At 36.5% G+C, this 72,089-nt stretch overlaps 4 protein-coding genes across 7 annotated transcripts; 3 read left to right on the top strand and 1 right to left on the bottom strand.

The window, feature by feature from the left end:
• Positions 1-20,617: 20,617 nt before the first annotated feature.
• On the top strand, positions 20,618-43,860 carry LOC137407846 (lysophosphatidic acid phosphatase type 6-like). Its single transcript, XM_068094225.1, has 12 exons — positions 20,618-20,863; positions 21,009-21,105; positions 26,579-26,754; positions 27,863-27,998; positions 29,430-29,540; positions 31,177-31,299; positions 32,291-32,321; positions 32,364-32,449; positions 40,072-40,192; positions 41,899-42,077; positions 43,267-43,380; positions 43,483-43,860. The coding sequence occupies exons 1-12, from the start codon at positions 20,700-20,702 to the stop codon at positions 43,588-43,590; spliced, it is 1,446 nt and encodes a 481-aa protein (XP_067950326.1). The 5' UTR covers positions 20,618-20,699; the 3' UTR covers positions 43,591-43,860.
• Positions 43,861-46,244: 2,384 nt separating this feature from the next.
• On the top strand, positions 46,245-47,484 carry LOC137407845 (fibril-forming collagen alpha chain-like). The gene is made up of 2 exons (XM_068094224.1): positions 46,245-47,390; positions 47,476-47,484. Exons 1-2 carry the CDS (start codon positions 46,245-46,247, stop codon positions 47,482-47,484), a joined length of 1,155 nt encoding a protein of 384 aa, XP_067950325.1.
• A 1-nt stretch (position 47,485) lies between these two features.
• LOC137407843 (integumentary mucin A.1-like) lies at positions 47,486-48,547 on the bottom strand. The gene is made up of 2 exons (XM_068094223.1): positions 48,505-48,547; positions 47,486-48,003 (listed from the first exon to the last, which is right to left on the bottom strand). The coding sequence occupies exons 1-2, from the start codon at positions 48,545-48,547 to the stop codon at positions 47,486-47,488; spliced, it is 561 nt and encodes a 186-aa protein (XP_067950324.1).
• Positions 48,548-50,112: 1,565 nt separating this feature from the next.
• LOC137408570 (uncharacterized) lies at positions 50,113-71,631 on the top strand. Of its 4 annotated transcripts, none has more exons than XM_068095148.1 (7): positions 50,113-50,265; positions 50,411-50,584; positions 55,121-55,311; positions 59,554-59,739; positions 64,318-64,426; positions 69,373-70,068; positions 71,097-71,631. In XM_068095148.1, exons 3-7 carry the CDS (start codon positions 55,162-55,164, stop codon positions 71,237-71,239), a joined length of 1,284 nt encoding a protein of 427 aa, XP_067951249.1. In that variant the 5' UTR covers positions 50,113-50,265; positions 50,411-50,584; positions 55,121-55,161; the 3' UTR covers positions 71,240-71,631. The 4 variants fall into 4 exon arrangements, with proteins under 4 accessions (XP_067951249.1, XP_067951250.1, XP_067951251.1 ...); XM_068095149.1 differs by lacking the exons at positions 50,113-50,265; positions 50,411-50,584 and adding an exon at positions 53,631-53,709 and having other exon boundaries at positions 69,373-69,858; positions 69,973-70,068; XM_068095150.1 differs by lacking the exons at positions 50,113-50,265; positions 50,411-50,584 and adding an exon at positions 53,631-53,709 and having other exon boundaries at positions 69,973-70,068.
• Positions 71,632-72,089: the final 458 nt, after the last annotated feature.

Raw genomic sequence — 72,089 nt, 5'->3', positions numbered from 1 at the left:
TAACAATAAGAATAACAATAAGAATAACAATAAGAATAACAATAAGAATAACAATAAGAATAACAATAAGAATAACAATATGAATAACAATAAGAATAACCATAAGAATAACAATAAGAATAACAATAAGAATAACAATAAGAATAACAATAAGAATAACAATAAGAATAACCATAAGAATAACAATAACAATAACAATAGGAATAACAATAAGAATAACAATAAGAATAACCATAAGAATAACAATAAGAATAACAATAAGAATAACAATCAGAATAACAATAAGAATAACAATAAGAATAACAATCAGAATAACAATAAGAATAACAATAAGAGTAAGTAAAGAAATAACCTAAAGTTTCCTGCAAGCAAAGTTATGTTCAACAAGTAAGTGGACAAAGCTAGACCAAGCAGAACTCTAAATGATTCAAAAGATTGCTTAAGAGTATGTAAGCAATAGTGCACATACTATACCTTATCAACCTATTACTTAGAAACTCTTGAGAAATTTCTTGAAGCGCAGTAGCTCCTATAGCATCAGCCAATCACAGCCTATGTAACATATGAAAGGTCTGATTAAGCTTGCTGACAACAGCTTGTTGCTTATTTGAAGTCAGATTGGTCAACGACTGATATACTGAGACTAGATAATAGTAGTTGATAGTTATATATAGTATCTAACATATATAATTACATATAATATCTAATGTATTTAATTATGAATATTTGAGCAATCCTCATACTCAATTCATCAAAGACCGAGTGTGATGTCTGTTTAGCTTACTGCAAGCAGAGGCTGTGCATGTTTTTTAAGTGTCAGTGTTACACAAACAATGGCTTGATCTGTGATCTTGGATGTACATGTCTGAGTTCAGAGACAAGGAAACCCAGACGGCTGGAGACATGCCCAGTTGCAGAGAGCAATTTAAGGTTGGATGGTATTCTGGTTACAACTAGTAGCCTTTTTTGAGAAATTGAACCCTAGCCTGTTGGCAGGTCAGGCATTCCATACCTCTGGACCACAGGCGCTATCTGATTATAAGATAACTATATATAGCTGAATAGCTGATAGAGAAACAGTTTATCAAATTATACAGGCGATTATACAATTATCATTAAGTTATTAAATTATGCTACTAATTTATGTTGGCAGCACATTGAAGACCAACTGCCAACGGAAGCCCTTTCTAATTTACCTACCTGCTATTTTGACATATACATCGTGACCTCAGGAGGGTGATTGAGTTGTGTTGGCGTCCGTCACGAGTGACAATGCTTGGCATCAATATCTGTTCATATCAATATGACACCTTAGTCACTTTTGTCACAAACCCTCCAAGTTGGTCTCCGTATCAAGATGGTAACCAGCATATAGTCTGGACCTTCAGTAGCCATAATCTCTAAAGAGAGTGGTCTAGGAGACGGGATTGATGTCAAAGTCTTTGAGGTAACGTTTCACAACATCTCTGAAGCGGACTACTGATCTTCCTGCTTGTCGCGTGCCTTCTGCTAGCTCTCTACGAAGTGAACAACAAATATTTGGTCCACAGGTAATTGTAACACATGTCCACATCCACTACATGTCCACTACATGTCCACTACACATCCACTACTCGTCCACACACGGCAATAATAGAGAATGTTAGCTGATAATATGATTAAACATCACAAAATGGATGCTATAAGTAGAGATTCTAAACTCATATTTTGACCTCTCAAAAATAACTCAAGGCATTCATTTGGGCCTTCATAAAAATAACAGTTTCAGCCATGCTGGTTTCTAGTACACTGTATGTACTTTGGTAAATGTCTCTGTCTCCATGATTTCATATAGTTTGGTTACATGGCAGGGGTCCTACAACCTCCGCAGTGTTTGCAATGCCGCTGCCCTTAGGCTACTGTATCTTGAATCTTACTGCAGCGTTGCTTTGTCGTAGAACAAAGGGGTGGTCAGTGCACCCTATTAGTTAGGTAGGACACCTTGGTGAGACATAAAGTACCTTGAGATGGGAGCTTCATGATATGGTGATTTTATTGTTTGGTAGTCATTTTTAGTCATCTAGACGACTTAAAAATCGCCACCATTTAAAGATATATCTCTAATCGTATAAACGATATAATTGTGTACTGGTAATTTATTTCACACCTGACGATTTCCAGAGTCAGCGATATTGGAACTGAAACGCCCAGACCTAGTCTAATAATAAGCCCATCTCCTGGTCTTCCGTGCACAGGCATTCATGAAATAAATATTTTTCGTTATCACAAAAATGAAAGTTTAAAAAAAATTTAAGATATAGAAATAAATATGAACAAGTTTACAAGCTTTGTTACATAATAATTTTGTGATATATCGTGAATCGTCTATTTGCAATATCAATTCATCTGGTGATTTTTGAAAATCATGAAGCTTGAGATACATAGAAGCAGAGTGTAAGTTTCCTACATGCATTCACTTTAAACCTGTAATACATACTGTTATTCATTATTACTCACTAGTGTTAATATTGGAATATAAAACTTCAAAAACATTGATGAAATTTGGACTCTGCATAGGGAGTCAAATAGAGTTACATAGTAAACTATTACACTCAACTGTAAAAATAAAATATACAGTTTGGCTATTGGAGTCATTGGCTTTTTAGTACACATACTTGAGCACCAGAACTTCTCAACAGAGCAGAAGGAGAGCAAGTTACTCCAACTGCAAAGAGTAATTAGACTAGAGACTTCAAACATTGTAATATGTTGTTTTATTAATTTATATAATTTATTCGTTTATTTCTTAAGGGCAACAAGCCTTAGGTTTCAAGCAAGCTTATTGTTTGTTATTTATTAATCTATGCCTCAATCTATCTATACAAATCTCAGTGTTTATCTGTATTCTGTATGCCCACGTGTCCAGTTATAGCAGAAAAAAAATCTCTTGCACATTGGATTTGAACTCAGAACCTTCAGTTTTATACACAGGTATTTATCCAACTGGCTATATTATGGCATAAATTGTGCATATACTCATTACACCTGCTAATCTTTTATGGCTTCACGCTTAGTACTTCAGCTAGTCCTTACTATAATAAGAGCCATGTCTGTCTGTCCAAGGCCATGGTTGGATGATCGGCTAAAAATGCATCGCATAGAAATGAAACTAAGATATTCAGTTTAGCACTCTACTAACTGAATTCCTCCACCACCCTGCAATATCATGATTAACTGAGCGCATAGTTATTACACATGATGATCTCTCACAGCCCACAGTACTGCCAGCGTGCTACTGTAGTTACTGGCATAAACGCGCAGTCTGAAGCCACAATTAATGTAGGAGAAAAGAATACCAAATACAAGAGTCAAACCCTCAATCATCAGTTTGGTAGACCAACATGTTATCCACTGCACCAACCAGTCACCTTATAAGTAAAAGAATTATTGTGCACATACTCATCTTCTGTTCTTAATCAGCACACCTGAAGACCTCGCACAACGCATTGGATACTAGTAGGACTGCCATGATGGTAGTACTCAATAGGATGAACTGAGGAAGGAGTTGAGAGTATTTTTTTAAATCACAGAATTGGTTGGTTAACATTAAAATATGACATTGAGCACGTTAGTGGGTCATGAATCAGTTTGTAATATGAGTTGGCTTCACGTCTAATTCTATCGAAATAGAATATGTACTTTCAAGGTGTTATATAAGGAAAAGTAACATTTGTTTGAAGGTTTGTCGGAGCAAAAGCTGGAAATATATACAATATTGTATTTTGCAGTACAGTAATTATTATGTGATATAGTTTCATATTTTAGTTGTGACTATCAAAATCAACTTGCTAGAGTATTTTTTTTTCAAAGATGAACATGACAGTAGAAAATGGCACTATTGTAATCCCATTTGACTCATGGAAATAAAGACTTGCCTGTACAAAATTCGAAAATTCTTGGTCACCAACAGCCAGGCAGAGTCACATGGAGCTTGAAAAAGGTGAGTAGTTGACTGCATTGCAAAACTTTAACAATTTAGTTTCCTACGTACATGTTCAACTCATATTCCTTGACCAGTATGTTTAACTGCCAACCCTTTGTCTCGATTTTCAATAAACAGCAAGTCCTTCGGGGTATCGAGAAAAATTATCTGCCAATTGATTCACGATTCAGTGCTCAAGACTTTCTCTGTTGGTATGGCCAGACTTTGTACAACTCAACATTCACCACCCTTTTCAAGTTTGGTTCTCTAATTGCAGGTTTCACCCTTTCACATAATATCTTGAACTAAATATAATTGAAATACACTGACAACTACATTTGCAGATGGAGAAGAGAGTAAAGAATGGATATGGTGCCGGCAATCCAACATGGCCAGAGAACAACGGTCACACTCTTATAACAGAACCATCAGATTAGTTTAATTCTATTGCCAGCCCTGCTGGTGTAATTTCCTGTTGAGATCATTTTGAACCACAGACTACCCAGAACCTGGCAACTATGAATCATCAGATAAGTGGCGTTCATAACTACTAATCTCTAGTTCACACAATGAAATCATGTAATGAAATTGGTAAGAGCCAAAACCGTAAACCTTCTCAAGGTTTGGTGGCAAAGTGATACAATCACCTAGTTAAGGGGTCGGCAACCTTTTCCACTAAAAGAGCCATTTGGACCCGTTTTCCGCAAAAAAGAACGCAGTGGGAGCCACAAACTCCCTTTGTTACTTTTAATTAAAAAATACTACATGTAACTTTTTTGGTTAACTTTTAATGCTTTTTTACCATATTTACACCATAAAACGCAAAGGTGTGGCATGTATAATGATTTAACTGCTGAGAAAACAAAATTACACTTTTGCAAAGAACAATAAAATACCTTTGGCGGTTTTATTGGCGCATAAATTGTTATAAGGTGTACTACTTGCATTAGTGTTGTTGTTTGTCAGTAGTGTTGTTGACATAATATCAGAAAGTATCTCGTAGCTATCTGGCCCTCCGTGCGAATCCGGCAGTACGTTTTTTTGTACTTTTATGTTAAAGTTAAAGTCGCGTGACGATCATGTGATAAAGTACTAATAGTAATAGAACAAATAATGACGCATAACAAACGAAAACGATTGAGTTATCACCATAACTACATTTTTTAAAATGATATTACAAAATCTAGTGATTAAACTTCTATATTTTTATGAATTACTTGGCATATGGTAAAAAAGGAAAAAAAATCCAAATTCAGAGGGAGCCACGGTGAGGGGATGAAAGAGCCGCATGCGGCTCCGGAGCCGCAGGTTGCTGACCCCTGACCTAGTTGAATGGTTTTGTTGCTACCCTATTGGAGAAAGCTAAGTAGATCCATGCTGTTGGCCGATTATCTGCAGGAGAATAAGCTTATCTTCATAGTTTATAGTCTATACAAGCATATTAAAGTAATTATGATTAATAATTTACTGGCAACAAAAATGTTCCTATTACAAAATATGCAAAGACAATATTAGTAGAAATTATCAGAATAAATATCAGATATTATGTTTAGATAATGTTATGTTTAGAAGTTTCAGATATTTATGTTTATCATTGGTTGAATTGGTGACTTTGATGAAGTGGTCAGAGACAATTTTGTTGAGTTTTGTCTCACCCTTGTTTGTCCATGTGAACCAGGCATTACACTAGGCTAAGACTCCTATCAATAAACAGATGAAATGTGCTCACCCTTGTTTGTCCATGTGAACCAGGCATTACACTAGGCTAAGACTCCTATCAATAAACAGATGAAATGTGCTCACCCTTGTTTGTCCATGTGAACCAGGCATTACACTAGGCTAAGACTCCTATCAATAAACAGATGAAATGTGCTCACCCTTGTTTGTCCATGTGAACCAGGCATTACACTAGGCTAAGACTCCTATCAATAAACAGATGAAATGTGCTCACCCTTGTTTGTCCATGTGAACCAGGCATTACACTAGGCTAAGACTCCTATCAATAAACAGATGAAATGTGCTCACCCTTGTTTGTCCATGTGAACCAGGCATTACACTAGGCTAAGACTCCTATCAATAAACAGATGAAATGTGCTCACCCTTGTTTGTCCATGTGAACCAGGCATTACACTAGGCTAAGACTCCTATCAATAAACAGATGAAATGTGCTCACCCTTGTTTGTCCATGTGAACCAGGCATTACACTAGGCTAAGACTCCTATCAATAAACAGATGAAATGTGCTCACCCTTGTTTGTCCATGTGAACCAGGCATTACACTAGGCTAAGACTCCTATCAATAAACAGATGAAATGTGCTCACCCTTGTTTGTCCATGTGAACCAGGCAATACACTAGGCTAAGACTCCTATCAATAAACAGATGAAATGTGCTCACCCTTGTTTGTCCATGTAAACCAGGCATTACACTAGGCTAAGACTCCTATCAATAAACAGATGAAATGTGCTCACCCTTGTTTGTCCATGTGAACCAGGCATTACACTAGGCTAAGACTCCTATCAATAAACAGATGAAATGTGCTCACCCTTGTTTGTCCATGTGAACCAGGCATTACACTAGGCTAAGACTCCTATCAATAAACAGATGAAATGTGCTCACCCTTGTTTGTCCATGTGAACCAGGCATTACACTAGGCTAAGACTCCTATCAATAAACAGATGAAATGTGCTCACCCTTGTTTGTCCATGTGAACCAGGCATTACACTAGGCTAAGACTCCTATCAATAAACAGATGAAATGTGCTCACCCTTGTTTGTCCATGTGAACCAGGCATTACACTAGGCTAAGACTCCTATCAATAAACAGATGAAATGTGCTCACCCTTGTTTGTCCATGTAAACCAGGCATTACACTAGGCTAAGACTCCTATCAATAAACAGATGAAATGTGCTCACCCTTGTTTGTCCATGTGAACCAGGCATTACACTAGGCTAAGACTCCTATCAATAAACAGATGAAATGTGCTCACCCTTGTTTGTCCATGTAAACCAGGCATTACACTAGGCTAAGACTCCTATCAATAAACAGATGAAATGTGCTCACCCTTGTTTGTCCATGTGAACCAGGCATTACACTAGGCTAAGACTCCTATCAATAAACAGATGAAATGTGCTCACCCTTGTTTGTCCATGTAAACCAGGCATTACACTAGGCTAAGACTCCTATCAATAAACAGATGAAATGTGCTCACCCTTGTTTGTCCATGTGAACCAGGCATTACACTAGGCTAAGACTCCTATCAATAAACAGATGAAATGTGCTCACCCTTGTTTGTCCATGTGAACCAGGCATTACACTAGGCTAAGACTCCTATCAATAAACAGATGAAATGTGCTCACCCTTGTTTGTCCATGTAAACCAGGCATTACACTAGGCTAAGACTCCTATCAATAAACAGATGAAATGTGCTCACCCTTGTTTGTCCATGTGAACCAGGCATTACACTAGGCTAAGACTCCTATCAATAAACAGATGAAATGTGCTCACCCTTGTTTGTCCATGTGAACCAGGCATTACACTAGGCTAAGACTCCTATCAATAAACAGATGAAATGTGCTCACCCTTGTTTGTCCATGTGAACCAGGCATTACACTAGGCTAAGACTCCTATCAATAAACAGATGAAATGTGAAAGATTTTCAAGTTATGTATTTGTGCATTCTAAAGCGTTGGCACAAAAAATACAAGTAGGATATATTGCCCATTCTAGGAATGTCTTAGAGATTGACAAGTCAATAAAAAGAATGATCTGAAGGAGGAAACGATTCCCAAGTTTTGCTAGTGTCTTTAAACCAGTGTTTTGATTGTAATTGAGTTTAACTCACAAACCAATTCAACATTGTCATTAATTGTCATAAAAAGGTCAATATATAAGCGCAGAATGGACAGACTACAAATTCTGGTTGTTTGTTCAATCGTGATGCATCTCCAGTGAATGAGTCTCGTGTGTGTGAAGGGAAGAACTAAACATATCTGTTAATCCAGGTCTTGATCAGGGCTGATTTCTTTCCAACTGATGAAGGACCATCTTTTCCTCCACAAACTTTGGTAGTAGTATCGTGCAGTATGGGCAACTTCTAAACGGTAGATATAACCATTTGATGGCTATTTACCGTGTAAGGATAGTAGGTCAATATATATGAACAGTGAGCAATCACACTATACCACACATTCTCAAGTGTATCAGGAGTTAGCGGATCAATCTACATTGTAGGTTTAGCAGAAGGTGCAATCTAGAGTCCCTTTCTGTAAACAACAATGGCATTTCAGAAATTGAATCGCTACTTTTTGTTCCTAGGTCGGGACTGTAGGCCAGGATTGCATCAAACGTCCACCTTTAATCTTCATATACATACTGCTCAGTTTAAACCAGACTTAAGTGTGCACTCACACAGCCTTCTGGACAAGTCTTTTATCCTTTGTTGGACCACAGACTTTGATTACTCATTGGTAAAACTCTAAAACGAACTGCGCAAGTTGCATCTCTGACACCATCAGAGTATCAAGATTCCAATAAAACAGACAAATCAATAGAACTGTTTCATGGGGCTGTTTCTAGGTGTCCCACTATAAAATGTTATTATATTTCTTATCCAGACATATGTTTCAGCCCCTAGTGAATGCACAAGTTACCAGCTTGAACTCATTCATCAAATCTGAATTCACAGAGATTCATTGTTACCTATTCCCAACAAGTCTAATCTAACTACTTTATCTAACAAAATCAAGCCTAAAAACTTTTTTATTCTGCAAAGCCAAACCCGGCTAATATGTAAATTTGCTCCTGTAAGACCCAACTTAACCAACTTCACTAGGTGTTCTACTAAATCAGCAAAACTGAGCTGGCTACTTTGAGTATGAGATAGATGAGTACACATAGTATACCTAGGTACATGTGATTTATAGCGGCAATATCCTAGATGAAAAGAAGAGTTCTGAAAACAACATTGAAGTTAGCAAGAGTTGTTAATCGCTTCCTCAAATCTTTGGTCAAGTGCTGCGAGTCAAAAGTGTGAGAAACGGCCCTCCACTGGGTAGATATGTATTTCATAACAGCGAAGTGTCTGTCGGTAGTCAACTCGGCTACTTGTAGATCTTTCTCTTCTAGATTACGTCGAGACCTTTTCAGCTCCTCGAGTTTCATAGCAGGTGAAGATGACGTTTCTGTACATTTTAGGAGCTCGCCTGCCACAATCTTGTTGGAAGAGTTATCCATCATAGTGTAGAAACAGTATGTAGCTACAAGGAGACCCCAATATTGAAACATGCGGTCCACAGATCAAGTTTGCAAAGCATAAAAAGTTACACAACAAATATGGTACCTGAATGTCCAATGCTGTGGAAACAAGCATCGCCACTCACTCTGATCGATTCTGCCCTGTGCTCTCGATGAACCTCTTCCAGCATATTAGCTGTCACACTTCTAACGGTCTGTTGTAAATCACATCACAAAACATGTAAACCTCACATCATGAAATACAATAAAGTTGATACAATTTGAAACTAGAGTTAAGATAAAACTTACCCCAGGTAGATATGCACATTGACGCCTGGGGTATATATTTAATGTCGGCGCTGCGATGTTTATTGCTGAGAAACAGTCAAAAACCTTTTTTGGCAGTGATGGTTGTGATGCTGTGAAGTATATGGCAGCACAAATGAGAAGGTTGATCCCTGGAAACCTTGAAACCTTGTCTCAGTTTGACCAAGTTCTTGTGTGGTCACAGGTCAAGCAATGGGTGAGGTAATGAATGTCTGCCCCACGTCTATCCTCCAATTTCACATCACTGTGACCCGCACACATAGTGCATACTGTTCCACAATATATCTTGGCTGTTTTTGCCAAGGTCGCTCACTGTGAAATCTCACTCACCAACAAAATAAACATTTTAAGTAAAAATGATGCAGTATTTTTAGCAAACCTCTACAGTTTGGTTTGAGGCTATTAGGTGAAACACTTGAATGTAAAATAGCGTTGTTCGGCAGGCATGAGAAAGCAGCAAAGCGTATAACAAGGCAAGCTCATGTTTAGCTTTTTCAGGAAGCACACCCTTACTTACTGCAACCGGGCTAAAATAAATATTGGTGTAAAGGCAGTGAGTACATATAATCGATGAAACAATACACATTATCAAACATAAACTAGCAGTTACTATATTTCTTACCCTTCAATCCTTACCTCTGAAACCTGGTCTTCCATCTTACTGTTATCTGAATCTGGCACCCATTCTTCTTCATCCAAGGCTTTACCCTAAGAGAAGCATAGAAAATGAAAAGAAGTGCTATGGTATTTTAGGAAATTCATCTAAGTCTTTACCATAAGAGAAGCATAAGAATATGAAAAAGTGCTATGGCTTTTTATCAAAGTATTCAAAACTTACCAGATCTTAGCAAATAGCAAAATATTCTTAGCAAGTAAAAAAAGATCAAATTATTTAAGTGCGTAACCTATTGTAAATTTGAAGAAAATGTTTAGTATCCATAATATGGTCGAGATTAGTTTTATAGCATATAATTTTTGTATAAATACGGAGTGTCTATCCTATCTTAAAGCAAAAAATTTTAAAGATACGTAATATTGAACGAAGTTGTATAGCTACAATTAATATTTTATAATTAAAATATTTCCGTCAGTTGAAATGACAGATTGACTAGTAAACCAGTTGAATGAACTAACACAGCGTGCTGCAATTAGAAACTAAGTAGTAATGTTGTTTTAATTTATAGAGGAAAAGATCAAAACAAATGAAAATTCTAATTTACTTACTAAATAATGGTTTGCCTTTTCACTTTAGTCTCTGTCAAACACAGCTAAAGTTGGAAATTGTGAGAAAAAGTAATTTGTATTTTCGCAATATATCCTTTGACTGCTAGTAATATTCTCGTACTAGTAGCAATTGAGATTTGCGCTGATACAAAGACCTTATTCAACTTAGTTTGCTCGACCTAATTACTGTAGACCTGTAGGATTGGTAGTTGGTACTCAGATATTTACACAGCATTTAGAGGAAGCTAATAGAACAAGTTTTTAATTTCCTTGAGGCGTTTGAGACATTTAAAATAATGTATCTGCAGCTAGATTTAAAATTTTATTCTAGCTAACACGAGCAAATACAAAATAAAATATATGCCAATAGAGCCACGCAGGACTAGACTTATCACAATAGCCGATGTGAATACGATAGATACAGACAGGTTGTATCACCCGTTACACTATTTTGAGCAAATCTAGGCATGTCATTTTTCTTGAGCATTTTTACCGCGATTAACTTTTGTCGATTTTAATCTTCAAATATCTTGACAATGAAATCGCCTAACACAACAAACAACATCTCAACTGATATACAAAAATATACTTTCTTTTAAAATCAAATAAAATTTGTCGCAATAATATATTAATAATTAGTAACAAAATAGTATGTTAACATTAGTAAGTATATAGTTACCTACAATAACTGTATTGTATTCAGAGTATTTTAATGGCTATGATCTGCAATAAAATGCAACATTATAATGTGTGTACCAAATGCAGTACGTGCAGTAAGTAACTCTTCCTTTTCACTTCAACATAAATCTTTTCCAACCTAATTGGATAAGGAAGGCCGAGCGATGCAGTTCTCGATAGCGGCCTCTCGCACACTTGACCATTTAATGGCCATCGTGAAGAAAAATTTTCTAACTTTCAAGACGTACAAAACAATTATTGTTTCTATACCCCTACATACGATTTTTTCACCATGTGATGCCAACCCTATAATGGATCAACGTCATATCCTGAAGGTGCACTGTATATTGTTACTTGAATATTAAATAATTATTACATAAAATTTTTCCTTTGACACTATTAAACCATGTTAAATAACGCGCAGGTACCTACCTGGTTACAACACTGTAGAATAAGAGAGTCCATGAAGTCCTGTATAGCTCATGCATGTAACCAATATTACCGAGAAGCCAATAAAGCCTTTATTCTTATACTGCCCTAATCTGATAGCTTTAACCATTTCCTGAAAATAAAAATCACGTGACTTTTACACTGATAGTGATTCGTAACCCATGCGCCATGTTGGAGAGTTAATCGTGTACTAGTTATTTATGTAAACAAACGGTGATAAATGACAGAAACGTACATGTTGAATAGTTATTTTCCACTTGGAAACTCTGGAATGAAAACTCTTCCTACAGCGTTTAGAGTGCCCTGATAGAAGAAAACCTATTTATAACATATGGAGTAGGATATAATAAGGGATAAGTGGATGTAAAATAGATTTTAGTGGTCCATATTGTTCATACAAACTGTTGTATTACAGATGCATAAACCCAGCAAATGATGTATTCAGGCAAATAACAACTGTTCCATTATATTAGAGATTATATTATATATGAATAAACCATAATGGAGAAACTTACTGAATTATTTCAACACACATGCTGTCAAAACAGAAACTGTTTTCAAGATTTAAGTGATAATAGCCCATAAATGTATGATATGTAGGATACAGTATCTATAAACGATGGAATAAACTACTGCAACAACTAAACAGAAATTAAAACAGTTGTAATAGTGGATAATCAAAATAATGCAAACAATGAAATGCAGGAAGTAGTGTAATCAGATGATTAAACTTATACATACAGTTATAGAAACTGTGTAAAAAAAGTTTTGTATATCACTGGATACTGAGCAAAGGTGCATCAGAGTTTCTTAGAACCAAATCAGATTAGAAACAGCAGCACAACAGCAGCTACAAATGAATATTATACAGTGATTACATTGTTACTGGCCTTTAAATAGTACTGCTTTAGTATTCACATGCCGCAAAAGATGCACTTTGCAGTGTGAATGTACGATTTTTAGCATAATGGTTCTGTCGGAGATCATAAAACAACTAAATGAGGTTTCTCATCAATGAAGCAGTGACTGGATATGCCATCTGCTGTGTCCATAAGGTGTTTCTGAAGGGGTAGCACATCACTAGATCCTACACTACTGATAACATACACCGCAAAATGGAGTGGATCTGGCTTTGCATAATACGAAAGTATTGCTCTGCAGCCAGCAGGATCCTAATGACACCTTCTGATGGACGCACCAATCCTCCATTGTTTTTTAGATTGAGTAGAGTATAGAGATGTCGGTACTGGATACTTGATTTATTGGTAACCAACGACTGACGGCAAATGTCACGTGACAGCACTTTAGTTAGCTTTCGCACAATGTAGCCAGCTATATAGACTATACTGTTACCTATAACATAAACTTTGACATCTGAAATCATTGTGGGCACCACAAACTCATCAACCTCTGGAGTAGCCTGTATGATGAGAATCTCGTCTTGAGCAGTAACATTACCTGTCTTACCAGCATCTTATTCTGCACCACATTTGCTGGTAAGTTTGCGAAAGGTAGCCTTAAACTGAGTAACAGTAAAATTATCATTCCATGAAATTTAGTCACGATTAATTTAACATGGATCCGGCCGGTTTTCCGTACTGGCGAATGACCTTGGCCATTCCAGGGGCTTCAAGTTCAATGGCTTTAACACCATTGCTGCTGAGTGGAAGAGTAAGAGTGAACGCAACTCAGTCCAAGACTACTTGCGTTGAGCTCCTAGAAATGGCGGCAAGAAACGTCGTATTTTATTGAGTCCACCATGGCACGGAAACTGTTTTTTCCAATAAACTATGCTACTCTCAGGCTAGTCATAATTTGAGGGATATTGAGCAAAAGTTCAATACCTGTGGAGTCTATTCATACCTGCCAACTCTCAGGCATTGGGCGTAAGACTCACACAATCACCCCAAAGAAAAAATGGAAATGCTTGAGATTTTTGCCCCAATTTCCACAATTTTATATATAGTATCATTGATACACTAATTGCCCCAAAACCAAATCTCAGGCAGTGCCCACTCTTGGGTTGGCAGGACTGAGTCTATTGAAAGTACAATAGTTAATATAGCAGCTAAATCTTATGCCTAATGCCTTAATTGAAAATCCAAATATACATTGTGATTAACATTGGCCATCGTTGACTGCTAGATTAACCGAATGGTTGTTAGATGTTTGCATGTTGGCATGACCAACATTATTCTAGGGATTTCTGAGTTCTGATTAACTCAAATTAACACTTTTGCTTATCTTATGTACCATTTTCATTATATTTAAGTTCAAATTTCTAGTTTGTTATTCCAGAATTAAACAGAATACTTCAATAGATAGAGGAAAAGTTACCGGTGACTGAGTATCAGGCGATACATTTTGAAAATAATATTATAAAACAAATATTATTTATATATATTTATGTATTACATAATTATAGAAATATATTTATTGATTTATTACCAATTTTAAATTACACCATTTTATATCGTTATCATAGTTTATCTATATTTTTATATAATATTACATACAATTAACAGTAATAATTATACTACATACAATACATAAGTGATAAATATATAACTATTATAATGTTTTATCATGTCTTATTTTATTAGTTAGCGTTAGTCACTGTGTAATAATTATAATAATTTATTCAATTACGTTTTAGTTTACTATATTTATATTAAATTATATTTTATTGTAAAATGAGTATTATATTATATTATTAAACTAATAAATATTAAACTTAAATATATGTAGGACTATGATATTAAAATTAAATATGGTATAATAACAATAAATCATATAAAAATAATACATTTTTATGGTTTATAAAAGCATGCAACATGTAAAATATTGATTTTAAAATTTCTAATTGAAATACTATTGGTAGCAATATTGATAATTTAATTTATTGATATAACACTATAAATCATATTGATTGGTAAATGAAATGCAGTCACAATATTGTTGGTTATTTTATGTCTAATATTGCAGTGCCTAGTAGCTGCTCTGCTCCAGGTTGCTCAAATAGAACTAGTAATAGTAACCATAGCAGAGGAGCTCAATGGCCATGCGAGATGTCGTCAAAAGACTCTAAATTAACGGAAACAGAGGTGATCTAAATGTCTATTCATATAGTTTACATGCATGTACATACTACGTCTATATGTTGCACTAGTGTTTCTATAGTGTCACAATAAAATTAGTTAAAAGCAATATTTACATTGTAAAATGTCTGCATGACACTTATTTGGTTTTCAAATGTTTGTATTACATATTATACGTTTTAAGTTTATGTTCTACTTTTACCTCTTTTCTTTAAATATTCATAATTCTTTCATACTGCATTTAATGAATTATTTCTACTTGAAAGTTTACATAGAATTTTTAAATGCTAAACTTGTTATAGCGAATATATTTGAACATTTATACTAAATGTTACAGAGAGATAGCCTATGAAATCAACTATATTTTGGAATTTTATCTCTGACTTCAATTATATTTAATAATCATCAAAAAAGCATTTTACTTCTAGTCAATCACAAAATATCTTATATTCCTCGATTAAACTTCTATTCACTACTATACATTCAGGTTTGTTATTTTGAGATTAAACTCCTGGCTACACATTTGGAATATAAAACTTTCTTTTATATACATATTTACTGTACACATTAGTTGCATACATGATAAAATGATATCATATACCGTGTACATGTACATTATACCATATAATGTAATATGAGGGGAATTGTGCACTCATATATACTTTCTGGTGAGCAAATTTTTAGGGAAAGGTATATGAGTGAATAGAGCACATTTTGGCCTTTTCATTGGTTACTCCTGTTAGAGCCTTTGCTTCTAAGGAGTGTGATATTTCAGAGGTTAAAAGTACAACAGTTTTTATTAGCTTTAATGGTATAACTGAATATCCGCCGCCAGTGCTTACCAAAAGTCGACCGTAGCATTTGTTGCTCTTCCACTCAGCATTGCACAGTGTCGTATAGGGAGAGCTGCGCCAACTGGAGTTACGTCATTTTTGAGAGTTCCAAACAAACTCGCTTGGCTATATAAAGTTCTGTTGCAAATTAAGGTATCGAATCAGAAATACAACTTATACACAGTCAAAATCACCATTTTTTAGCCTTTTTACATACCACAAGATCGTCAGAATTTTCTGATTTTTTTATGTATAACACGAACATCTTATCTGTAGTTAGTTATATTTACACCAGGCTAAAATCAAAGTTCTGTTTATCTGACAGCGTGGAGTTATTTTAATCTTTGTCTCAACACTTTTCCACTTCATTTTTTATAATTTTAAATTTAATTGTGATTTAAACAGCATCTTCATCATAATGGTTAATTGTTGGGCTGTTGGATGCTCAGGCAGATCAGAGTCAGGCTTACAGGTTTTACAGTTCACAAAAGATCCTGAAAGAAGGAATGCATGGATTGTTAAAGTGGGCAAGTAAGATTCACGTTGTTTTTATTGTTTGCAATTGTATAGACTTAGATATTACTATTAATTTTATGTTGAACTGATTAGCAGGAAAGCTAAGGATAGTTGTAGACTATTATTCACAGCCGTGTCAGGCCTATGGGAACGGAGTCATTTTTTATTAGTTTACTTATTTAAACAGTGTCAATGTGAAAATTACAGGTTGGATTCTGGAAGTAGCAAAAGGAATCCAAAACTTTTGCAACCAACTGCTTCTTCTAAACTTTGTGAGGTTAGTCAAAATATAATTTAACATTATCTTGTTATGCGTATTTTATATCGTTATAAGTATATCGGTTTTTAAACCATATTGGTATTCTTATTGCAATTATTGCTGCTAATTGTTAGAATACATTTTACAATTATAATAAATGCTATTCATAAGTTTAGTTGTTTGTATAGTATCACTATTGTTTTTTGTCATGTTTTATTATTATTACCAAAATTTTCTTATCTGTTGTATTGCTTTGCATTTGTGTTATTATTGAAGTTGATAAAAATAGCATATAGTATGTTGCATTTATTTAGAGATAACTGGTTAAAATTATTGGAAAAGTTGTATAGGCATCTAAGAATAGGTTGAATAGTAATAGTAGTAGCCCTATTAGTCGGCTTAATAGTAGTAGTAGTATTCATATTACTGTTTCCCTTGCTCACCTCTCCTCTTTTTTGTTTAGAGATATTTTGAAGAAAAATGTTTTACACTGACTAAAATGGGAAAACGTCGACTGACAAGTGATGCCATTACTACTCTGTTTGCTCACAAGCCACCACCTGTCTCTGAAAGAAAAACTGCTTATACTATATAAAATAAATACTATAATCACAAGTCGCAGCTCTTCTGCATTTCTCAGCACAAGCCAATGAATGGGTGAGGAAATTTTTTGTCATCAAATTCTATATTCAATTTATCCTTTATTGCTTATGATATATCAAACTGTGCAACAGATTTTTGCAAAGGTAATTTTATATTACAATCAGTTTCAGTTATAAATTTAAATGTATCTTTTAACAGGTGACTACAAAGAGGTATGGGAACAAAATTGCTGTGTGATTAACAATTGTATTCTTTATACATGCAGCTTTCTTACACACTGTAACTTTCCTAGCTGACACTCACTTCTATAACACTTTCTCTATTAGCGGTACAGCAATTATCTTATCAGTTGTTGGGGCCAGTAGAACTTAGGAGCTTAGGTATAAGTGATATGTATGATTTAAATATCTGTCTAACATACACATATTCACTAATGAATTCAATCCCTCATCACCAATGATAATAACTTGCTTGCTGCGAATTTTCAATTCACACAGGCAAACGTTTTTCACATTCTATTCATATTGATTTGCAAGTTTATATGCTGTCCAGAGAGTAACAGCGCTCCCCATTTGCTGATGCTTAGATGTTAAAAGTGACTATAATTGTCATTATTTTAATATGGTATATTTTGATTTTTTGAAATTGATTCACCAACTGTCTTAGAATCAGAACTAGCGACAAGTAAGCCTACAACTTTGATTACATCCAAATTCGAGAGCATAGAACGAATGCTACGGAAGAAGCTTAAGAAAGTATGTTATTAGTAAAAATTATCAAAAACTATCATTTGATATAGATTATTTTTAAAAGTATAAGCTGATATACGCTATTATGCATTGAGGTAAGAGCAATTCAGACCCATATTGGTATAGAATAGTTTTATGTGAGTAATTTTGAGGAGGCTTGAGTTCTCTGAAACCCTAACATGTATATGCGTGTATATGCCTGTTGAGAATTGTGATCGATTTCACTTTGATAAAATGCATATCTATAATGTTGCTATTGATTATTTTAATATCGAATTGCGTAGTCGATTACTCATCAGGGTCAGTAGTGGTAATCAAGAACATTTTCAACAGCGTAACCACTTGTTTATTTTTTGCAGGTCCAAAAAAATATAGGGCTACCTTAGAAAATCTCCAAACCCGTGAAATGGCTCTCAAAAAGTTGTTTAATAAGGACCAACTTGTTGCTCTTCAGAGACATTCCACTAGAGGATTGCAATGGCAACTCGATACAATAAAGAAAGGGCTGAAGTTGCGTTTTACTTGTGGGTCCACAGGTTACAATCATCTGCTGGATTCAGGAATGCCTCTTTCGTCTGTTAGGACACTGCAAAGACGACTTCAAATTATCTGCTTTGAACTAGGAGTTGTCACGACTGTTTTTCAATACATGAAGGAAAAGGTGAGCTTGTGTAATAAAGATTTATCTTATGATTTTCAATTTTATGTTTCTCATTTGTTTTGCTAATCGCTCTTTTTATATTCTGATGTCTTTGCGGATTATACCGCATTTACAAGCTTCTTTGATTTAGGCTGCGAGTATGGATGATCGGCAATGTTGCCTTGTGTTGGTTGAAATGGATATCACTGAAGCCCTTGAGTATGATGCTAGCAACAGCTCTGTAATAGGAGAAGTGGCGTTACTTGGCCATAGTGGCCTTGCTAGTCATGGCTTAGTGGTTATGCTTGGAGGTCGGTGAGGTTTATTTCTTCTTTATTTCATTTATTACATTCCTATTTGTGTCTGCAGTTTTACCACTAATATTGCATGTACTTCAAATCCAAGTGTTGGCTGTATATTTGTAGGAGTTACTGAAAGATGGAAACAAATTGTCGCATTCCATCTCCCTGGTAAATCTATTTCCGGGACAGTCTAGCTTCTCTTATTATTGATGTCATAACACATCCAAGCGGTATTGGTCTGAAAGTTGTCGCTGTCACTTCAGACATGGGGCCAAGCAACCAAGCGATGTGGAAGACGTTTGGCATTGAAAGCAAAAGGGACTCACTATAGTGAGCTATATTCCACATCCTGTGTCTGGTGACAATGCACTTCATTTCTTAGCTGACATTCCTCACGCTATTAAAAACTTTAGAAATGAGTTTGCCACTCATAAAGTTTCTATAATTGCTGATGATATTTGTAGAAAACATAATCTTCATTCTAACTGCATAAAACTGCAGTAAAATAAGCTCTAAAACTGATCACTGTGGCACAGTATCTCAAACCGACCAGAGCTTTTAACTACGTAGAAAATGAGCGAGAGTACTTCGGCTATTTATTGCCATCCACCATAGAAGTACTAACTGCTGAGCTTTTGCTCATAGATGCACCTCTAGCTTCCCGTGAGGAAATCAGCGCAGCAGAAGAAGAGTCGTTTTACTATCTTGCTGGCTACAGAGTTTTCTAAAGTTGAAGCAAGTATGTGAAGGTTGTTGCACTAGCCTATCTAACACATCTGGTGTTCCGCACTGTAGGTCAGGTTTTCTGCAATTTAAAAACTTTAAAGAGGGTGCTTTGCGTGAAGTTTCTGGTGACACATTTGCTCTGTTCAAAAAGAGGGAGTCTGTCGTGAGAATCTTTGAACCTCATCTTAAGAACAACCATATACATGTAGGTACTTTGATAGCTTCTAAATGCATGGAGAATATTGATATGCCACGTGAACTGCCCACTTGTCATCCTACAATGTCATCCTACAATTACTATGAAAGATTTTCTATGTAGTATAATATGCCATTTTAGTATTCAGTTTTTATTATGGAAAGTTGTTCAATTTTTATTTTGTACTTCATACTTCTTGCATGTTGCATCATTTACCGTAATAATTTTGCGGTTGTCCATTAATTTGCATAAAACAAGCCTGTTTATAATTTTTATGGACAAAAAAATTGGCAGGTAATGGTATTATAAATATAATTATCACTGTGAATACATTAAATTGCTTTTTTGGCCGCCTAAAGTTGTGAAATTGCAAGTAAACACAATTTGGCTAAGACATTCTAGCGCAGATAATAGGAGTTATCTACTATGAAGTAGCAGAAAACCTGTAAATATGGAATTGTCACTTTTACAACTGCCATGTGAGTTAAAATAAAACCTAAAATTTCTTGTGGTAAACTTGATAGTACTCTAAGATTACCCAAAGTAGTTTAATTAACTTATAAACAAAGACAGGTACGAACAGTCCATTGTAACTCTCTTTAAAAGTAGGCGTGGCCGATGTTTGTGTGGAACTTTCGACGCGTTTGTATAGGCTCGGTGGATGGCATAACTTTCCCTATAAGACACTTGCATTGCGGTATCATCATTGACCTTGACTCCTAGTAGCGGCTCACCATTGCCGTAGACATCGTTACGCTATATAAGACCTCGAAACACGATTACACACTTTCACTGAATCGTGTGCAAAAGTTGTATTAATGAGAAAATCGCTGCGATTTTTGAGCATAATTGAACGTTTTCAATTTTTTGAATAATCTAGAGGTTTTATCGCGTGACAGATGCAATGTTTTCACTAAATGTGCTGTTTCGGGCATTTGATCCTATTAATGAAAACTATTCGTTTGACTTGGTGAACAATCATGCTGACCATGCTACATTTACGAAAGACGATACCAATTACAGGACAACTTTAGCTGGTGAACACCATACGTATGAGACTAGGAAAAGGTAAACTTTTGATTGAGTTGACATGCAGAATTTAGTTTGTGGTGCCATGATTTCATCTGACACCATTTTGAACAAGGTTCACAGCAAGAACTATTTTATAAAACAACTTGATACACCTGAAACACCTATGGAGGTAATTTATTAGTTTTAGAAACTTGTGGCAGTATGGCATAAGGCAAGTTCAGGCGCGTGCTAGATGTGCATCTGCAGGAGTAGAAGAATTCACGCTGGTTCAGTCGCAAGTATGAATATCTATATATGGTTATCAGTTTTAATGTTTTATCTACCAACATGTTCATTGTTCTTGATGTTTCTAGGTTATTCCATCTATTGATATATAGACTGGAATGAAAAAATATGCAAATATGCCTTGCTTAGGCCTATTTATCATGGTTGGCTGTACTAGTAGATAACACCATACAATTAAGGAGCAGATGCCTCACCAGTTTTGCACATAAAGGTTTTGTCATTGTTTCTATGTGAACTAAAATAAGCTGTCTAGTAGTAGGCCTACCTTGTTATTTTTCTTATATATCACAGACTGCTGCAGAAAGAGCCATACTTTGTCTAGTAGTAGCCGGTCTACAAGGTTACTTTGCTAGTTTAGGTAGATGTGGTTTACGCTTGCTCTCGCAGTGGCCCTCTTTGCTTCTCATGATAGCAGAGGGCTGCCGAATTCAGTAAAAGAACATTGCAGTGCAGAACATTGCTTGTTTATATACTATTTTTTTAATCATATCCTCTAAGAGAACACTCCAACACTGCGAGAACTCTAATTCCTCTGCCCACTTGCAACCTGCAAGGCTAGTGGTCAAAACAATTGCAAAATGAAATCAACCATAGAGATGAAAGTATAAACTAATGTTATAACAAAAAGTAAAGATTATGTTGCCGAACAAGAACACATTGACTAATGGTGTTGAATACAAATTCATTTCTTGAATGAATGATTGAAGGACTGAATGAATCAATCCTTCAATCTAATGAATTCAATCATTGAGTCTAAAACATGACTAATTGCCAAGGATTCTTAAATTGTTGGATGAAAATACCATCTGGTGTCCAGAAGTGGACGTAGGGATACAGGAATGTAAGTGTTCTGTGAAACTTGGTTGTTTGGTATCTTCATCACTTTTATATGGCAGTTCTGCAATAATCTGCACGTATGTCATCAGTTGTGTAGGTAGTTTGATTGACAGTTCAGGAAGTGTTCCTAGTTTCGGTGATGTTATTCAATGTGGTAAGATGTCTATAGTTACGGCATTAGATGTTTGTTACAGCTCTTCTTTAGTAGTTCATGACGTAGACTTCAGTGCTTGTTTTGAGAGATGTCATTGGACTGTGTCATAGAAGTTGCGCGATGAAGAGTTTCTCCTGATGAATATGTATGGAGAGTATGCAATTTAGTTAAAAATCTTGAAGATTTGAATGATCAGAAAGTTTAAAGGTTGACTTGCAACAAAATTCACATTACAGTTATTTGGTGTCAAAAGATTCACCATGTCTTGTTCTGTTGTGTTGTAGGTGCAGAATATGTGGAAATGTGATTACAAGCTCTTCAAAGCTCAAAAACGAAAAGCCGCCATAGATTGGAATCAGTTTATTTCTCTGACGTAGTCATTACATTTGGGTATTGACGTAGTCATGAAATTTGGTTACTGTCTTGTCACGTGATGTTCTCACGTGAATTGAAAGGCCAATAAAAGGCTAAGTATAAAACTTCTCATAGCACTAGTTTATAACAAACACTTCGGGTTTTACCAAAGACCCCGTATCAAATATAGATACTCGCTACTTTACAGTTTTGTTTCGGCTTGGTCTAATCGTCTAGTCGTAATCTGATCGGGTGACCCATACTTCGTTATTAATTTTTGCAGCATTTTTCGATTATCACAGGTGACCAACAGGCTCGTCATGTTTATCAGACAATGGTATATACTCCTTCGAGCTAAGGTTAAAAAATTAAACAAATTTTTATGGTAGGTTATAGGATATCAGTGCTGAAAGTGACAGCATTACAATGGCGATGAAATAGACGCATAAGAACAATAGACATGGTTTTATTGAATGCTTGAAGTATATTTGTGAAAATATTTCGACGAATGAGCTTGCTTGAAAGTGTAAACAGAAGCCATCTCCTACAACTACGTCACATTTGAGCCGTTTTGGAAAGAGAATCCAAACTACGGCGGTCTCGTGTGGCTGCGATTAACTGTTCGTTTTTTAGCTTTTAAGAGCTTGTAATCACATTTCCACATATTCGGCACCTACAACACAACAGAGTAAGACAAGGTGAATCTTTTGATACCAAATAGCCGTAATGTGAATTTTGTTGCAAGTCAACCTTTAAGCTTGTATCAGTAGTGGTTGGTCGGAGTAACATAAACTGGCAGTACATGTTGAAGTGGGACATGCTTGCCAATGTTGGCCACTTTTCAACATAGTAAAGAAAGAAATGTTAGACCGTCATCAGCTATGGTGAAGAGTTGAAAGAATTCATTTAAAGCGATCCAAGACTAGATGTAGCCATGTGTCAGAAGAAGCTGTTTGGAGTGGAGATATTTAGGGCCTTATTGTTATCTATTCAATTGAAAAGGACCTAGCCACTGCCAGTTGACCACTAGCTTCAAATTTTTCATGCTGTAATATGCAAAGGGGAAATATGTGTCACGACCCAAATGGGCTTTGGTCTAAATATTGCATCAAATAGTATATCGGAGGTTCTAGGAAAGGTGCTTTCACTGAATGATAAAGGTAAATGTGGCATGGATCATTATATAGACGACATTGCTGATTTGACAAGGTACCAGTTAAGTATGTTAGAAGTCATTTTGCCAGGTATTGCCTAGTAAAAGATCCTGAGAGAATTTGTGATACAAAGGGTACCTGAACTCAGGATAAAGAGTTGTTATGGTGTCAAAAGCTTGTCTAGGGTGGAGATAATTATAACGGTGATGCCAGTGCTGCAGTAACAAAAATAGAGTTGTTCTTATTTTGTGGACTTTTAGGACCCTATTCTATTGGTGATTGGTTGAAAGTGGCATGTAGTCTTATGGAAATACTAGCAAATGATTGTGCTTGGGAGAATCATCTTCCTTCTGGTGATAGATCTATGTTGCAGTCGAATAAAGCAGTGCTAGATACTGAAGATCGTGTTGGTAGTGTATGGTTGGTTTCAAGTACAGCGTGTCACAGGTTATGATGACCCTGTTATACAATTTTTTGCCTTGAGATGTAGAATACGATTTTTTTCGCCATACTATATCAACAAAAATTCTCTCCATATCCAAATTTGGCAGTTGATGTGCTGAATATGTCGAAGTAACGAAGATGCCGATATGCTATTCACCGAAAGCCTTCCCACAAGGCATAAAAGAGATATGATGGTTGCTCTCTCGTTCTGTCCAGCATTATTCGTTATTAGCTATAGTGAACATGAAACTGGAAACAGATTAGTGATAAAATGTTAGTCGATGACAAAGTTGAAGTTTAGTAAAATACATTAAACAGAATACAGTAAAACTTAGCTTCAATTATAAGTTTAGATAGCCTAATTCATTAAAGTTATATTCAACATTTATGATGAACATCTGTCTCGAAGATGAGAACTCTCTACGCGACGTACTGTAGAGATGTAGTACATTGTAATGTTACATTGTATTGCAGATCATGCACACTAAATGCATTAAAATTGCTGTTGGTGACTATAGTTACTAAGGTTACACTTTATTTTGTTATTTACTTTTAATAAGTTTTGTACACGTACAAAACTTACATTAAACTTTTATATGTGTATAGAAGTTTAATGATTGTTACCAAAGAGTGTTTGGATATTTTCTATGGTTTTTTTATACCCCTCTATACGACATTGTCGCTTTACGATGCCAACACTGGAACGAATTCAAATTGTATGGCAAGGGCCCACTGTACTGACAAAGGGTGTGATACCACATGCCTTGCTTGGGGAATGTTACTCAAACTTGGTAGTGAGCTTGTTGAGAACGTGTGCTGACTCATAAAATGGCCAGTTGCCTGCAATAATCATATTAATGTCATTGAATTAAAGGTAGTGATAAGAGGTTTGGGCTGTGGTATCAAGGGAGTTATGAGGTGCATTCCTGTAGTGATTCAGCTCTTGTTTTTAGCTGGGTGAAATTCGCTATAGAGGATAGTCGATGGCCTATAGTTGGTGATCTTAGTGAAATGCTCATAAATGACAACGCGGTATGATATCTGAATTAGTCAGTCTGTATGAGTTGAGTGTACAGAATCAGTTGGTAAAATCAGAAGATGCAGCGGATATTCTCATGTTCTTGAAAAGGTTTGAAATATTCTGCTCAAGTTGTGGCTGTTGGCTGTACAAGTTCGTTTTCGATGAAGATTTTGCCAAATCTCCTTGATATACAGTGTGGATGGAATGTAGTATTTACTAGATGTAAGGGGGTCATTCAGTTGTAAGAGATGATGTAGTAAAGTTTGTTAGGGAATGCCGGGTATGTTGACTATTACATCCGATGGCATGGCCGAGGTTGGCATTCCATATCACACATGACAATGCCATCCCTTATCTAATGCTGACAGCCTGTGGACCAAGCACTATATGGCATCAGTTATGCACTGTTTCTATTGCCATAATACTTCAGTGACAAGAGGCGCTTCTATCGAGGTGCAAATCTGACCGAGTTAATAAGTAAAAGGGAATGTCAACCACATTTGCAGCTGTGTGCTCCGACTATAAGAAAATAGTGACATGATCTGGCAAGTCTCTACAGGAGATGCTTTACGGATACAATTTTTCATCTAAAGACAATAGTCAAACTTAGATAAGGCAATATACTCATATGCGACAATGCGACAGTCCCTACCTGATGTGTCGGGCAGCTTAGTTCATAAGAGCGACACATCTGAACATTGTTACATCAGGTGATAGGGTCTATGCAAGCCTCTGAATGCAAGATGAACAACTTCATGGTGAAGTGACCTCCATTGTGTCTAACACAGCAGTTAAAATTGTAAATACACCCAGGCACCTCAGTGACCTGATACTTTTGTCACTCTTAAGACGCCTAAACCTAAATGGACCAGTATTCAGTTTCTGTCTTGGGAACAGGATTTATCAGAAAATGCAGAAGACATTAGTATTGGCGAATTCCCCTAAAAGGGACGAAGAGAATGATAGCAAAAAATGACCATGGTCTGAGCATTCCGTTGGAGCGTACCAGACTTCTTACACACTTTGGTAACAACATATATAATACTCTATAAGTATTCTTAGAGATCAAAGGGAGGTGTGAATAGTGACAATTTACATCGTAGACTTATGCTACATGATACTATGTGCCAATAAAACTGTAAAGCAGCTTTTTTTAATAACGTTAACAGGAGTACATATAGATGAACTGGGCAGATTGTTCTTGAGGTCAGCTGGGGTTGTGAGCTTTGATGAGGTAGACTGGAGATTGGAATAAAGTTTAACAAAAGTCTAATTGAATATTTCTACAAGAGGGATTGGCAATGTACATGCACAGTCTTTGGTAGAACTCAGCATTTGCAAGTTTCCATTTTGCAGGTAATCCCAAAGTTTTGGATAGGTCTGTTAGGAAGACATTTTTTTTAGTGTATCTCACCAAGCTGTTGAATTTATTTTTTAATTTAATTTAAGATTATTTTACAATAGAGATTTTATTCTTATATGCACATATATTTCTTTACAAGGTAATCTTTCGGCATGGTGCTAGGACACCCGTGCGAGTAGTTCCGAATGTTGAGGAAGCCATCTATGACAAAAGGATATTTGGTGCCGTACTGTCTCATGCTGACTATGACTATGAAGTCCTTGACCGTGATGGAGGAATGGCTGACCCTGTTGAAGACACTCCATTTCACAAGCAGTCAGCATCATTCTTCTAATTTTATTTTATTTAACAAACTTTCTTGTAATTGTTTCTCTGTAATTTCTTAGAGGAATTCCAAGTTTTATTCCGCTAAGAAATTGCTTGGCAATTTAGTCGGTTAATGTGTTAACAATGGTTTTATTAGCATATAAAAAGAAATTCAGCCAAACGTTTGCCATTGTTATACATCATTACATGGATATTTTCCTGTTGTTAGACTAATGTATGTGATAAACCAGACATCTAGCCAGGCCCGTATTTCCTGGGGTGGCTGGGCGGCTCTGAGCTGCCACAACTTTTTAGTGATTTTCGGCGGCAATGTACTAAGAATTGCAGTCTCTCATTCACTTGGAATTTCCAAGTTGGAAATTCCAGCAACTGTTGGAAATTCCAACTAATAATTTACTAACGTCCTACATATATTGCCTCTGTGTTGATCTCGCCAAATGAGTGATCTTGTGGGACTTTGTTAAGACATAGAAACTGAACTTTATTGCTTATAGTGGGGTGTGAAGAAGACCCCCCAACTTGCATTTTCCTTATCATATAAAACTTAATCAACATAAAATCAAAACGTCGACGAGGAGCACTATGGAGCAGGCTCGTCTAAATATTCTTATAATATTACACATATATAAAGATTTTGAAATAGATACAGAATCAGTTGTGAAAGATTTCTGCCATGGACACATTGACAGAACAAATGCTATTGCAATAAAGAAGTAATAGCTCTTGTTCAGTCAATGTCCGTTACAGAAACCTGTAGTGTCATGAGCTTTATATCATTCGTTGAATAAAAAAAAGTTTGGCTTACCATGAACCATAAACAATATATTTATGTAGATTTTGATGCGTTTAATTGATTGCATTTATGCATAATTTGAGGGTTGTTGATGCTTAAAAGGTCCAGAGCTTTGGGGCGCTGCCGCCAACCCGTTGGGGGCTCACACTGCCTCCCCAAACCCCCAAGTGTTCATAACTAGTTGCCTAACATTTGCCGCCCTCAACTTGCAACTACGGAATACAGGCTTGCATCTAGCTTCCTTTGTATTCATTATACGATTTTCATTCGTGTTTCCTTTGAACCATATATGGATGTTGGTAGATATGCCAAGGAAGGACAACTTCGAGGTGGCATGATTTGTGGCCAACTTACTACCGTCGGCATGCACCAGTGCTATGAGCTTGGTCTTTCTTTGAGACGGCGGTACATGCACAAATACAAACTGGTCAAAGAAGAGGTAGGCCTAGTCTACCCCATTGCTTTGTGTGATTGAAGATAGGAGAGCAAACATGCGTCTGTATCATTAGATTGCGCTATCAACTGTATTGAAGGATATTGCTATTTTTTGTCGGGATTTTTTTTATGGTCCTGAGGTTTCTTGAGCCGACATTAGAATATTTTTTCTAGGTTTTTACTAATTGATATTGCCTGCATTTTTATAGGACTTTTAATCGCTGAAGATTTCTGAAAAGTGGAGATGTAGGTACGTGTATGTTTACATGTGCAGCGGTACGTCGTTTTTAGTCGTAATTCATACCAGATTTTTATTAGACAACTAAATCACTTTCTTCATAAGAAATGAAGGATATTGAACAATGCATTTTTAGATGTAATATAATGTATATATGTGAAAAAAATTAATACAGCATTTGGATCATAAAATAAACTATTAATATTAAATTATAAAAGTAAGAATAAGGAAAGCACGCCATGTTCGTTGTCTTCATTATTTTCCTTTTCGGCTTCTCATCACTTCTGACTTTCATAGGATCCATGAATTAGTAAAAGTTGGTCACAGAAAATGTTAGTCTATCCTCATTTACAAGCTGACTCAAACTGATTCTGCTGAATTGACACATGCTTGGTCGCTTGCATTTTAAATCTATGGATGAATTCTGAAGCAACATATTCTTGAATTTTTCTTTCGAGTTTCAAATTGTTCGAGGTCGAAATTGCTGACGTACCGAGGTTCTACTGTTTCCATTTTTTATGTTTCAGTTCTATGCTTCTGCGCATGAAAGCCGAGCAAATGTTGTGTCTATTTTTCGGAATGATCATTTTGGTAAGACGACATTTTTTAATACGCAATCTGGAGTGAAAATTTAAGGAAGTAATCATATTTTCGGAAGAAGACTTTGCTGTTGCATAACTCTTTAATTCTTGATACATTCAGTAAAACCTTTACTTACAAAACCAATGCCGAGCCTTAAGTAGAAAATTTTGCAATTAAGAACACATTTTACCATATGAATACCTTAATCTGGTCCAAGCTACACCGATGTTGGACTTAATACTTGTATAAAACATGGTTGAAACCTGTAACAAATACATTTTAAAATTATACTAGATGAATGCCCGGTGTTGCTCGGGTAATAAAAAATCTTTGCACAACAAATTTATTATTATTTAACACATATAACATTTACCATTCTAACATTTAAACTTCATATCATGAGAAAGGTTTATGTGCAGTTCAATGGAAATGAGAGAAAAATAATGCAACTGTAAAGATGTTTCAATGTGAAATCATTAGCAAGTGAGTAATAGCTAGATAGTCTGTTTTGCTACAATGATTACAATGAAAAATGATTTGACAAAGAAATAGGTAATATTTTAGCTGTTTTCAAGATGCTATATTTTTCTCTTTTCACTTTGTTGTATGGCTCAGTACAGTGAGAACGAGATCTACTGTCAGTCCACATATATTAAGAGAACGCTGGAATCATTACAAGGTGTCATGGCTGGCCTCTATGGCGTAACTGAACTTTCAAAGCATAAGGTATGAGCGCTTTGTTACAAACTAAGCTCTATGTATTGTTCATGTATGTCTTTCAGGTTTCTATGGCTCTAAATTATATTGTATGTCAGTTCAGTCATTTGCACAGTCATGCCTCAACATATGAGCTTAATGCATTCTGGAACTCGTATGTTAATTTGCTTGTATCTCAAAGCAATTTTTCTATATAATATAACTGAATACAAATTAATCTGTTCCTTTCTTCTGAATAACCATCTGAAACAGTATATTACGATGGAAAAATGTGTTTTTAAATGCTCTAATTCACTACATACGCTCACAAAGTAACATAAAATGTATGGATAAAATGTAACATTATTATATACAATACTGTATGGAGTTCTCATCTTCGAGACAGATGGTAGCGGCTAATGACGGTGTGAGAGAGACTTGACGGAAACAAGTTTGATTCGCTACACTTTTACGACACTCCGTAACGTAACTCAAACTTTAAATTTAACTTAGTAAACTTACTAACTTACTACTTATTTAACTTACAAACACTTACTTTAACTTACAAACACTTCTAAATAAGTTTTTATTTTCTACTAAACCTAATTCTAATCTCGTCTTCATTTTCTTATTATAGTTTTCAGGTTTGGCACTTTTTGCCTCGCTTTTGCTGTTACGTTTAACCAGCCGTTTTTCAAACTGGTCTGACGAGAAAAACTGAGCGATGCTGTTCTCGAAAGCGGCCTCTCGTCTACTTGGCCACCTAGCGGCCGCATTGAGAACTGCCTTGTATGCTCCTATCTAGAAATTTTCTCCTATCTCAAGACTAAAACTTGCTCGAAATTTTACCCGTATCTCAAACTTCTCGTATGTTAAAACCCTCGTATGTTAAGACCCTCATATGTTAAGACCCTCGTATGTTAAAACCCTCGTATGTCAAGACCCTCGTAAGTTAAGTCCCACGTATGTTAAACCCTTGTATGTTAAGACCCTCGAATGTTAAGACTCTCGTATGTTAAGACCCTGGTATGTTAAGACCCTCGTATGTTAAAACCCTCGTATGTTAAGACTCTCGTATGTTAAGACCCTCATATGTTAAGACCCTCGTATATTAAGGCCCTTGTATGTTAAGACCCTCGTATATTAAGGCCCTTGTTTGTTAAGACCCTCGTATGTTAAGACCCTCGTATGTTAAGACCCTCGTATATCAAGTCCTTTGTATGTTAAGACCCTCGTATGTTAAGACCCTCGTATGTTAAGACCCACGTACATATGTTAAGTCCATCGTATGTTAAGACCATCGTATGTTAAGACCCTCGTATGTTAAGACCCTCATATGTTAAGACCCTCGTATGTTAAGACCCTCGTATGTTAAGACCCTCGTATGTTAAGACCCTCGTATGTTAAGACCCTCGTATGTTAAGTCCATCGTATGTTAAGACCCTCAAATGTTAAGATCCTCGTATGATAAGACCCTTGAATGTTAAGACCCTTCGTATGTTAAGACCCTCGTATGTCGTTGTCATAACTCTACATCTTGTTACCAATCGTTGTTCTTTTTGTTTAATTCTTGTTCTTCTTCGTGTAAGTGGCATATCTTCTTGAAAAGTTATATCATATAACCACTTGATTTGAGCAGCTGAACTGCTACTCATTTGTGTTTCAGCCCAAGTTCTACATAAATTACTCTACTGAAGAGATGCTCTATCCGAATATGTTTAACTGTTCCTGTTTGAAGGAAATAGGACAGCACGCCCATACTGCAATGTCAGAGGGCTCCAATAATGCTGTGAGTTTGTCTTGTTTTTGTTTATTCTCTCCTTGCCCTTGTTTTTCGTATTAATTTACTACATCAATTCCTTTTGTTTTCGAAACTGCATCTGGAATTGGTGTTCAATATTTAATCATTTTTTTGTATTATAACACTTTTTATAGTTTGCTGGCTATAAGCCTAGCGATGTTAGGTATATCTTTCAGATTGCCTGCAGGTGGGTGTTTAAGAGGCCAGTTCTTATAGCCAGACAGAGTTTCTAAAATAAATATTTTAGCCTTGCAGAAGGCACGAAGCAAATGAGTGTGAAGTCTAGATGAAATTGGCATAAAATGTAGAAAAAATAGCATTTATGTGGACTAACAGACAGACAAAAATAAATTAGAATTTATTTATTTAGATGGCGATTCAACTACAATGGCATATAACAAAAAATATCATTTCATTTATGATTACCAATGCAAATAAAAAGTTATACATTAAACGAACCGTCTTCATTGTTTCAGCTTGTTATTATAAAATAATGAGAGGGTCACTTTGTTGAAGGACTTTATATTCTCAATAATGTTACAATATTATTAATACATTGTAACATTTTTCATCCTTACTCATTATTATGAAAGTCACAATTAACCATTTTAGTGAGGGGATTTTTATTGTCAAACTAGTAGTAATCCCAGGCGATGCCTGGGATTACTGCATTATTTCATTATCAATCAGATAGTTTGCAGGTGATTGTTTAAGAGGCTGGTTCTCAGTCTTGAAGCCAAGTATGTTTAGTAGCCTGGCAAAAGGCCCAGAGCATCAGTATGTGTGACGAGGTTTGAACGAAATTGGGCAATATCTGCTAAACATCATGACATGACGTGTACACAGACAGACAGACTTAATGACAATGTGGGATTTATTAATATATAAACTACTAATACAATTTATTAATGTAGACGAATGAGTGATGATAATATTATATATTTGTTATAATATAGTCATATAATTATCTTGTTAACAGTTTCTAATGAAGGAGGTGAAGGCAGCCATTAATTTCGACTCGAAGACTTTGAAATGATTATCTTCTTTTCTAGTCCGACAAGATCTTGTGTGTCGAGTTACACATGGTCTGTCCCTTCCCAGCGAGCTTGAGCCTTTCTATGAAGAACTCCAAGTGCAGGTTTCTCCATACTTTTAAATTGTTTAAACTTATACATAATAGTTAATTATTAGTGTGATCTACACCTAAAGAAAAATTTTTATTTATAGCTGTCCATTGTATTGTTGCGCTATTTTAGTAGTATTACGTTTATTGTAACCAGCAATGCGCAAGTTAAACCGAACTGGTCAGACAATAAGAAAAACTGTTTGTCCAACACAATGTGAAGCACCATGTAATACACAATGTGAAGCACCATGTAATACACAATGTGAAGCACCATGTGGTACACAATGTGAAGCACCACGTAATACACAATGTGAAGCACCATGTAATACACAAAGTGAAGCACCATGCGATACACAATTTAAAGCACCATGTAATACACAGTGTGAAGCACCGTGTAATACACAATGTAGAGCACCACGTAATACACAATGTAAAGCACCACGTAAAACACAATGTGAAGCACCACGTAATATACAACGTGAAGCACCACGTAATATACAACATGAAGCACCATGTAATATACAATGTCAAGCACCACGTAATACACAAGGTGAATCATCGTGTAATACACAATGTGAAGCACCATGTAATACACAATGAGAAGCACCACGTAATACACAATGTAAAACCGGCTGAGTACCTTTGCAGCTGCATTAGTTAGCACATATCAGCACTATTTCGAAATGTACCATAGTGCCAGTTTAGCTGCAATAGTTACCACATATCAGCACTACTACTGAAGTGTACCATAGTACCAGTTTAGCTGCAATAGTTAGCACATATCAGCACTACTTCTGAGGTGTACCATAGTACCAGTTTAGCTGGATTAGTTACCACATATCAGCACTACTACTGAAGTGTACCATAGTGCCAGTTTAGCTGCAATAGTTACCACATATCAGCACTACTACTGAAGTGTACCATAGTACCAGTTTAGCTGCAATAGTTAGCACATATCAGCACTACTTCTGAGGTGTACCATAGTACCAGTTTAGCTGCATTAGTCAGCTCATATCAGCACTACTTCTGAAGTGTACCATAGTACCAGTTTAGCTGGATTAGTTATCACATATCAGCACTACTTCTGAAGTGTACCATAGTACCAGTTTAGCTGCATTAGTTAGCACATATCAGCACTACTTCTGAAGTGTACCATAGTACCAGTTTAGCTGCAATAGTTAGCACATATCAGCACTACTTCTAAAGTGTACCATAGTACCAGTTTAGCTGCATTAGTTAGCACATATCAGCACTACTTCTGAAGTCTACCATAGTACAAGTTCAGTTGCATTAGTTAGCACATATCAGCACTACTTCTAAAGTGTACCATAGTACCAGTTTAGCTGCATTAGTTAGCACATATCAGCACTACTTCTGAAGTGTACCATAGGACCAGTTCAGTTGCATTAGTCAGCACATTTCAGCACTACTTCTGAAGTGTACCATAGTACCAGTTTAGCTGGATTAGTTATCACATATCAGCACTACTTCTGAAGTGTACCATAGTACCAGTTTAGCTGCAATAGTTAGCACATATCAGCACTACTTCTGAGGTGTACCATAGTACCAGTTTAGCTGGATTAGTTACCACATATCAGCACTACTACTGAAGTGTACCATAGTGCCAGTTTAGCTGCAATAGTTACCACATATCAGCACTACTACTGAAGTGTACCATAGTACCAGTTTAGCTGCAATAGTTAGCACATATCAGCACTACTTCTGAGGTGTACCATAGTACCAGTTTAGCTGCATTAGTCAGCTCATATCAGCACTACTTCTGAAGTGTACCATAGTACCAGTTTAGCTGGATTAGTTATCACATATCAGCACTACTTCTAAAGTGTACCATAGTACCAGTTTAGCTGCATTAGTTAGCACATATCAGCACTACTTCTGAAGTGTACCATAGTACCAGTTTAGCTGCAATAGTTAGCACATATCAGCACTACTTCTAAAGTGTACCATAGTACCAGTTTAGCTGCATTAGTTAGCACATATCAGCACTACTTCTGAAGTCTACCATAGTACAAGTTCAGTTGCATTAGTTAGCACATATCAGCACTACTTCTAAAGTGTACCATAGTACCAGTTTAGCTGCATTAGTTAGCACATATCAGCACTACTTCTGAAGTGTACCATAGGACCAGTTCAGTTGCATTAGTCAGCACATTTCAGCACTACTTCTGAAGTGTACCATAGTACCAGTTTAGCTGGATTAGTTATCACATATCAGCACTACTTCTGAAGTGTACCATAGTACCAGTTTAGCTGCAATAGTTAGCACATATCAGCACTACTTCTGAAGTATACCATAGTACCAGTTCAGTTGCATTAGTCAGCTCATATCAGCACTACTTCTGAAGTGTACCATAGTACCAGTTTAGCTGCATTAGTCAGCTCATATCAGCACTACTTCTGAAGTGTACCATAGGACCAGTTCAGTTGCATTAGTTAGCACATATCAGCACTACTTCTGAAGTGTACCATAGTACCAGTTCAGTTGCATTAGTTAGCACATTTCAGCACTACTTCTGTCGCATGGAGAATATGTCTGTAAGCAAAAGAATGTGAGTCTGATCGCGAACTTCTCCGGCTTTAGTTGTAAAGCAAAACCAACTAGTTACTCCTTTTCATTTAAAACATGTGTTAATATATAATTTTTACGACTAGGTGACTGCAACTTAAGTTTACGTAAATCATGTGTTCCTAATTGTTAGGTTGGCGCGCGTTAGTAAGTCTCCTGTATTGGGTTAGTTTAGCTAAACAGAAAATTTGGAGTTTGGTTCTTATGTATGTCTTTACTGTAATACGAGCAATGTTTGTCTGTATACCTGCTTGAGGTTGAAAAAGAAGATTCAGAGTTTGAACTTGTAACACTAACATTTTGATTGAAGTTTTCAACGATTCACAACCCTCGAATATAGAGAATGGGAACATGTTGAGTGATTAATAGCAAATAATAATTCATAATCCCGTCATTTTAAATTATTTCATTGGTTGAAAGATCTGCAAAGGCGTAGTAGTTTCATTTTAAGGTTTGTTCTGTTGTTTACTCATTCGCTATTATTATATGACAGGACTACTCGGTAGCTAATAAGGTACCACAATATAACAATCTCAATACTGTAGTCACTCGTACATTTTTCGATGCAATTCCAGTTGCCTCATCTTATGTTATCAAGCGATTCTATCATGAGTTATATATTTATCATACACGGGGACCTCTGACATACGACATTAATTCGTTGTGTTGTTGTGATCATAAGGTGAAAATGTTGTATGGGAGAGGCATAGGAACCTACAGTAATTATCTAATGCAAACCCCTGGTGAACACATCAAAATTTTATATACTTACTGTATATATTGAAAGTTAGTAACAAAATAGTATAGCCACTTTAGTAACAATAGATCATAACCTATTTAGCAGTTATGATATGCAATAAAATGTAACATTATTATATACAGCTGTACTGTATGGCGTTCATATCTTCAAGACAGACGAAGTGGCTAACAGGGCGGTGTGAGAGAGACTTGACAGCAACGCGTTCAGTATACGAGACTTTTGTGACGCTACGTAACATAACATAACCTTTAAATTTAACTTAAAGGTTGACTTGCAACAAAATTCACATTACAGTTATTTGGTATCAAAAGATTCACCATGTCTTACTCTGCTGTGTTGTAGGTGCCAAATATGTGGAAATGTGATTACAAGCTCTTAACAGCTAAAAATTGAACAGTTAATCGCAGCCACACGAGACCGCTGTAGTTTGGATTCGCTTTCCAAAACGACTCAAATGGGATGTAGTTGTTACAGGATGGTTTCTGTTTACACTTCCATGCAACCTCATTCGTTGAAATATTTTCACGAATATACTTCACGCATTCAATAAAACCATGTCTATTGTTCTTACGCGTCGGTTTTATCATCATTGTAATGCTGTCACTTTTAGCAGTGATATCTTATAACTTACCGTAAAAATTTGTTAAACTTTTTAACCTTAGCTCGAAGGAGTACATATCATTGTCTGATAATCATGACGCGCCTGTTGGTCACCTGTGATAATCGAAAAGTGCTGCATAAATTATTTTCGAAGTATTGGGTCACATGATCAGATTACGACTTGATGATTAGAAAATGCCGAAACAAAACTGTAAAGTAGCGAGCATTTATATTTGATACGGGGTCTTCGGTAAAACCCGAAGTGTTTGTCATAAACTAGTACAACGATAAGTTTATATTGAGCTTTTTATTGGCCTAAAAGATAACCAAACTGTAATGAATACGTCAGATAAATGAAAGGATTCCAATCTACGGCGGCTTTTCATTTTTGAGCTTTTAAGAGCTTGTAATCACATTTCCACATATTTGGCACCTACAACGCAACAGAGTAAGACACGGTGAATCTTTTGATACCAAATAACTGTAATGTGAATTTTGTTGCAAGTCAACCTTTAAGTTAATTTAGCTTTCTAAACACACCCTCAAGTGTTAATCTTCTACTAAACTTACGTGAAGTTTTTCATTGTCCTATTTTTATTATCTATCTGTTTCTGGTGTTTGGCTTTTTGCTTTGCTTTCACCATAACATTTAGCTGACCTTATCAAAACTTTTCTCAAACTAAGTCGCCAAGAAAGACCGAGCGGTACTGTTCTCGAAATTGGCCTTTTGCATACTTGGCCATTTAATAGCCAATTGTTGATACCATATGGCAAGAAAATGACATAATGAGGGACCAAAAAAACGTTATATTCCACTTTGTAGGGTGGCAAAACTGTAAGAGAGGGATGCCTTAATCCGGGGTCCACTGTATATCATCCCACGACCAAACACGAGCGAAGCGATTGGTTTGGGAGATTTATGATAAATGCACATGTGCACACAACTCCCGCAAAACTATCCGTTAACGGCCATCACCAAACCCTTGTAACAAAATCTTATCAACAAATTTAACTATTTTTCTGTAAAGTCGTTTAAGTATAACAATTATACAAAACGCATCTAAACCTATTTCAATATGTTACCAAGCCTTTGAAAGGTTACCGCAAATTCCTAAAACTAACCCATCTGATCGGATTATACATAAATAGACAAATTTATTTGGCCGAAAATCGTTATTAAAACTTGCTAATCCTCACTTTTATCAAAGTTAAGACTGGAAATTAAAACGCCGAGCGACAGAGAATAGAACGATTAAGTCATGCGCATTTCACGAAAGAAATAACGTGCACATTTCACCAGTCTATAGCATTGCCGAAGGTTTCTGTAATTAACGTAGGAGTACTGAAATCGTTTCATTTTTGCCGATTTCAAAGTAACTGACATTTTGGAAACTTTTGAGTACTTTGGAATTCTAACTGATGTCCAACGCAGTGTAAGTAAAAGAAATGACGATGATATTTTTTTCTAACGGTCCTTATGAGATTATTGCAATAATTAATTATAAGTTTGGATGACTACAGAACGATGACTACGTAGTACAGATTTTATAAAAATCTATATAAATATCACAACTTAGTGATATTGTTAGCTATGACGTTTTGAAATGTAAACAAAATTGTGCATTAGTTTTATATTATTACTATATTAATAATATTGGTTATTCTAATAATGTCAGTGCTTTTACTTGTAATACTGGCCAATACTGCATTTCTTCTATTGCAGGGGGAGAGATAAAAACATATAATCTTTTCCTTTCATTATTGCTATTTGTTGTATATAATAACACCCACACCTAGTACATTACAGCTACCATTGCAGTTATCCTATTGCACTGCAGTGCCATTTGACTGCTAATATTGATTTCTCAACCATCAGTACCCTTTCTTTTTTTCCAATATCACTTTGGTCGTGGGCTGTATGACAGTGGAATTTCTAGTTTACATATATACGTATTGCGTATGTATACATACATATACATACATATACACATGAAAAATCCTCATGTGTGCTGATAAGGCACAGACAGTAAGAAAACTGTTCTGATATGCTGGAAGGTGGATGATTACACAGGTCAAATAGTGTCAGGCTGGGAAGCCAAATGTCACGAGTTCAAATCTTGTACAAAGTAATCTTTTTTTAAAAACTTGCATCCATGGCTTCAGACAGATGAACACAGCTCTTATTATAGTAAAATTAGTTCATTAGAGCCCAGCTGTGTTCGCTTCACTTACCATTTAAGGTTTTGTGCACATGAATGTATGTATGTACAGACAGTGTATGTACATACAAGTGTATATATGTTCAGATATTGTATGTACACACGAGTGTATATTTGTACAGATAGTGTATGTACACACAAGTGTATATATGTACAGACAGTGTATGTACACACAAGTGTATATATGTACAGATAGTGTATGTACACACGAGTGTATATATGTACAGGCAGTGTATGTACACACTAGTGTATATATGTACAGATAGTGTATGTACACATGAGTGTATATATGTGCAGATAGTATATGTACACACGAGTGTATATATGTACAGATAGTGTATGTACACACGAGTATATATATGTACAATCAGTGTATGTACACATGAATGTATGTATGCACAGACGGTGTATGTACACACAAGTGTATATATGTACAGATAGTGTATGTACACACGAGTGTATATATGTACAAACAGTGTATGTACACATGCATGTACATATGTACAGACAGTGTATGTACACACAAGTGTATATATGTACAGATAATGTATGTACACACGAGTGTATATATGTACAGACAGTGTATGTACACACGAGTGTATATATGTACGGACAGTGTATGTACACACGAGTGTATATATGTACAGGCAGTGTATGTACACATGAATGTACAGACAGTGAAAGCTGATCTTCAAACATTACTGTTACGAATCAGCATTGCTACCAACTGAGTCATTACCATATGTTGTAATGGAACAGATTTCTTTAAGATAGTCTCATAACTGGACAAAACTACCAAAGTCGTGATCTTACAGCTACTAAATTGCACAAAGGTCTACTGCTCACGTTTGCGGGGTACCTATTGGTAAGAGGGAGTACCTGTCCTACCCCTTCCGACCAAGGTCGCCATCTTTGCTTCAAATCATGAATTTGTAAAACAGTTGCTACACTTTGAGCACTGCATGTCTATCCAAGGAAATTATTTTCTGTCGCTTTGATTTGCAGCGTTCATCAAACTTGCACAATATTTATCTTGATCTTGACCTTGATCTCTTGATCTCGTTTAAAAAGGTTTACTTAAGGCCATATTCTTAGCCATATAATCATGAACAATGAAATGGAAGCCAGGAGGGACTTAAACTCAGGAATCCTGTCTTTGCAGTAGGTCATGGACGGCAAGCCACCTTGTTTCGCTTGAAGTTCATTTGCATGACAAACATTACAGCTACGTTTTATAGCTAGTGTTTTAACTGTTAAGGACTGCAAATATACAGCATTCGACTACAGACGACAAATTCTCTAGGTCATGCTCGTCTTCTTAAAAATCCTCACCATGTACCACTCTACCTTAAGAATAAAAATGAAACATAGCATTCTTGATGGTTTTGTTTTTTTGTGCTGTCTTTTTGTATCTCCGCCTGCCACCTATCGCTAACATCTCACTGAACCCTAGCTTCGTGTTCCTTAGGCTCCACTTGACATGGTCCAGGAATTGACTGGAAAGCCAGAAGACAGGGCTGCTGGGCTTAAGCTTGGACTAGGAAGATTTCATCATATGCTTATCACTAACATGGATGTTGCTACTAGAGGTATGGATTGAAATTAATATCTGGTATCTGGATGCAAATATCGTTTACAATTATCGGTAGGCCAGTAATCCTGATCGCTAGGTTATAAATTGTAGTCTCACTTTTCCAAATTTAGTACCATTGAAATTTAACTTGGAGAATGCTAATGCCAAGTCGTGTTTAGAAGGTCTTAAAATCCTTTGTTTCCATCACCCAAACTTTCAATGAGGTGATTTGACCATCAGTTGAGATCTATACACTGGGCTAAACACTCAATTCTCGTTCAGAAGATCAAATCCTTGTGACTGTCAGCTATTTTTCACTACTTCTCAACATTAGTTACAGTGAAACCTCTAATTGAACGCCATGGCGCTTTTTTTTCAACCCTACCTCTTGAGGGGCGGCCAATTGGAGATGGCATTTAAAGAGAGGCTGGCGTTGTATTTTTCAAATGGCTGGTCAGAACTTCAGCAAAATAAATTTAGTATTTTTACTGGCAAAGCAAATGCTACCTATATTTTGCTTTATTTTTCCGTAGGAGCGATATTAAACCTTTTGGATTCAATAAATGTGTTCATTTACCTTCAACTTGTCAAAGATCTCTCAATAAATATGCATTGAGAAACCGAAAAATATCTACTAGTTGATATCTATTGCTTGCAATTAACCTGTGATGATATTATAGCCTGTGTCCTTCTTTGCAATTTGTTGGAGCTTTCAATTTTATTTATTTCATTCTAGAATTGAAGACAATTCTATTTTTTATCGATATTTACCAATATTGCATAATAGCTCAATGCACTCATTGATATGTTTGCTGCCGTTTGCAGCCAAGGCTAGCTTTTTATGTGCAATAGACAAGGAGTTACGAGCGTCGATCAATTGTAAGATCAAATTACCGCAATGATGCTATCAAATAGTATGCTATAAATTTGCAAATTTATAAGGTATGTAATGATACAAATGCTACAAATATATATATATATATCGATGAAGAACTGACATAAACAAGCCATACTTATATTATATGCAGAAACAAAAATTGATGTTTTTAAAACAAAAATATTTGCATTGTTTGCTCGGATAGCTGCGTTCTGATTGTCGCTTTCAATACCATCCACAAAGTCTTCTGACCTCAACTCTTCTTCTGCACTGCTGAACTAGTCAATATTAACACCCAAACAAGTTTTGGCAGAGCAAAACTTTTAAGCTTTGCATTTAGCACAAAAGCAACACGTAAAAGTTTTGCTCGCTAAACATAACCTTTAACCCAAAACTAGTCGTTCTTCTGCCATGGAATATACTAACTTTCGGACAGATGCCAAATTATATAAGTCGGCTGAGAGTTAAAGTTATATCACTAAAAATTATTAAAGTTGCTACAATTGGAATTTTAACCTAAAGTTTATATATTATTATATTAACTTTATAAAGTGCTTTGGTAAAAATTATAACTTACTGGTATACTGGCAGCCCCATGCGCCGTGAGAGATCATGTGTAATAATCATATGCATAATTATTCTTAACTGTGTAAATCTGTTCGAGTGGTGTAGATAGTAGCGAGCTTGGCTGGCTATCTGAACATGCAGGTTCAATTCCTGCGCAGTGCAGTTTTTTTCTTAATGTGACTTCGAACAGATGGATGGATATGGCCCTTATTATAGTAAAGGTTCATGTAGCCCTGATTTATCTAGCAAATGTTGCTCACGTCAACTTTTCTACTCAGGCAACCACAAGTACAAGCTATCACTTTATTCAAGCCATGACAGCATGCTTATACCTCTTCTCGTTGCCATGGGCTGCTTCGACAGGAAGTGGCCTGGATACGCTTCTAATATCGCATACGAACTGTGGAAGCACAACAAGACTGGAAAATTTTTTGCTAAGGTCCTCTACAACGGAGAGGTTGGACTATAACATCTGTCTTTAGCTCCACAGTATTTTTCTAACTGGTTTTATTTTTGTAATCAGCAAATTCATTAAAAAATTTTCTCTTTCTAAAGGTACACTTTTGCAAATATTCACTAAGATATTTGTTTGTGTAGAGCCATCTGTTATAGGGTGCTGCCAATTGTCATCTGTTATAGGGTGCTGCCAATTGTCATCTGTTATAGGGTGCTGCCAATTGCCATCTGTTATAGGGTGCTGCCAATTGTCATTTGTTATAGTTTTAAACTTGCCAAGTGCGATTGATAACATGAGGATAAGGCCTATCGGTAGCTGGATTAGCAGTAGTGAACTTAGCAATAGCGGACTTGGCAACAGCGGACTTGGAGATAGCGGACTTGGCAACAACAAACTTGGAGATAGCGAACTTGGCAACAACGAACTTGGAGATAGTGAACTTGGCAATAGCAGACTTGGCAATAACGGACTTGACAGTAGCGGACTTGACATTAGTGAACTTGACAGTAGCAAACTTGACAATAACGGACTTGACAATAGCGGACTTCGCAATAGTGGACTTCGCAATAGCGGACTTCACAATAGCGAACTTGGCAATATCGAACTTGGCAATAGCGAACTTGGCAATAGCGGACTTGGCAATAACAGACTTGGCAATAACGGTCTTGGCAACAGCGAAATTGGCAACAGCGGACTTGGCAATAGCATATCTTTTAGATCTTTTCAGGACATATCCTTTAGCTTCTTACTGCTCATTTTAATGGTTTTTGTTTGCTTTGCAAACTATCATTTAAAAGAAATTGATTTTTAATGTTGTTAATGCATAGGCTCTATTCTGCTCATTCAAAATTAACGCTCAGCTAGCCAAGTGTGTTTTAGATTATATGACCTACCATCATCTGTGACGCAGATGAACACAACAAAAAAGATGTGAGCATAAGCTTGAAAACTGCAAACATTGAGATCGCGAAATCCTGACTTAGCGCATGAGATAAATTAGCAACTAAAAATGTTTTATTTGCCTACTTTCTAGTGTTGTAATGGCAGCACTCCCATTCGTGTGATGTCTAAAAGGCTATTACTATGGTTTATAAATATGTAGCCATTTTATCATCATTCTCGCTGCACATCCATATACCGTACAAGCTCTTGTCATGTTTAGTCTGTGCCTGATATGATACTGCTACAGGAGCAAAGGCTGCCGGGAAAGGATGTTTTGATACCTTACCAAGAGTTTAAAGATCTACTGGCCCCTTTCACCGTCTCCCCTTCAGAATATAAATACTTATGCGAGCACACTCGGGTGAGTGAATGGATACGTAGCACCGCTATCTTCTCTGAACATTTGAAATAAAACACGAGTCTTTTGTGGCCAATTAAATTATATCAATTGTTTTGATTGCAGGCGAGCATAGAGGCACCCGCGGTGGAATATTCACTGCGTTTTGATGACTCCAAGTTGGAAGGAGGTGCGACGAATGAGGTTGATAGTCCTTTACCACCCGGCATGTAGGTGTTTTTTGCAATCGATTACAATCAATTTTATAATTTACAAGGTTTTAATTATTGCCCTGATTCAGTAGAATTATGACACGTCTGTTACAATTACATAGTGTGGAGGCTGCTAGCTAGTTTAACAACATCAGTTGTTTCTTTTGATTTCTGGATTTTTACCAGAAGACCTCTGGCTAATCATCATGGTTGTTTTTATTATCAATGAATCTAAAATAATCTTTCATAATTTATTCATTCTGGTGAATATGAATATAAATCTTGAATTGCAGTCGTTTCTGGTTCATTTCTATCTCAATATCTGGCATCCGCTGCAAACAAACTCAAAACCAGTTGCTATCAAGTGGAGATAATCTTTATTCAAGGCTCAGTCCACTTCTATTTGTTCACATTAATATTCTAATTTTAAATATATTGCGCTTATTAGCGGATTAATGCATCCTCCTTCAACTAGGTCAATGGAAATAAAATTTAGAAGATGTTTCCAGTTGGTGGTTTCCCTCCGACGATGTATTCCATACATAATGATCATCAAGGCTATCTACTATTAGCATTTTTATTGGAAGGATGTTTTGCTACAAATTATCTTTCAAAACGGACCTGCCAGCAAACAGTCTTGGTCATTTATAAATATCACATGATCATGTGATATTTATAAACAGAACATGTGATATTTGAAAACAGATGCATCTGTTTTTAACTGAGCTGTAAGACCAGATAGAGATAAGGGTGAAAAAACATTTAGAATTGAAAAAATGAAAGAATATCTGAACATCACACTTAAGCAGTTAAATGGAACTGCTATTTAGTCTTATGTTTTCTAAAACTGACGCAGCGCCATTTTAGCCTAACATCAAAGGCTAGTAGTGCTGTATAGCCGGCAGTTAGCTGTTCGTTTAGAGACTAGGACTGACTCGACAGCATAAGACAGTAATTCACCAATTGTCCAGAGAAACTGAGGCAGGTCTGTGCTGAAGAGGCTGTGCATTAAAGTACTCAGATAGTAAGTTTGCACCGTGGCATTTAGACGCCTCTACATTTATACAAGCCAAATAGGTTTCCTTGATCAGACGGTTGCTGTGTGTGTAACACATAATTACTCTATGGAATAAGGATAGAATTTGTAGAGTATTTTACCTACATGTATGTTGTATTTACTTTAAGATGCATAGGCTTTAAGAATATGTCAAGGTCGCTGCAGTTTACAGGACGTAAAGTCAGTATGTCCAGTATAAAAAACACTTCATTAAACTACATGTTGAATAAAACTCAATGTGTAAGAGCAGAGGCTAATAGCAAGTGGTGTGGTAGATCTTCTATAAATGCTTTCGAATGCATCCACTCGCTGCTACATAGCCCTAAACCATAGGAGCAGGTTGCAATACGCAAAGCTAATGACTCAAAGGATAGTGGATATAACACTGACTACAGACATTTGTACAAAAACAGGTAACAGTGATATTTTATATTGGTTTAAGCACAATTTCAACCAAATGCGGTAAAACAAACACAATATAAGCGTTTTTGTATGAGCATCACCGTACGAGATGGTCTCTCATTTAAGAAATTAGGTGTACCCTGAAACGACAATCAGAACGCAGCTATCCGAGCAAACAATGCAAATATTTTTGTTTTAAAAACATCAATTTTTGTTTCTACATGTAATATAAGTATGGTTTGTTTATGTCAGTTGTTCATCGATATATATATTTGTAGCATTTGTATCATTACATACCTTATAAATTTGCAAATTTATAGCATACTATTTGATAGCATCATTGCGGTAATTTGATCTTACAATTGATCGACGCTCGTAACTCCTTGTCTATTGCACATAAAAAGCTAGCCTTGGCTGCAAACGGCAGCAAACATATCAATGAGTGCATTGAGCTATTATGCAATATTGGTAAATATCGATAAAAAATAGAATTGTCTTCAATTCTAGAATGAAATAAATAAAATTGAAAGCTCCAACAAATTGCAGAGAAGGACACAGGCTATAATATCATCGCAGGTTAATTGCAAGCAATAGATATCAACTAGTAGATATTTTTCGGTTTCTCAATGCATATTTATTGAGAGATCTTTGACAAGTTGAAGGTAAGTGAACACATTTATTGAATCCAAAAAGTGTAATATTGCTCCTACGGAAAGAATGACTTTCAGATTGTCTTTTAATTTCTTTATCCTGTTTATCAATCTCTGATATTCCAGCCATAGATTAATAAAAAATATGAAAGTTTGGAAAAGTTATTAATTCTCTGTTGGCATTAAGTATTTTCATGGAGGCAAGAGACTGTTTAAATCATATACCTTTGAGAATAGTAATTACTATCTTTATTAGACCTATATAATGGCTTTTTAAAGCAACAACTATTGCTTTTACTAACAACAATTTTCAACAAAGGTCTTAAAATGTGCTATCAGCTTTTCTGGGTGTATTAAACACTCGTAACATTTGACAATGCAGTTGTCTTTTCATCACTACTGGACAACTTAAAAGGTATGTTAAATGCTTTGTTTTACTGGTAACTACATTATGTGCAAGATGGTACAGAAGGAAAATTAGTACAGAGGGAATTGGTAGTGCAGAGGAAGTAAATGATGCAGAGGGAGTAGATGGTACTGAGAGAATAGATGATACAGAGGGAGTAGATGTACAGAGGGAGTAGATGTACAGAGGGAGTAGACGGTGCAGAGGGAGTTGATGGTACAGAGGGAGTAGACGGTACAGAGGGAGTAGAGGGTACAGAGGGAGTAGACGGTACAGAGGGAGTAGATGATACAGAGGGAGTTGATGGTACAGAGGGAGTAGACGGTACAGAGGGAGTAGATGATACAGAGGGAGTAGATGATACAGAAGGAGTTGATGGTACAGAGGGAGTAGATGATACAGAGGGAGTAGATGGTACAGAGGGAGTAGACGGTACAGAGGGAGTAGACGGTGCAGAGGGAGTTGATGGTACAGAGGGAGTAGATGGTGCAGAGGGAGTTGATGGTACAGAGGGAGTTGATGGTACAGAGGGAGTAGACGGTACAGAGGGAGTAGATGATACAGAGGGAGTTGATGGTACAGAGGGAGTAGATGATACAGAGGGAGTTGATGGTACAGAGGGAGTAGATGATACAGAGGGAGTAGATGGTACAGAGGGAGTAGATGGTACAGAGGGAGTTGATGGTACAGAGGGAGTAGACGGTGCAGAGGGAGTTGATGGTACAGAGGGAGTAGATGGTACAGAGGGAGTAGATGGTACAGAGGGAGTAGATGGTGCAAAGGGAGTTGATGGTACAGAGGGAGTTGATGGTACAGAGGGAGTTGATGGTACAGAGGGAGTTGATGGTACAGAGGGAGTAGATGGTACAGAGGGAGTAGACGGTGCAGAGGGAGTAGATGGTACAGAGGGAGTAGACGGTACAGAGGGAGTAGACGGTGCAGAGGGAGTTGATGGTAAAGAGAGAGTTGATGGTACAGAGGGAGTAGATGGTACAGAGGGAGTAGACGGTGCAGAGGGAGTAGATGATACAGAGGGAGTAGACGGTACAGAGGGAGTTGATGGTACAGAGGGAGTAGATGGTACAGAGGGAGTAGATGGTACAGAGGGAGTAGATGATACAGAGGGAGTAGACGGTACAGAGGGAGTTGATGGTACAGAGGGAGTAGATGGTACAGAGGGAGTTGACGGTACAGAGGGAGTAGACGGTACAGAGGGAGTAGATGGTACAGAGGGAGTAGATGGTACAAAGGGAGTAGATGGTACAGAGGGAGTAGACGGTACAGAGGGAGTAGATCGTACAGAGGGAGTAGATAGTACAGAGGGAGTAGATCGTACAGAGGGAGTAGATGATACAGAGGAAGTAGATGATACAGAGGGAGTAGATGGTACAGAGGGAGTAGATCATACAGAGGAAGTAGATGATACAGAGGAAGTAGATGATACAGAGGAAGTAGATGATACAGAGGGAGTAGATGGTACAGAGGGAGTAGATGGTACAGAGGGAGTAGATGGTACAGAGGGAGTAGATGGTACAGAGGGAGTAGACGGTACAGAGGGAGTAGATGATACAAAGGGAGTAGATAGTACAGAGGGAGTAGATGGTACAGAGGAAGTCGATGGTACAGAGGGAGTAGATGATACAGAGGGAGTAGATGGTACAGAGGAAGTAGATGGTACAGAGGGAGTAGATAGTACAGAGGGAGTAGATGGTACAGAGGGAGTAGATGGTACAGAGGGAGTAGATGGTACAGAGGGAGTAGATGGTACAGAGGGAGTAGACGGTACAGAGGGAGTAGATGATACAAAGGGAGTAGATTGTGTATGAGTGTTGTAGGAGCAGTCTGCCCTCAAAACCTTTAACCCGTATGATCCATAAGTTTGAAATGCTGATACAGTTTTAATAAATTGGGATGGAAAAGCTAAAGGTACATGAAGATAGAACGTGCTCAGTTCATAGATACATACTATGACAGCATCTAGAGCACTAATTTACAGATGGTACATATCTCAGACACCATCTTGCTAGCAGCCGCAACAGCAACTAATACGGTGGTTAGAGCTGATAGTGTTGCATATTCTACAGCTGCCCTGATGGTGCAAGAATCAAATTACTTCTGGTTTTACAAATGCTGCTGGCAGTGCCAGTGCTACAGACACTTGATGATGACTAAGCTGCTGTTAAAGCTACTTCTTTAAAGTGAGGCTGCAGCAATGCGCCTAATGTGTGAGGTGAAGAATATGTTTCAGGAAGCAGTAAACGAATCAGGCCATTTTTTACCATGTCCCATCAACCTTGTGAATTTCATTCCATCAGTGTACATTCACCCATCAGTGTACATTCACCAATATTATGTAGAATCGTGTTCGTACTATATAGACAACTAGCAAATCAATTAGTTTCAAATTGACTAGCAAAAAACTTGCAGCCAGCCCATCAGCAACAACAAGGTTGGCAAATCTCATTTTGACTTTGGGTTATTTTTATCGAGTTCCCAAAGTCTTTTTAGTGTTGATGAATATGCTCAGACATTTTTGGATTTGAATAAGGCAGCACATAGAAACATGATTCTATGAATAAGGCAGCGCATGATTTCACAGACTTTTCTAGTCGTAGACGAGGTCAGGTCGCATGGCAGGAAAACTGGTAGTGGGAGTGTAGTTGTTAAATTTTTTAGATTTGCATGATGAATTCATCAAAAAACTCTTTCATCACCACAAAGCAACATTTTTTGTTTAAAAACAATCAGAACTTATGTCCAAGGGATTACAAATTTTTTTAGTCAGATTGTCAGATCAAACATGCCTTGGTGAAAAGGCCATTCTTGCTCCAAAAAATGAAATCGTCAATTCAAATAATGCTAAACTCCTTGACAAACTATCTGGTAAATGTAAGAGCTACAAATCAGTTGTCAAAATGGGTGATCCAGATGAAATAGTTAGATATCCAATAAAAGTTTTAAATGGCCAACAACCTTAGGGACTGCCAACTCATCATCTTATTTTGACAAAATGAGCCCCAGTTATTCTTCATAGAAGTTTAGACCTCCCAATGCGTTATAATGAAGCTTGATTAGTTATTAAACAGATGATAGCTTACATTTTAGAGGCTACCATTTTGACAGGCAAAAAGATGAAAATGTGTTCATACAAAAAATCCACTCATTCCATCAGATCGGCCATTTTAATTTAAGATTTCAGTTTTCAATCAAACTCAGATTTACAATGTCTGATAATAAGAGTCACGAACAAACCCTGAGGCCATTGGACTGAATCTTATGAAGACAGTATTTTCACATGGTCAGTTCATGTCGGAACAAACTTTAGCAAACGAACATGGACGACCGTTTGAGCAAGGGTGTAACTTTTATTGGGTATTTTAGCCTTTTGCCATTAACATTATTGTTTAGAATTTAGTCAAGTGTGCATTTTAATTGTTAGACTTATAGAATAAAAAAGTATCTTTTACTGGTAAATATCATTATTGCTTATAATAGCCTAACAGCTTCACTAGTAGGGCCTACACGAACCAGTAATAATTAATTCGGTTCCTACTAGCCTAGCAAAGGTGCACAATCTATTTATATTCAAAATAGAATACGATAACAAAAAGCAAATTCAACACTATTGTTGTGTTTGGATTCGGATTAGTTGTGCACAGACCTGCCAACCCAAGAGTGGGGCAATGTGTGAGATTTGGTTTTGGGGCAATTGATGTATCAATGATAGTATATATAAAATTGGGGCAAAAATCTCACGCATTTTCATTTTTTCTTTGGGGTGATTGCGTGAGTCTCACGCCCAATGCGTGAGAGTTGGCAGGTATGGCTGTGCATAATATAAATTTCTCCCAAACCACGCATAACAATGTCTTGACGGACAAGGTTGAATGTGAGGCGTGAGCGACTAGCGTGAATGACAAATAACTTCGCTCGCTGTAAATATAAACAACAAACTTATACAGCCACAGAGAGTGTCATGATTTCTCGTACTATTGTTAGTAACTAAGGTTAATTGTTTATCATTTCTTTCATGAACGGGTCAATCGGAAAATACGTGTGCGCGAAGCCCCTTTCCATTGAACAATCAGGGTAGTGATGAAAAGCATTGTTTAGACTTTAGATCATACCAAGGGTGGCCCCATCAAAGTACTAGCACGATATCATTCTACAGCATATCTACTGGTAAGCAGTAACTTTTCTACGCTTGCCAAATAAATAAAACTCTTTTTATTTTGGTTTAAGGAGTACACCATTATGTTTTAGCAGTACACCTTATTCTCATTCATGTTTTTATATTATATGTATTGACAGTATTTCTTTTCGGTAGGTTGCTCGTAATGGCGACGTTTGGATCATTCATCAGATGTCCATTCTGCTTTCGTGAGAATACTGCAATTATTGACTTGAAAGTGCTTCCATGCACGCATGTTCACTGCTCAGCTTGCCTTACATCGAACTATTTAATAAATCATTCTCTGAAGTGTGGAGAGTCACAGTGTGGGTAAGTTTAAGTCTCGAACCATAGCACGAAAAAGGGCTATGCTATTAGCATGTGCTAATAGGATATCTGATATGCAATGCAGTACTGAAACTATTGCTACATAATCATGTCAACTAAAAGTTTTTATTACGCATGAAGAAGAACCGAAATGTGTCAAAGGTGATCAAGTTTGGCTCAAGTCATATTTCAGGACAAAAGGTAGAAGAACAAAACTCCAACCCAAATATTTTGGGCCTTACCGCATTACAAAATCTCTACCCTATCAAACATACGACATGTTACGAAATGGAAAATTGTCGGTACAGCATGAAGGCAAGATTAAACTATATCACAAAGCTGGTGAAAACGCTTCTCTAGGAGAAAACACTCAAGCCCATGGACAAAGTTTGGCGAAGAGTGAGGAAGATACAGCAACCTGTCTTGGGCCTGAACCACAAATGGCAGAAACGTCGATCAAGCAAACAAGCACTGATGTAAAGCAAAGACCCCTCAGGGTAACCAAGAAGCCAATGCACCTACAAAACTATTGGCTCAACAAAATGCAAGCAGACGATGACAATCCATCAACTATTCTGGGACAAAATATTATCTTAGGAGGGGCAGGGTAATAAACAAAGTTGGCAATAAGTACGACACAGAGTTCCCACCATTGTCCTCGCGGAAGAGAGCTCTTGAGATGGAAATGGTGGCCCTGAAGAGGGCTGAGATGGGAGAGGGAGATAAATGAAGTTACTATTAGGTTTTACCCGTATTTATAGGCTGCCACCATGCGTAATAGACTTGCTGACTCTATGTGCCTATATTACATAGTATGTGATTTGATTTAACGTCATTTATTCAAATTTGAATAATTAATTACAATGCGCCCGCTTAACGCGTGTTCATTGTAGTATATATGTATGTGTCATGATAGCAAATTTTTTATGTTAACCATTTATTATCATAGGGCCTACTGTTTTAAGACTTACATGTTAATATATAAATACTCAAAGAATTGTTAATACGCGTAATACGCGATTAGTAGGTGACAAATCTTATTGCTTTTGTGTTGTAAATATTTTATTGTGGCAACAGTTGACCTAATAATTGTTCAGCTAATGAACTGTGGATTCTTCCCTTAGTTTGTAACCTTTCAGTTTTGTCATTGCTGGTGTGTTACTCTTTGCACTGTGAGTTATAGTACCAATAAGGATACTACATTCTTCAACTATAGCTCTGCTTGATTTTTCAAGGGAACGTAGCATATAAAATTCTTGTCACTGTTTTTGACTAACATTGTGATGTCAGCCAGCGTATCATAGTTGAATTCACTATGAATGCTTTTGACCAAACATCAAGAATTACTGGAATTGGCTTACCAGAATGTAGAAGTTTGGAGAAGGCACCCACGAGTCTGTTATGGGCTCACTATCTAGTCTGTTTATTGGCTCGACCTTGAGTCTGTTTATCGGCTCGCCCTCGAGTCTGTCTATCGGCTTGCCTTCTAGTCTGTTTATCGGCTCGCCCTTGAGTCTGTTTATCGGCTTTCAAATCTGTTTATCAGCCCGCCCTTTAGTCGGTTTATCAGCTCACCGTCGAGTCTGTCTATCAGCTTGTCTTCAAGTCTATTCATCGGCTTGCCCTCGAATCAGTCTATGTGCTCACCCTTAAATCTGTTTATCGGCTCGCCCTCGAGCCTGTTTATCCGCTCGCCCTTGAGTATGTTGCGGGCTCACCCTTGAGTTGGGAGTTGTCTACCCTGGCCTAGTAGGGTTTACTTCGCGCGCTAATGAAATATATTTCTTACTGTTAACGTGATTTTCAGCCTCGAGGTTAGTGTCATTGACTTTTTATTGATGCATGATTCATTGTCCATATGTTCTTTCTATTTTAGAAAGGTGTTCGAGGTATACCCAGACACTCTACCTGCATCTAATGCGAATCTAAGCAATAAGGAATTTTGCAATGTTTGCGTGAAAAAGAAAGCACCTCTTGAAGGGATTGCTTCCTGCACAGCATGTTCTAGAATATTTAACGACAAGACCCCCTCGGTAAGTTTATACAGTGATGGTGGGTTTTGCATCAGCATATCTTTAGAGGTTAATCCATCCAATAATTTATAGAATACATTTAAAATTTTATTATAATCGAAACCTGTAGCTTGCTTTGAATCCTTTTATCTTAGTCAACATTTGTGTGATAATTAAACACTGCCAAATGATCATAGCATTTGTGAACATGAACAGGCTAACAACGATAGCATTGAGAAAGCATGTTAACACTTGGAAGACATCCTGCTGTGCAGAGAAAGCATGTTAACACTTGGAAGACATCCTGCTGTGCATACAAGCGGTTTCCTTGATCATAGACCATATTAACAACTTTTCATCGACTGTGGCACCACTTAGAATAGCATAATTCCTCTGAACTGAAGATCATACTGAAGCTCCGAGCTTGCAGAGAAGCATGTAGAGAATAGAAATGAAATAGAGTAAATAGCTTTTTTCACACTTTTTCAAAGAAGGGGTGTTTTAGAGACTTCTCAGGTTCATGCTTGAGAAGTTGGTAGGTGTGAAAGTCAAATCCAATCTTTACCACAGCATAATTTAGCTCATACAAGGAAAATGAATATTCTCATTTAGAGAATTCCTACTCATTGTAAATTTAGTCAATAGCCATGCATTATATATTAGTCCTGATTTGAAGTTTGTAAACAAAATCGCTGTAATATTATGTTTTTGAGTGATCATGTAGGCTAAATTTTCAACATTTCATCTTTTAATGGTTAAAAACAATAATCTGTACAGATAGGATCACGCTACATACATTTATATTTTAACATTTGTATATATAAATACAGTCATATACATGTATATATGATATATATTAGTTGATAAGGTCATCTGATTTTGTCATAACTTTTACTTTTTAAATGTACGTACTGTATCTCTTTAGTTTCTAGAATGCTTTTGCACTGTCAAATGGATTTGTGCTTTCTCTCTCTCACCAGTTAGAAGACCAAGGCTTTCTCTCAGAGACAGGAACTTGTGACAATCATAAAGGGCAAATTTACAAGATGGCATGCAAAGTTTGTCATGCCCTCAAGTGTCAGAATTGTCCCTCCTTGTTGAATGACTGTGAAAATGGTAGGCTCATGCCATGATGATTATCAATGATACCTTCGATATCTTATATATCTTATATTTCATTTTACATAAATTGTCTTACTGGGCGATGATGAAGTGGAACCTTCTGTTAATATCATGCCGTTAGGTCTAGTTAGGTTAGGTTGCCGTTAGGTTAGTGTGTAAAACTAGCACCCAGGTAGTTTCATGTGCTGTAAGACATGGTCAGGTGTACCAACAAAGCACAGAGAATTACTATCTGCACGATATTTTTATACACCAGTGTACACTCTAACGTCTGCACTAGTTGATTAGTGCAGACGTTAGAGTGTTAGACTACTACGATGTGTCTCATAAGTTCTGCATAGCGCAATCTTTTATCGCAGTCCTAAATTCGGACGGACAGACAGACCCTGCGTTTATTATAGTCAATATTGTACCCTGGCAGTCCTTAGTACTCTGGAGATTGTCAGGTGTAACAACTATACACCCAGTTATCCCAATACGCAGCATTGTTGCCAAATAGTGCGGATGGTAGTGCACCTAGATGCTAAGCCGAAAGTTCGAATATGGTGTGATACGATCTTTTTACCCGACATCCAACATTGGTTACGGACAGATTGACACTGCTCTTATTATAGTAAAGATGGTTACTAAATTTAATGTCGTGTGAAGAATTAGTTTTTATTTTACTAGCTAAAATGTGCACGAATGTTTGGTCGTGGCTCATAATACAATGACGGTCTCAATCAGTCATTTGTTGATATGCAGAACTAGTACCCTGGCGGTCTCGGGTGCCGCTGAAGCACGGCGTACAAATATGTGCACAGTAATTCTAAAACAATCCAAGTCAAACAATCGGTGCTAGTAACGCGCTGGGTAGCAAAGCTGAGTGTTGAAAACGCATCCTGTTTTCCCACCTTCTAGTCGTGGCTTCAGACAGATGGACACGCTCACATTGTAGCAAAGACTGTGTGTGGTCATCTAGGACAGCTGAATAATGCATTGATGTCGTTTGAACCTTACATATGCAACATAATGCAAAAACTGGTAGCTAAACATTTCAGTTATCCATTGAATGAAGTCATTGCCATGGTAGAAGTTCTACCTTCACTTGCATCTCCTTTGCTTATTTCTAACAACATCACTCTTTTCACGAGTTTGTAAATTTCTAAAAATTAAAATATTCTAGTTAAGTACTTCATCAATGCACGTTTCCGCTGTTACATGTCATAAAAATATTTATCACAAGGAGTCAAGAATTTTTCGTAAAATTTTTTAGTATTAGTACTAGTAGTAAATTTTTAGTAAAAATACCAAGTAGTGCAGTATTACTAAAAAAAGTTTAGTTAATGATTCAACAATAAGAAATTTTTGTTATTTTTCACATTATTTTATGAGCGAGATAAAAACAGATGGCTGGGTGTTTTAGGTACATCACACACGCTTCTACCATTGAACCACCTCATCTCCATGATGTTCGATGAAAAAATCAGACAGCAGATGACAACTAGAGAGAAAAGCTTTGAAGCACTATTCAAGGAGGCCTCTAGAGTCAGCGCAATAGAGGCTGTCAGAACTGCTGACATGGTTGATTTGATTCATCAAATTTCAAATGATCAGGTGATCGCTTGTGATAGTTTTATTTACTTAGTGCGGTTTTTATATTACGGTTGGGGGCGTAATAGCATTACCTGAGTTTATAAAAGATAAAGTTAAAGTTACCTGCCAAAGCTTTCTTTCGCAGTTATGAAACTAGCATTCCTCTTGAGACAGACTATTCGCTGTCGGTCATTTCAACAGAGATACAATCAGCAAGCTTTTTCAAATTCAGCACCAAAAATAATTTTTTGGACCACTTCACCAGATAAGAGGTCTATTCATGAGTTCTACTTAATTAAAAGCATCTGAAATGATTTGAAAGTATTTATTTTAGCCTATGGTCTTTTCGCAGAACTTTAGCTTTTTTCATGATATCATCAGCGAACTTTGCCCACATCTGTTATGGTGTTTGATAGGCGTGTGGATGTTAATGATACTCTTCAAAGTCTGATGGTGCGTCTCAAAATCTTTACTATAATAAGAGTCGTGTGTGTCCGTGTGTCTGAAGCCAAGCTGAGAGCGTTAGAAAAAAAGATAATTTTGCACAGGACTCGAACCCAGGGCATCAGATGCTAAGGCAAGCGCACTACCAGTTCACCACTCGGTCACTTTACCACTTCATACGTATTTTATCTACATACTGATTACTCATGACGATCTCTCACAGTGCACCCGACTGTCAAACATACTAATCTTCATAACTCTCTTAGATAGCCTCTATTTTTAACATTCATATTTATTATTTATCCATTTGTTTGCTCACATTTCTTTAGTTATATTTTATTTCTTCATCCACATATTTTCTTGGATTGCGAGATACGATTAGAGTGCTCATGACTTCGCTATGAGTTATTGAAAACAAATGTCAATTGTGATACGCATTTGTTCATGTCTGCAGTTCAGTCTCTGTAATTGTGCCACCTCTCTTGATAAAAGACAATGGTTCGCTAACGAATACTCCGTAAGCTGATGTCATACTGAAGTCAGCAAGCCTTGCATACATAGGTGCATACGCTCATTGCACTGCATACGCTATGCTGTATATTCTGTTGCATTTACTGAGTGCTCTTAAGTTAAATTATGTACATGTATAATCAAGCGGCTGGTGATTTGAAATACATGCAAAAAGAGAGCAGGTGCTAAACCATCATTACTGACACATACATGTATGTATACATACATGTACATGTGTACATGTATGTATACATGTACATGTGTACATTTATGTATGCATACATGTACACATGTATACATGTATGTATACATGTACACATGTATACATGTATGTATACATGTACACATGTATACATGTATGTATGTATGCATACATGTACACATGTACATGTATGTATACATGTACATGTGTACATGTATACATACATGTACACATGTACATGTATGCATAGATACATGTACATGTATGTATACATGTACATGTGTACATGTATACATACATGTACACATGTACATGTATGCATAGATACATGTACATGTATGTATACATGCATACGTATGTGTGCATGTGTACATGTATACATACGTACATGTATGATGAATCGTGGTTACATTCTCGGCAGCAGGAATTTTTCCTTATTAAAGGTTGACCTGCAACAAAATTCGCATTACAGTTTTTTGGTATCAAATGATTCACCATGTTTTACTCTGTTGTGCTGTAGATGCAAAATATGTTGAAATGTGATTACAAGCTCTTAAAAGCTAAAAAATGAACAGTTAATCGCCGCCATCACGAAACCGCCGTATATTAGAATCTCTTTCCAGAACAGCCCAAATGGGACGTATTTGTGAAACTATAATATAATATTACTATAGTATAATATTTATGAAACTTTATTACCAAGAAGTATAAAGCCATTCAAGTTTCAACTATTGTGCCATTAATAAAGTTAAGTTCTGGCAGCCATTTTTATTTCTCAGTCGATTAGAAGTGCCATTAGTATTTTAGCTCTTGGATGTAAGTAAAATCTTAGTCTTACTAAGATCTACATTTACTTCATGTACACATCATTTTACTAAGTCTTACTTAATCTAAGTATTTTATCTCGAAAACTAATTGTCCAATCAATTTGAAACTGCTATTCCTGTAGATCTGAAACTGTAGATCCTATGCTAGTAGATCCTATGCTAGTAGATCCCATGCTAGTAGATCCTATGCTAGTAGATCCTATGCTAGTAGATCCTATGCTAGTAGATCCTATGCTAGTAGATCCTATGCTAGTAGATCCTATGCTAGTAGATCCCATGCTAGTAGATCCTATGCTAGTAGATCCTATGCTAGTAGATCCTATGCTAGTAGATCCTATGCTAGTAGATCCTATGCTAGTAGATCCCATGCTAGTAGATCCTATGCTAGTAGATCCTATGCTAGTAGATCCTATGCTAGTAGATCCTATGCTAGTAGATCCTATGCTAGTAGATCCTATGCTAGTAGATCCCATGCTAGTAGATCCTATGCTAGTAGATCCTATGCTAGTAGATCCTATGCTAGTAGATCCTATGCTAGTAGATCCTATGCTAGTAGATCCTATGCTAGTAGATCCATGGTCGAGCCCCAAATTATGAAAATCTTACAAGGCGTCAGCTACAAATAAATTTCAAGTGTCTCCTGGGAATTACATAGAGCTACTACTATTGCAATTGTTAGGCATTAAAAAAGATATTATGCAGTTAATTTTCATTCGATATAATGTATCGCCATTGTTTTCACTATTTTGTTCGACTAACAGGAGTTTGATTTTTTTATGGTGATTGCAAGCAAGACTTGCACATGGTCACCAATGATGCTAACTTACAAACTAAAGAGCAGAGGCACACGAGCTTTTGTTTTTTTTTTACATAGAACCGCTTACTGGTTGTTCTTTGCTCTGGGGAAAGTTTCTTCTCACATGATACACTCAGCGGCTGTGTAACAATGGTAATCTTCCACGATGGTTGGCAGAAGTAAAGAATACATGTTATCTTTCGATTAAAACTGATTGTAAATTGGATGTGGATTAAATGTGCTCTTTAAAATGACAGATGACAACTCCTTAATGTATGTCAGAAGGTTTAAACTTTCGTTAAGTTATAAAATTGTAAGATAGCTTTTTAATCGAACTCGGCTCTGAATTTATACCGATTTCATATTGTTGGTTGTCGCTTACCAATGTTTTGGTGGACAGATAAGCTGGTTGTAGACGATCTTAAAGGTTGACTTGCAACAAAATTCGCATTACAGTTATTTGATATTAAAAGATTCACCATGTCTTACTCTGCTGTGTTGTAGGTGCAAAATATGTGGAAATGTGATTACAAGCTCTTAAAAGCTAAAAAATGAACAGTTAATCGCAGCCATCACAAAGCTGCCGTAGATTAGAATCACTTTCCTAAACGGCTCAAACGGGACGTAGTTGTACAAGATAGCTTCTGTTTACACTTTCACGCAACCTCATTCGTCGAAATATTTTCACAAATATACTTCACGCATTCAATAAAACCATGTCTATTGTTCTTACGCATCTATTTTATCGTCATTGTAATGCTGTAACGTTCAGCACTGATATCTTATAACCTACAGCAAAAATTCGTTTAATTTTTTAACCTTAGCTCGAATGAGTACATATCATTGTCTGATAAGCATGCCGAGCCTGTTGGTCACTTGTGATTATCGAAAAATGCTGCAGAAATCTTTGGCGAAGTATGGGTCACATGGCCAGATTCCGACTAGATGATTAGACCAAGCCGAAACAAAACTGTAAAGTAGCGAGCATCTATATATTTGATACGGGGTCTTCGGTAAAACCCGAAGTGTTTGTCATAAACTAGTGCTACAAGAAGTTTTATATCAAGTCTTTTATTGGTCTTTCAATTTACGTGAGAACATCACATGACAAAACAATAACCAAATGAGAGAAACGTCAGATAAATAAACTGATTCCTATCTACGGCGGTTTCGTGATGGCTGCGATCAACTGTTTATTTTTGAGCTTTTAAAAGCTTGTAATCACATTTCCACATATTTTGCACTTACAACACAGCAGAGTAAGACATAGTGAATTTTTTGATACCAAATGACTGTAATGTGAATTTTGTTGCAAGTCATCCTTTAAGTTTCTTAAATTTACTGAGAAGCTGGAATTTTAAGTTTCTCAAATTAAGTTATGCTGATTATGATTGGCTTGTCAATTTAAATGGTTATCATGTTTTCCAAATGCTTAAAATGATTGATTTTTCATGCTAAATACGTTCATGAATACTTACATGTAGGAGAGGAGGAATGTTAATGTACCTCAATTGAAGTCACAGTATAAGAAGATGGAAGATCGGGTGTTAATGAGTGGACAGAGATCACAAAGTGCTCTCTCAGAATTTATGGATGTAGTACTTAGGCAGTGGCAGCAACTCTGTAACCAAAGGCAGCATTTGGAATGGAGATTCAAACGGTCTGTTCCCGTGAGTTTATTACTTTCTTCCTATTATCCGTGCGTCAGGTAACGCTTATAGTGTTCAGCGTCCCACTGTCTTTGCCTGCAGTACTGATGAGGAACATACTGTATTATAATGATATGTCTACCACTAGAGGGCGCTAATGTCAGTATTAATAATAATAATAATCTGTCTACCACTAGAGGGCGCTAGTATCAGTATTATTAATAATAATCAGTCTACCACTAGAGGGCGCTAATATCAATATTAATAATAGTAATCTGTCTACCACTAGAGGGCGCTAATATCAATATTAATAATAGTAATCTGTCTACCACTAGAGGGCGCTAATATCAATATTAATAATAGTAATCTGTCTACCACTAGAGGGTGCTAATATCAGTATTAATAATAATAATCTGTCTACCACTAGAGGGCGCTAATATCAGTATTAATAATAATAATCTTTCTACCACTAGAGGGCGCTAATATCAATATTAATAATAGTAATCTGTCTACCACTAGAGGGCGCTACTATCAATATTAATAATAGTAATCTGTCTACCTCTAGAGGGCGCTAATATCAGTGTTAATAATAATAATCTGTCTACCACTAGAGGGTGCTAATATCAGTATTAATAATAATAATCTGTCTACCTCTAGAGGACGCTAATATCAGTGTTAATAATAATAATCTGTTTACCACTAGAGGGTGCTAATGTCAGTATTAATAGTAATAATAATCTTTCTACCACTAGAGGGCGCTAATATCAGTAATAATAATAATAATCTGTCTACCACTAGAGGGTGCTAATATCAGTATTAATAATCTGTCTACCACTAGAGGGCGCTAATATCAGTAATAATAATAATAATCTGTCTACCACTAGAGGGTGCTAATATCAGTATTAATAATAATAATCTGTCTACCACTAGAGGGTGCTAATATCAGTATTAATAATAATAATCTGTCTACCACTAGAGGGCGCTAATATCAGTATTAATAATAATAATCTGTCTACCACTAGAGGGCGCTAATATCACTGCTAATAATAATAAGAAAATGTCTGCTACTAGCAAGCACTCGGATCAGTACTAATAATATGAGATGTTTACCACTAGAGGGCGCTAAAATCAGAACTAACGCCCATAAGTATGACGATATATCTATGATGGTATGATGATATATCTACTAACAGGATCAGTACTGATAGTGATAATAATAGTAATAATGAGAACTCTACCGCTAGAGGAAACAATAGCTGTGGTAGTGAAATATCTGTCGCCAGGAAATCATTGATAACAATATTTACTGTAAAACGAGCCATGTCCGTATTTTGGTTCGAAGCCATGGTCGTTTGTGAGGGAAAAAGATTGCATCACATGAGATTAGAACTCAGACTTTCAGCTTAGCAGCCACAATTATGCGCTCAACCATCTGTACCAATCCAACACTCAATTAGCATTGCAGAATAATTGTACATACAGTTATTACACTTAGCCATCTCTTACGGCACTCTGGACTGCAAGGGCACTAGTATTAGTACCGTATTAGTAGCCTGTATTCCCTAGATGCAAGTTGGGGCGGCCAATGTTAAGACATTTTTTATCGATATATATAAACCATGAAAAATGTAGTCATGAATATAAAAAAAGACTATTGAATGCTATGACTAAAACGTTAAAGAGCATTGGCGGAACATTGTTGCAGAACATTGTTCATGCAACAATGTTTTTTAAAAACAAGCACAGCTTTGGCTTACAGCGATTGAACCAGACATCATCCTTGATCTTTGAGGGGTTGCTCACGCACACAAAATTTTGAGCAGTTAAAAAGACTTTAGGGAATCAGTCAAGAAAAGGAAATAGAGAGCTGAGGAGAGGAAACGATTAGCTGAATAGACAATAGGATATGGAGTAAATTGATGTACCATCACATCAAGTAAGGTGAACAACCAGGCCATGATCAACTCCACAAGTTTATGGAGATGCTATTAGTTGTTGTATACACACCTCTCCTATGCAAGGCGATATCTGAATGAACCTGGGCTACTTTCTTTATACCATACATAGATTGACTATATATATATATATATATAAAGTTTAAAAATATAGTCGAACCTCTACTTACGATCCCTTCTTGATATGAATTTTTCGGCAAGTCGTGTTTCACTTCAGCATATATTGATGTTGACACAATTATAATGATTTCTATCATATGTCATCCAAATTTTTTAAAAACATCTAAACATTGTAAGTAAACATGAAAAACTTGTTAAAGATTAAAACTTTGAAATAATAAAAATGTAATCTGTACATGTAGGTTTACGAATAACACAAATACTAGCTTCATGCCTTGTTTCCAAATCATATCTACATCTCGTTGCGAATGTATCAAGACTCTGTGCTTATGGTTAACTAAATTATGCCTATAAAAACTAGCAAAGTCTTACTGTAGTTATACAAACCAAGTTTATACATTTCAATTACCATAAAACCTCTATTTAAATGCCACCTCTATTTGACCGTCACTGTAGAATTGAAAAATAGAGTGCCACCATTTAATAGAACGCCACTTTTATTTGACCTAATTGAACTATTTTCAGACTATAACTTGTGCTTAGCGGGCATACGGCTAAAAGTTTATCATAGTTATCGCAACAAGATTTTAAATATCAAGGTGTAAATGTTTTACTCGAGTAAAAAATTGTTTAGGTGGTGACAATGACTAGTTTAGCAGTGCAGAAGAAGAGTTGAGGTCAGCAGACATTGTGGTATTGAATAGCCAAAAGAAAAGGAAACGGTTCCATACGAAAGCAGCAATCAGAATGCAAACTGCTGAGCAAACGATATAAAAAAAATTTTTTTTTTCAAAAATGTTAATTGTTTTAGCACATATTATAGTTTGTTTGTAACTTATTTTTGAATATATACCTGTATTTGTAGCGTTTGATAGATTATTATTATATAACTTTAAAACTTGCAGATTTATAACATGTTATTTGATAGCATCATTGCGGTTATATATACTCGGCTTACAACAAATCGACTCTCATAACTCATATTCTATTGCACTTAAAAAGCCAGTTTTGGCTGCAACTTGTAGTAAACTTATTAATAAGTGCAATGAGCTTTGATGCAACATGGCCAGGTTATCAGATGTAAAATGGCCAGGTTATCAGCTGATATGATATGAAGCCCCTTGCTGAACTTGGGTGGTCAGATCCTTCAAATTGTCTAACCACTTTTTCAGACTTGGCAAATATGCGTTGCAAGATAGTTTGTAATAGGCCTTTGATCATCCTTAGATAGTGCCTTCAGCTTCAATTACAGGGTTGTCATCTCATTAAAATGCTCTAGTCATTGAATGCATACACAGGATGTAAAAGCACTGCTAAGAAATGTAGTTATAAAATGAGAATATGCCTTTAAATTTACAATGAAATAAAAAATTGAAAGCCCCAACAAATTGCAACGCAAGCTATAAGATCATCGTAGGTAATTGCAAGCAATTTTGCAAGCACTACCCTCTATTTAAATGTCACCTCTAATAAAATGCCACCAGAGGGGCAGAGTTGGAAAATAGAGCGCCTTGGCATTCAAATAAACGTTTTACGATAGTTTTAATCAATCTGAGCATCATTCAATTAATGTTTGTTGGATAAGCAATGTGTGCAATCGTAATTATTATACCATCGCGTAGAGTAAAGTCAAAGTATTTTATTGAGCTTACCGACTAGTTCTTATAGCAATTTGAACAATTTTTATAAACAATTAGGAGTGTTTAATATATAATGGAGTTACGTTTTTTCTTTGACAATGGTTGCACAACTCCAACACATGAACCTGTTTGTCACCATTTTGATAGATTCAATATTGGAGATTGGGTTATTAGCCATTCTCTACCCTGCATGATTGCGGGAAAGTTTTGCAGTGCATTACAACTTCCTAATGCGTAGCTGACATTTACTGTTACTACAGCTGCACTTGTACGGCAAATTGCCCTCTGTGACCTACTGCACATTTAGTTCCATGACGCGTTATCTGAAACCCGGCATATCAAGCATACTGCGAATGAGCATTCTTCAAAACTTCAAGTTACATGTGCACTGCAACTGCGCATTAGTATGCAGTTGATACCGTAGATCAACTGAAACTGCTGGCTTTCCAAGCATCTGTACTGTATTGTACAAACTTATCAAATGCTATGTTTAGCAAGCTCATGAACCTGCATTGTAACTTCCATATCATTTCAGTTCAGAGTAGGGAGTCAGGTATTATCACCATCTTAATGAAATTGGGTTACCTGTATTGTATTCCCACTAACATTATATATATTTTAAAACCAAATAAACTATCATTTCAATCATATACTCATTGTGGTCAATATGGTTGCCAACTCATATACAAGTTCAAAGCAGCATTTCGTGTGTTACGTTTGTTATGTTTGTGTTAAAGTCACTCTATACATGAACTTTATTTTGTGATGAGTTTTCATGACAATTTTCCCGAGTTTTCACATAAACGTGCTGCTGTGCATGTATGCAGTGTAATGCAAAATAGACATACTTGAGGACACCCATGCTTGTTCGCTTTGTTGTTTAGTCAGAGACGTTAAGCGAGTGGAATGAGTTTGACAAAATAGTGGAGAAGTTTACGAAGAAGGCATTGCCTACTTTTGTTCTTGCCGGCCAGATTGAGCTCAGCCAAAGAGGTGAGGGCTTTGATTAGTGTGCATATCTAGTGATTATTTTGAGAGAGAGCGGGAAAAAGAAAGCGGAGAGAGAAAGAGTGAAAAAAAGATAGAAAAAGGGTGAGAGAGGGAGAGAAAGAGAGGGAGAAGGAAGAGAGACCAAAGCGAATGAGAGGGAGGGTTTGAGGAAGGACGAAAACAGAAGGAAAAATAAATGGTGAGTGAAAGGTAGAGAGGGGAAGAAAAAGAAAGGCAGAAGAGAAAGAAGAGGGGAGAGTGGGATGAGGAGAGAGAGAAATAGAAAGAGAAGTCATTGCGTTCTTTGTCATAGGGGGAAAAAATTGTATAACAGGATCATCATAACTCGAGGGCGTTGTATAACAGGGTCATCGTAACCCGAGGGCATTCTATAACAGGATTATCGTAACCCGAGGGCACTGTCTAGCAATGAGTGAAAAACTCTTTCTTTCGTTTAGATTAATTGTAAGTTTTCTCTCGACTCGCTGCATCTGTCGTTTCCATATATAGATAAATCTAAGTGTCTGTCTGTCCTCATATATCCAATTGATAGCGATTGTTTAAAATACAGACCATGAAAGTCTAGCCCAGCAAAAGCTTTTGTACCCTTCAATTATTCCAAAGAGTGATGAGGTAGCTACATGGTTAGTGGTAGTGCGTTTGGCTTCACATCTGCGCGTCTGAATGTACAGGTTTGATTCCTGCGAGGAGCGATTGTTTTTCTGATAACTTTAGCATGGCTTCGGACAAACAAGGCTTTTACTATAATAAAGATTGCAATGTTAGCTCAAATTTGATTAAAAATAAATGTTTTATGCAAATTTTTGTTTGATTCGGGCGTTCGTCTAGTCTTATTCTGTTGGTAGCGAAGCTTATTTTTTGTATAAGCTGTTAAAACTGCTAAGCTGCTAATTTTCTATATAGAAGACACTAAAACTGAGAAGTCTGTAATTACATCAACTCTTGCGAGTAATAAAATAGAAAAGTAACAATAAAACTAACCTTGAACTCATAAAACAAACTCAGCGCAGAGGTTATTGAAAAATAGCAGGTACATAAAGCGTTGTTCGGCATAAAATGGCCAGGTTATCAGCTGATATGATATGAAGCCCCTTGCTGGACTTGGTTGGGCAGATCCGTCAAATTGTCTAACCACTTTTTCATCATATGGCAAGTATGCGTTGTAAGATAGTTTGTAATAGGCCTTTGATCATCCTTAGATAGTGCCTTCAGCTTCAATTGCAGGGTTGTCATCTCATTAAAATGCTCTAGTCATTGAATGCATACACAGGATGTAAAACACTGCTGGTATTTTTTGATTGCACCATTCGTGTCCATAATAGAAGTACTCAAGAAAAACTGTATATAATTGAATTAGGGAAGACCATAAGTATTCGTGGAGACCTACATAAATTCATGAACTTGGAGTTATCCTTTGCATGTCGCTTTCAACGATCCTCTGGTTGACACAGTCATTGCTCTCTCCTCCTCTAGGAAATTACCTGCAGATGAATCTATCAGAAGTACTTTTAGCATTCATAGAGTGCGCTTGGTATAAAAAATTTGGTTATCGTAGTCTACAAACTAAAGGTCTTAGGTCATGGTTATAAATGACACAGCAACACACACACATTTACTGCTGCCAACAAGGCCTACTCAGTTCACCTATTACACACTATCATTTGTCCAACCCATCTAAATAAACTATCATCGCTCTACTCAACATATGAAGAGTGTGTGATTGGAATCTGAGCATGTCCCCATTACTAGTAAATTCAAAAACAGTCAAAATGGAACAGTTAGAGCTAATGGTGGTAAGTGGGTTTAATGAGCTTTTTTGCGCTGTTTGCTTTTAGCTCAACCTTAAAGATAAGATTCTCATTGTCAAGTATATAAGTATGGCCAACTAAAGAGTGTAGTGTGTGTCTTATCAAGGTTTTAGAGTCAAAATGGCGCAGTTGTTAGGTCTGGGGTCAAATGGACCCGAGACTCACAGTTAAAACCACTTTGATGACCAATTTTGATAGCGAAGGTTGGTGCTTCATACATTCAGCCAATTATGTGCCTAGAACACTGTCCTTAACGCTATTGATAAGCTAATCCAATGCATAAAATAAATAACAGACAAAAACAAGATAACAGCTTAACAGGGGAACACTTATTTTGTCCTTTCTCTAAGGTCCCTTCGCCTTTCCAAACACTTGCATCTCCGTGCTTCTGGTATTATCCTTGCACACGGCTATTCGCTTGATGATCGCTGATGAGTAAGGTTCAGTGATGAGTGGGGACCAAAGCTTTCGCCTCCGAGTTTGCCCACTGGTGTACCTTAATTTCTGCCACTAATTCTACCATTGTCACAGTTTAGATTACTCCCCAATGCTTGGTACCTCGTGTGCTAACCCTTGGAAGATCATATGAACAACATAAACTTACAGTTTTTTTTTATGTTTGTAATTTTTTAGGTTCTTTTGTAAGCCTTCAACTGCTGATATATATTTGGTAGATTTGACTCATTCTGAGTTCCAATACTCTAGTGATTGGGTATCCTACGTTCTGTTCAAAAGTAGTTCTATAACTATACATGAATATGAAAAGGGAATATTCAAAGCCACAAAAGAACTCTGCACCAATAATAATAAGTGAAGAGATTATTTAGATCAAAACTTATTTTGAAAGTTGAATTTTCGCTCACTACAAACCTGTTTCACATGTCTTTTGTCAGCTGTCTCTGTTTGTAAATCAAACAAAGACACCTGTTTAGCGACATCGTGAAACAGGTTTATAGTAAAGAAAAATTTGACTTTCCAAATAAATTTTAGTCTATCTATATATATAAATCTCAAAGTTGTTGTGTCTGTCTGTATGTCCGTATGTCTGTATGTGTGTACGTCCTTTGGTATGTCTGTATGTGTGTACGTCCTTTGGTATGTTCGGTTATAACTATTAAAATCTTGGAATGAAAATCTTGCTACGTGCAGGACTACCATTCATGGAGATTTCAACCTCAAGGTTCAAACCACACATTTAATCAATGAGCTATACAGTCCTTAGCATTATACCTCTCTTATCATATTATACCGTATACCATATGCATACGCTAAATGTGCACTTTTGATTATTAACTAATATTACCTTTTACATTTGTGATTTTTTGAACTCATTTGAAGACTAAATATTTGCTCCTATTATCTATTTTTTTAATTTTTAAATGTACCGTTTCAAATGTGCCGCTACACTTCTATTTCCGGTTTCTCGTAAGGTTCAATTGCCATATTGGTAAAGGCTAATAATTTTCACGCAGACATCAGTATTATCTCAAGTAGAAATAGCCTCTACATTCTCTCTCCATTTGGTCAGACAAAGTACCTGACAAAGAAAGTGTGATATCTCATTTTTACATTTGTACCAGTATTGAGCGGTACCAGTATCATCGTATTCAAAGTCTTGATGGATAGCTCTTGGTGGAACAGTTACCTTTTTATACACACGCACTTCTATGCACGAATTGTTATTATTAATTCAACATGTTCAGGATTGTTATTTTGTTTTCTCAGTTTGTATTAATTGTAACGTTACCAAATCGTCTTTTATTGTAATCGTATCAAAACAGACTTAACTTAGCCATTACTTATCTTAACTTACTTAACTTAACTTAGCTATTACTTGATAATTATTTCACATTCATATTTAAACAATGAGTAAGTACAAAGTACATTTAAGTACAAATTTCTAGTTGTTTTATCTTGTTTCTTAATTTATTTGACCTGCACAAAACATTTCCTCACGATATGAAGTTTGAAAGTTACAGTTATTTGAAAAAGTTTGAAAACCTTTTCAGTTGTTTTATTTTTTCTTTTAATTTTTAGGAAGTTTGAAAGTTAGAATAGTAACTGTTGTTATATGTTAAATAAAATAAATTTTCGGTGCAAAAACTTTTATTACTCGGGCAACATCAGGCATTTATCTAGTCTATATATATATATTTATATATATATATGTGGAGGATTTTACTGTGCCACTTTCACGGTTACCCACAAGCCGAGTGATCACGAAGACCGAGTTGTTATCTGAGCATACAATGTATATTTACATGATAAATATATTTGTATTAATACAACAAGGTTCAGCATGCATACATAATTAATAAACAGTATGATAATATAGTGTCTATTGTATGCAGGGAGCTGCGCTGCTCTGCCTGCCTTTCAAATCGTCCTAACTTTTATCTTCTTCGCTCTTTGTTGGCTCCGCCCACTTGCAGTTTCGATTCCCGCTGTAACGTTTTGTGGCTACGTGAACGCGTCACTCCTATCCTTATTGCCGGCCCAGCCTCCGGGCAAGAGGGGAGGCCCGGCCAGACTCTGCTCGTGATGCTCTTCCCTCACATATATATATATATGTGTATATATAACACATATACATGTATATATATATAATATATATATATATAAATCTCAATGTCTGTCATTTGTTCATATGTCTGCATGTCCAGCTATAGATCTTAGAAGGAAAAATTCGTATGGCAGAAGGTTTAATCTTGAAACCTTTCGTTTCCCAGAGTCTTATTACCGGGCAACGCCGAGCATTCAGCTAGTATACGTATATACATACATGAAAGTCAGTGTTGGTTATTAAGTAATCTTACATGGAAGGATTTGCAAGTCTTACTAGATGAGTTGTACAATTTCTCATTAGTAAAACCTTTTAGCAGATTACTTGCTACCTCGGATGTTGTTAATGATATCATTCATATCAAACAGAATGGCAGTTAATACCAAGTTATGAGTTTTAGTTAGCTAATTAGAAGTTGTCCCATCATGCTGTTGAGTCAAAAGGTATTTAAAATCATGCTTAGTAATAGTTGCTCCTCACCATCAGCCACTCCTGTTTTCTGAATTGTCTAAATTCACCTTATGTGATTTTTTACTATCTGATGTTTCCATTCATAGACGAGGAAGGGCGGATTGCATTAGAAACTATTTCATACCGAGACATCATCATCGGAGAAAAGATCAAGCTTCCAAGAAAAATGAATGAATTGACAAACATCCAACTTCCAGCTCGGCCGCTATGCATCTGCGTAGCTGCAGGCAATTCATATGTTGGGCTAGATAATGCCACTGTTTGTAAAATTGACAGCGACTACGCGTTGCATGACTCCTTTATTTCTTCATCGGGACCTGTTGAATCAATCGTTGCACAGAATGACAGGCTCTATACTCTGTCATTCTCCAATCCCTTAGAAGTAAACTTGTATGACATGTCAGGTGAGCATCTTACTAGCTGGCAACACCCTCGACATCGATGCCTCTCCAATATGATGACTATAGTAGCTGATGAGATCGTCATAGTTGATTCGACTAAGAGACAAGTTACTGCATACTCTCTCAACGGAGCCCTTCAACGTCATATGGCTTGCTCTCTGTTGCACCCTGGTCAGATTTCTGTTTGCTCTTTCAACATCACCTCTGTTGTCGTATCTGTATACAAGAAATCCACCGTATTCAGATTTGATGTGAGTACTGGTGAAGTAATGTGGACCGTTTCAGGTTTAGAGTTTCCTTTGGCTATCATGGAGTTCAATGGCTACATACTGCTCACGCAGCGATACCAGCAATCGATCAGCATCTTGAATGGCAGCACAGGTGAGTTGGCCTCAGCTTGGTTCTACTTTCATCTTACATCAATAATCATTTTTAGCATCTTTTGATGCTTCGACTTCGCGTACGACTTCGCGTACAAGGGGTATCCTAGCAGTGCTAGAAAAACTGATTGTCTGAAAGAGCCTTCAATCATCTTTAGAGATTTGATCTACAACCTGTTTACCTGATAGTCAACCATGTCAGTTTTATCTATCAAATATTAATTTAGCTTAAATTTAGTTTAAAACTAAAAGTAGTAACAACAAGTCACCAATCTATTCACTTTTTAAATCTTTAAAGGAAATGACCTCAAAATCAGTAGTATTGCTCTGGTTAGATTTGATCTTCTCATGACTATATGGAACCACAGTATATATGTTTAGTTACTTCGGTTAAATTTGATTTTCTCTTGAATGTACGGAACCACTGCGTATATTTTGGCTGTTTCAATTCTCACCAATTCTTTGCATGCAGCACAAATGCAACGCGTTAAGATTTTGCACTCTAAATGTAATCTTTGGCCCAAAACTTGCGAACCATTTTTACATATGTACATATCGTTGGCTGAGCACAAAATTGTTGTAACTTTGTATAGCACAAAAGAGAGGTTACACCAATTTTGCGCTCAGCCCACGATATGTACATCGAAGTATTAGGCCCGCGTTTAACAAGGAACTACTATTAGCCTGAGACAGTTATTAGTTATTTCTATCGTGTTGCTTTCAAAGTTTTAACGAAAAAAAGCAAAAAGCTTTTGAGTTGGACATCGAGAGAATTGATTGTGATTAATGTAAATGTTTCATGATTAATACGATTTTGTGGTCACTTTGTCCACAAAGGACACATTGTCCAAGCAAAGGTCAAAATGCTTGTAGCTCAGCATTACATCAAGCAGTCTTCTCAGAAGGCCTGTTCGATGAGAATTCACGCAAATTGTTGGCATACGGACTTCCGAGTTCAGCTACGATGTGGTAGCGAAAGCTCCTACTTCGCTCAAACACATTTATCTAGCTGTTAGTATGTTTTTGTAGGTTTTCACGTACAAGCCCTATATGACAAAGAATTAGCTAATGTTTACATCTACAGTTTGGCAGTTTCGGGTACCACCCTGTTAGTTCCCAAGTTTGGACAAGAGAAACTAATCCTTTATCAGTTGGAAATGAGCGAGCGATAGACTTCATGACTCACATAGTTCCTTTTTCTTCTCACAGACTGGATTTATGGTGTGAGTGATATTATTGCTAATGTTCGCTCACCATTCCACACTTTACATATAATTAGAACTATAGAGACAACATGGCAGTTGCCATCTCATGGTAAATTATAATGATTGGCTGGCAATTTTGTGTCATTATGAATTTTATGTTCTGTATAAAAATAATGGTAGCGTAGGCTCAAATTTTGTTCTAAGGACTTATTTGACTAGATTACTTCTATACCGTAAAGGCAATCATCTGCATGCTTCAAGGGCACCCTGATTTACTAGCTGATGTTCTGAAGGCAACCTGTACTTTGAATTAATTTTTAACAATTATCTTTCATCCTTTTATATTCAACTTAGAATAATAATAATAATAATTAATATTCGACTTGCACATGATAGTTAACCTAATAATATTTAGTAAGGAATTTTTAGATGCAATTACAAATGTTCTAGAACTTCAGCTTGGCCCACAATTATTGCACCTTAAAATTGCTCTTCTTTTTCAAAGTAAAGGCATGAGGTATTTTTGCAGATAGGAAGCATGTTGTCTTTGATAGCCCAACAATAGCTAACAAAATTGTGTCTCATAAACTTAAGCGAGAGTGAACCAACTGAAAGCTAAAGTGAAAGTGATAATAAAAAAGAAAGCATTTGTTTATACAAACCAGTAATACTACAGTTTCTGTAGTCAATAAATTAAAGTTAAGTTTGGTTTTTTCTATTTGAAAGCCCAAGGGGTGGGTTTGGGAAAATCTTGAAAAGGATCAAGCAGTTTACAGCAAAACCTCTATTTGAACACCATGACGCTCTGTAATTCAAA

This window comes from Watersipora subatra, chromosome 11 (genome assembly GCF_963576615.1).
Source record: "Watersipora subatra chromosome 11, tzWatSuba1.1, whole genome shotgun sequence".
Classification (NCBI taxonomy): domain Eukaryota; kingdom Metazoa; phylum Bryozoa; class Gymnolaemata; order Cheilostomatida; family Watersiporidae; genus Watersipora; species Watersipora subatra.
Note: the sequence above shows the minus strand (reverse complement) of the source record. Positions and strands in the feature narration are given on the sequence as shown.

Excerpts from the sequence above, each read along its gene's own strand:
- LOC137407846 (XM_068094225.1), top strand. The coding sequence starts at position 20,700 with ATGTTTTCACTAAATGTGCTGTTTCGGGCATTTGATCCTATTAATGAA. Across the intron at positions 27,999-29,429 it reads ACAAACTGGTCAAAGAAGAG|TACAGTGAGAACGAGATCTA; the intron begins GTAGGCCTAGTC and ends TGTATGGCTCAG. Across the intron at positions 31,300-32,290 it reads CAGAGGGCTCCAATAATGCT|TTTCTAATGAAGGAGGTGAA; the intron begins GTGAGTTTGTCT and ends TCTTGTTAACAG.
- LOC137407845 (XM_068094224.1), top strand. The coding sequence starts at position 46,245 with ATGTACAGAGGGAGTAGATGTACAGAGGGAGTAGACGGTGCAGAGGGA.
- LOC137407843 (XM_068094223.1), bottom strand. The coding sequence starts at position 48,547 with ATGAGATTTGCCAACCTTGTTGTTGCTGATGGGCTGGCTGCAA. Across the intron at positions 48,004-48,504 it reads TGCTGATGGGCTGGCTGCAA|CTTTTCCATCCCAATTTATT; the intron begins GTTTTTTGCTAG and ends ATGTACCTTTAG.
- LOC137408570 (XM_068095147.1), top strand. The coding sequence starts at position 53,640 with ATGGCATGCAAAGTTTGTCATGCCCTCAAGTGTCAGAATTGTCCCTCC. Across the intron at positions 59,740-64,317 it reads GATTCAAACGGTCTGTTCCC|TCAGAGACGTTAAGCGAGTG; the intron begins GTGAGTTTATTA and ends TTTGTTGTTTAG. Across the intron at positions 64,427-69,372 it reads GATTGAGCTCAGCCAAAGAG|ACGAGGAAGGGCGGATTGCA; the intron begins GTGAGGGCTTTG and ends TTCCATTCATAG.